Here is a 60948-nt window from a genome sequence, read left to right as displayed (position 1 = left end):
CATTCATTTATAGTCACATGCCTAGAACTAAATTGCTAAATACAGATTCAAGGGGGAAAATAAGAAAATTCAAATAAAGTAAGAAACAGTGCATTTTTACACATTTTACTAGTAATTTTTGGTGCAATATACATAAGGATGTTAAATAAAAGATAAAATATACATGACATAGAATGCAAATTTACATATATTCATACCCTATATAAAACATACATCATTTATTACATAATAAAGTCTTACAAAAACAATAACAGGAATAGTAAAACAATTATTCAGGAAATTTATACATGCTTTGCTTATCTTCTAGTAAAACTGTGCAACCATCCAACTATTGTCCTTGTCGCCAGCTTGGGACAGCCCTGTAAAAATAAAGAGGGGTAAACATTCTGGGATGAATTACATTAAAACATACAAATAGCTTTTGTTTCCTTACCTGTGCGGAATATGCAGAAGTGGCCCGGAACCTTCTGGTCCAATCTCTTTTGTTCGTTCTTCCCAAACTTTTGTAGGCTTCAACAGCCTACGTGGGTCTCGAGGAACATTCATTCCAACCTGTTGACAGTGAAAACTTAAAAAATCATCCTAAAAGGCAACTGCAAACAGTTATTATGTAGAAGCCAAAATGCAAGCCCTCCGTTGATGTTGTTTTGCCTTGGACTCACTTTGTGATTAAAACAAATATTCAATGTGAGTTCTAACAAAAATGGAACTGGAGAAGAATCAGCATTTTCAAGGGGGAACTCCTAAGGTTTTCAGTTAAAAATAAAAAATTCTAAGGGAAGAATCCTCCCTGAGTCAGATCAGGGACATCAAGGTAGGCAAAACCTTAAAGGTCTCCACTCTCTACAGCAGATCAGACCACCAATGCCTCCTGATTATACTACCAAAAATGTCCCATTCATTCCTTTTTCAGCAATGCAAACTACAGGTATGAAGGGTTTAATACGGTTTAGGATCATTGCTGGAAGAGGTGTGTCAAGGTCCCCAATACCTCGTCCTAATCCAAGTTCAGCTCTCAGCTGCTGCAATTTGCATGTGGTGGTAGTATGGATGGGAAATTGCGAATGGAGTCAATGGGAGCAGGGAATGGGTGGTGTGTGAAATGGGGTGTTAGTGTGAACAAATGGATTATGATGAGCTGCATGACAAATTCACCTATTACCTTCTCTCTCAACTTTTCTCTCAATCTTCTTTCTTTTTCTATTTTTTCGTCTTCCTTTGCCTGTTTTTCTTGAATCTTAAACACAACTTTAGATAAATCCTAAATAAAATACAGCGAAAGAATAAAATACAGTGGGGGAAAAAATCTCTTTAGAATTAATAGTACTAATTTTCAAGCAAAACAAAGGCATCTTCTTATGCAACAGTGTTTAAATAAGCAAGATCAACCAACTCTTTTTGAGAGTAACGTTCAGTGAAAGTTAGTACACAAAGTTAAGCTTACAAATAATCAGGGTGGGAGTTCACCCGCCCCCCATCCTTCATACCCTTGCCTGAGCACTTTTGCACTATTTATTCCCCAGAGGACACAGGGAGGGAGTTATTTTCATTTATACAAACTTCCCTCCCCAAGTCCTAGAAGATCATGAATGTCAAGCTGCCATTAAGCACTGTGCTTCCTCCACAACCTCAATGGGTCACTGTTCCCTTCCAGGCTTAACTCTACACGCTGGTGCACATCTTTTGGGATCTGCATGGTTGTATCTGCTCAATCAATTTCTCTTTATTCCTCTGCCTACATTATGATATCTACTCTAGAGACTCTTTTCCAGACGTCACAGGCTTTGCAAGTAAGGCAGGCAGAGACAGGGGATCCTTTTTGGGGGTGGAATCTGAGCTGCAGAATATTTTCCCCACAGGAAGTCTTGCCTGGCACCCGCTTTGTCCTCATTTTAGCACTAGTCAAACAAGCTTTTATTTTTCCACTCTTTTAAACATCCCCAACTTTTAGAGGTTTTAGTTATTTTATGCAGTGACCTTTATCTTAAAATATTTGGGTTTTTGTAATGTTTATTTACTTAAAACTATTTCTATTCCCTCTTCAACCAACAAGGTTCCCAGGGCGGCTTACATTAATTAGATCAGTAAGAACAAGAACATACTATTAAGAGAGTAAAACATGCTATTAGAAGAGGTGGCTGTTATGAACCATTTTTTCCTCCCCTGCTGCAGGGCAGTTGGTTCTTGTGCAAAGTGCACCACCTACTTTACAACTCTGTACCTACTGACGTCAGGCAGGCATCTTCACTGACTCTTTTTAAGGTAAAGGTAAAGGTACCCCTGCCCGTTCGGGCCAGTCTTGCCAGACTCTAGGGTTGTGCGCTCATCTCACTTTATAGGCCGGGAGCCAGCGCTGTCCGCAGACACTTCCGGGTCACATGGCCAGCGTGACAAGCTGCATCTGGCGAGCCAGCGCAGCACACGGAACGCCGTTTACCTTCCCACTGGTAAGCAGTCCCTATTTATCTACTTGCACCTGGAGGTGCTTTCGAACTGCTAGGTTGGCAGGCGTTGGGACCGAACGACGGGAGCGCACCCCGCCGCGGGGATTCGAACCGCCGACCATGCGATCGGCAAGTCCTAGGCGCTGAGGTTTTACCCACAGCGCCACCCGCGTCCCTCTTTTTTAGCAGCCGCTAAAACATTTTTGTTTCAGTGAGCCTATCCAGACATGCAGAAGAAGTTACATGTGTTTTATTTCTTTTAGGTACTGTTGATTTTAACAATCTTTTAAGTATTTTAAACAACTGTTTTTAATGATAATTTTATTTATTTTATACTTCTGTAAACCACTTAAAGGCTTACTTACAAGCAAATGGTGTGTAAACTTTCTGACACCAACCAACCAACCAACCAACCAACCAACCAGCAGTCTCTTTGAGGAGTGAAGGGGCAAGACTCAGCCAGTGAAACTACAGCAGGAGTAGGATACACATTTGCCTTGCCTGAATCCAATTCTTGTCTACCCTGAGAAAAATACTCACTTTTCTTTTACTGTTTTGTAACTTCCCAATAAGTGTCAATTCTCTGAAGGGTGGCGAATACATTTCAGAGATAAAATACAGAAATATTCTCTTTCTCCAACGCACATCAAGGGGAGAGGGAACTATCAGCCAGCACTATCAGCCAGATGGGCGGGGTATAAATAATATCTATCTATCTATCTATCTATCTATCTATCTATCTATCTATCTCTCCCTCTATCTATCTATCTATCTATCTATCTATTTCTTCTTCTTCTTCTTATTCTTCTTCTTCTTCTACTACTACTACTACCTCTTTAACAGAGAAAGTAGGGATAACAAACTGGCCACAGCATACTTGCATTTCTTTCTCTCCATTTCCCACTCCTGCAGAGAGAGAGGGCCAATTGGGGCACATATTTCCAATGCAAAGCTTTGGAATTGTCTCACCCATTGCTTTTCTCTCTGCCCACTTGAAGAATGCTGCCCGGGGAGGAGGAAGGAGCCCAGCATGCAGCCTTGAAGGTGGAGGGTGTATGCTTTGGAAACCACACACGTAGCTAGTCCTCCTCCCTTTTCCAGGAGGAGGAGACATGCAGCTCCAAGTATTGGTTCCAGCGTTATACAGCAATTGAATGCTCACAAGTTTGTCTCAATTCTTATTCACCCTGGGCAAAGAGATCAACCTGTAATAGTAAGCAATGGGACTTGTTGCTGCACCACAGACAGCACCAATTAAAGGCAGGTGTAAAGATCAACATGTATTGCTAAGAAACTTGTCGTGCATTTCAATACCATGTATTTTGGTATCTTTGTTCTGTTCTGCTACACAAGGAGGAATGTGAAGTAAATATGCAGGAGATCAATACTCACTCGCTCTTGGAACTTAAGAATTTCTTCTGCAGCAATTCTTCTCTTCTCTTCCCTTTCAGCTTCCTCTCTCTTTTTCTTCTCAAATCTCAAAAGCTCTTCCTCCTCCTTTTTCTGCCTACTATAGTCTTCCAACAGCAACTTTATATGACATTGCCGCTGCCGTTCCTTCTGCTTTTTCTTCTCCTTCTGTTCCTCTGCTTGTAGCTGAGCAGCCTGTTTCGTGGAATATTCTATTGCTTTTTGCATTTTCCACAATTCAAGTTCTTTCAGTCGTTTTTTCCTTTCCTCGTCAACTTTTTGCTTCTGGGCGGCTGCATGCTGTAGCATAGCTGTAGTGAGCCCTTCCTCTGGCTGCTGCTGCTTCTTCTGGGCTAAGATTATCTCTCTCTCTTGTAGCTTTTTTCTCTTCCATTCTTGAATGGACTAGAACAGACCAATTGAAGCAGATTATATTGTCACATTAGTTCCAGCTTTCTGAGGGCTATCAAAAATGAACAATATATTTCAAAGTCCTTACTATTAGAAACTCATGTCAACTAGGAACTTGGCTATTTTTCATGTAGAGTGAAAAAGTAGGTGTGATTTCTTAACCAAATCTTGAGATTTTCCTCAACAAACCACTTAACAATGCTTTGAACCCTCCGCATCAAATGCCAATATAGGAAGCTTGCAACTTATGCGCATTTAACCTGTGCATATTCAGCTTTATGTTGCAAATATTTTTGAAATAAATTAAAGGTGTGAAAAGGAGGTGGGGTTCCAATAAAATGACTTCGGCAATCCCATCTGCCACTGAACTCAATGTGTTCTGACTATATGTAATTTTGGCTTTAGATGCAATCCCTGGAACATAACTCCTGAGTAAGTTGCGGGCTTACTGTAGTATTTACTTAACCAGTCTGTATAAAGCCTTGCCATAACCCACTTCTGTAACCCACTTGCCATAACCCACTGTAACCCACTTCACTGTTGTTGTCTTCTTGATTTAAACAGGGCTGCAATAATGTAGCTGGCATTGACTCATTCATGCCTTTGGCATTTAACTTAAGGCAAATTACAGGTTTTGCCCCAACTTCTTTAATGCCTAGTCCAGAGGTTTTCAACCTTTTTGAGTCCACAGCTCCCTTAACTGACTATATTATTTCTGCAGCGCAGCCCCCCATGTGGGGCTCAGGAGCCCTGTGATGTTACCCCTTGCCTGCAGAGCTGGCAGCCTCTCATCCTCCCTTGTGGAGGGCTCTCTCAGCCTCCTCTCCTCTCCCTTCTCCTTGTGAGTCCTCCGGGCAGTTGCAGCTGCCCCTCCTGCCCCAAAGAGAGGTGCCTCCTCACACTGCCCCACAAGGACCTGGGACTTGTCTGTCTGTCTATTCCCAACAGCAAGGGCTGACAGGCTGGCTGGCTGGGCTCCCTTACCTGCTTGCTTCCTTGCTTACTCCAAGGCCACCTCAGCTCCTGGCAACCAGCACCCCCTGGACAGCCCCAGAGGCACCATTTGCCTGCGGAGCACATTGTGGCCTTGGCTGCTGCAACAAACAGCTGTGCAAGCCTTTGGGAGGCAGAGACAGAGAGGGACAGAGGCCAGTGTTGCCTGTGGCACCCCTGATCATCATTCAAGGCACCCCTGGGTGCCATGGTACACTGGTTGAAAACCACTGGCCTAGTCATCGATTTTCCTGTGGAAATCTGGGCCAGGCAGGGACAATTTGCAGGGGAGAACTTTGGGTGGGAGGAGGCATTTAATCCTTTTAGTTGCCAGTTCTCAAATCAACATCACAATTCCACACACACACACACACACACACACACACACAAAACCCAACTATTTTCTTGGCAGCTATGGGGAAGCCCATATTGTGTGAAAAATAAGTTTCATCTACCTGCCTAAAGCTTCTCTATGGCAAACTACTCCCTTCTCATTCAAATCTGCAAAGAAGCAGCAACAGTTGGGCTTTAACACAAGGTTCAGGCAGAATGAGTAACTCCATACTGTGACGTTAACATATGAGAGTGCTGGAGGGGAAATAGTTAAATAGGTTGCATAGACAGGACCCAGGGGGGTGGAGTCAGTGGGTCAAGACCATAAAACTAGTTCTGGGAGGAGTTCTGGGGGGAGTTCATTGGGAGTTGTTGCTGGGCAGTTGGTTGGTTTTAGTGGGTTGGGAAAGGCAGTTGGAAAAGGCAGTTGGGAATAGAGAGACAGTTAGGGCAGTGGGTTCTTGAGTGTGGCGAGGTAAAAGAGATAGAGGAAAATAAGACTAAGAAAGTAAAGAGCAACAATGTTTGGAATGCTGTAAAAGTTTTGTTTGTGTCTGAAATAAAATACACTCTTCTTTATTAATTGAAAAGCTGACTGAGACTGAAGTGATTTTACCAGGGAGGACCTGGTTGATGGCAGCGGATTAGTGGTGTACGGGTCAATAGTCTGTGAGACGACCGGGGGCTCCATACGAACGCCACACATACTTATTCCCAAGTTACCTGCTTAGACTTATTGCCTAAATTCCACTGCAATTTAAGAGATTTCAGATTATGTTTGCCAGCACAAAATTCCAGAAAGAAAAGGTATGTGCTAGTATGGCAAAAACTGCCACACCTGTACCCTAAGCTGTTCCCCACAAATTAAAAACTACAATGTACTGAAGCCTCTATGCAGTGAAAGTAATGTACAGAATGACCCTTACTTTGTAAACTGTTCAGGAAATGATCAGGATTACAATTTTGTTACCCAAAAACCTGGGCATGTAATCCTTGGACGAAAAAATATTTTTAGCAATCTTTAATTTTTTTAATTGACAGAGTAGCTGGGTTCTTTAAAAAAAATCTGTTTTTATAAATAATTAAGACTAGGGTCAGTGGCCACTAGGATGAAGTGGCACATCCCTGATCTGACTGGCTCAGACAGATGTTGGGGATATGTTAGTGGAGGGCAATAATAACTTTCATATTCCATTCAATTTCTAGAGAAGGGGCTGAGGACAAGGGGTGCTAAGGAGAGAACAGAAAAATAGAGTAGTGGTAGCTATGGAGTGGGCACCCACAACCAGAAGGTGGGGTAAGTCAAAAGAAGCTAGGAAGTGGCTTAGCGGTGGCCACAGTGACAGCAGCTATCTCAGCAGCCCCTACAATAGGCAAAAGAATAGGAAACAAAGAATGCTGCGGAAAAGGCAGCTCCTAGGATAACAGCAGAAACAGCAGCTGCAACCAGGGTGAGGTTCAATGGCTCCACAGGATACAGAAGGATATGGAGTCTCCTCACAGCAAACACTCCTATAAACTGAAGCCACAACTGTGTAAGGGAGCAGAGAACGTTTCCTATCTGTGGCAAAACATCTCAACAAGGAATAAACTCCAGGTCAATACCAATACAGCTGGTGATTAGAGAAACAACTAAGTGTGTGTCTAAGGCTGCAAAGTTATGCCCTCTGATAGTACAAAGCCGAGGCATTGAACAATAAAGTTTGCAAGGTGGGAGGAGTGACCCTGTACAAAACCCTATGAAGGACACGTTTTTCTCTCAAAGGCACAATACTGTTTTCTCCTGGATAAAATGACAGAATACTACCACCTACTGAATATTTAAAAAGTAGCATGTCAACCACAGAGCCTAGGACTTGCCGATCAGAAGTTTGCCGGTTCGAATCCCCGCAATGGGGTGAGCTCCCGTTGCTCGGTCCCTGCTCCTGCCAACCTAGCAGTTCGAAAGCACATTAAAGTGCAAGTAGATAAATAGGTACCGCTCCGGCGGGAAGGTAAACGGCGTTTCTGTGTGCTGCTCTGGTTCACCAGAAGCGGCTTAGTCACGCTGGCCACATGACCCGGAAGCTGTACGCCGGCTCCCTCGGCCAATAAAGCGAGATGAGCGCCGCAACCCCAGAGTCGGTCACGACTGGACCTAATGGTCAGAGGTCCCTTTACCTTTAGCATGTCCTGCTTACCAGCAAAGGAAAAGAAAGCCATAGCAGCAGAGCTAGGGATGAAGAAAAGAGGGTGAACTGTCCCATTGTTTTTGACACAAAGTTATTAAAATGGCAAATGCTAATTAGCAACATTATCTCACCTCCTTTTTTTGTGCTTCTAAAATCAGAAATTCTTGATACCATTTCTCATGCTGCAGAATATCCTCCCTTGTTCTGTCAGGAAGATGATCAAGGACTTCATCAACATACGATGGTTTTCCTTTATGTTTTGTCCACAATTTCAAAAATTCTTGGTGATCATATACATCCCAACCTCCTTGCTTGCCCCCTGTCTGTTGAAGGAATTTATCAAGCTCAACTACTCCAGGAGGCAGGTGATTTTGTCTCTTTTTATCCACTACAAGCATGCCTTGTTTAAGCGTATTTCCTGTTGCTGAAGTACCTAATGCCCAGAGCTCAATTTTTTTCTCCAATGCATTAATCTCATTAGTAGCTGTCTTCTCCTCTCTCAGAAGCTCCTCATATCTTAAATAAAAGCATAATTAACAAACCATTAACAATGAGCAAAATAACTATCCAACAATCCTAAAGACAGTAAGATCTGGATAACTATGTGACTAGTACCAACCATGCTTGCCTGGAAAAGTATGTTTGAAACTGAGTAGATTTGTAAAAGTAGTTTTGGAAGGCAAGCTGATCAAAGTCAAAAATGAGGATGCCTACATTATTGGATGTGTTCAACAACTGGAGCCTGACAGGGGCAGCAAAACGTTGGAATAGTAAGTTTTCAGACAGTATTTATGCCAAAAGGTCATATAAACACTCTCTTGTCTATGTAGATGTAGGGCGGCATGCATTCCTGAAAATTGGGAAATACTGTCATCCCTGACCACTGGTCCTGTTAGCTAGGGATGATGGGAATTGTAGTCCCAAACGTCTGGAGGGCTGGAGTTTGCCTATGCCTCTTCTTGAGTAAAGTTCTCATAATACTTCATCATTAGCCATGCTGGCTGAGGCTGATAAGAAATGTAGTCAAAAACATCTAAAGGGCACCAGGTTGGGAAAGGCTCTTCTAGTATAACAACTATCAGATTTAAAACCAGAGCATATGATGTACAAGATAAGAGGGCTTTCATGGTAGCTGTGCCCAGAATCTGGAACTCTCTCCAAAAGGACTTACACCATGCCCCTTTTTAAGTGGCTTGCTAAAACCATTTTAAAAAGGCTTAAATTGCTAAAACCTTCCTTTTAAGGACCGGATTTCAACCCATAAATGTTAAACTGAATAACTTTTAACTGCTAGAAACTTAGTAGTTACTTTTTATTCTCTGTTTTGCTTCTAGTGTTGTTATGTTGATTTAACTTTGCTATTAACCACCTTAGCTCTATCAAAAACAGTCAGGATATTAATGCTTTAAATAAAAATAAAATACTTTTGTCGCTGTTCTTCTTTAAAAGCATTTATTGACATTTCAGCGTCTTCCATCATTTCTCTGAGTCTCTCAACAACTACAAAATAGAGAGAAAGTTCTGTTTATATATTAAGATAGAGAGGTTTGCTCACACCAGATGCTTTAAAAATACTAACACATTGTAAAATAACCAAATTTAAAGAAAAGGGAAATGAGATAAAACCAGGACATTTCTGCTAATGCAAACATCATCTACAGTTCCAAATATCCTTCAACAGCCACCTAGTGAATTTATGTCAGGAATAGATCTATAATAATCCAGTTCTAGTAAGATGGGTGGGGTACAATATATTATTATTATTATTATTATTATTATTATTATTATTATTATTATCATTACCACACAAACAAGTGAGCTTGATCACATAACGAAATGACACTTCCACCTATCACAGCTAAAGCAGAATTAACATTCATTGAATAACAGCAGTTTGGCAGATCCCTGCTCTTATACGTTGCAGGCTAACACAGAAGAGACCTTCAGAATGATATAATGAAGGTTTCCTCAGAAATAAGTCTCACTGACTTCCGTTAGATTAAGTCTCTAGTATGTGAGCAGAGGGCTGCAGACTTTGTAAACTGGGCTGCAACTGTGTTCAGTTTAATCCAATATCAGCCAAGTGCACAATGAAAACCCTTTCAGAGCTAAAACACAGGGAAAGTGTCAATCTGCAACACAATTATAAGGATTATAGTAATATAAGGCAAATATAAGGCAAATTATAATGATTTTCTTTTTCCAAGCAAAAACATTAGTAGTAAGACTTACATTCTGGGGTTGGCTTCATATGTTTTAATTGTCGCTGGAGTCCTTTAACATTGTTATAAATTCTGCCCAGTTTTTGTTGGATATTAGTTTCTGTGAAAGTAAGCAAAAAAATAACCTTACACCTTCATTTTAAAACATCTCCAGTCCATTCTATGGAAATTCTACAGAAATCAGTATAATGTTTGCTGCCCCAATTCAACAATTCCTTAAGGGCGCAGGTATTCCAGTTCATGAATAAGAAGGACAAGCTGGCAGAAGTGCCCTTCCATTTAAGTGAAAATAGAAAACCCTTCATCCAGGAGCAATATGAGCACATCTGAAAGCTCAAGGAGATCTGGATAATGAACAGTGTATTTAGGATCTGGGTGTTAATGATAGTTTCATATAACCAAAATACACAGAGAATGGGACATCTTCTGCAGAATGTTGTTGTTATGTTATCCGTCATACAGGCTATCCTATGCGTATTTACTCAAATGTGCCTCCATGTTCAACAGGATTACTTTCAAGAAAGTATGCAGGCATCTGTTAGCATGCCTCTTTATACATACACTTATTAGTAAATTCTCAATTTGTAGCAACAACTTTTACACAACCAGAGTGTTAAATTATAAGTGAGATCCAACCTGCACCTCCTCTGCAAGTGTGTGAGCAGAAAGTATTTCTTCTAACTCACTGGAAGCTTAAGAACACAATCTGTGAGTGGAGCAACTGCTGATTCTAGTAAATCTCCCATGGCACCTAATAGGAAGTACGGTACTTCCAAAAATGATCTTAAGAAGGTGCTGCATTTGGGAATTTTGATGTTGTAACATGTGCACATACGTGTTTTTAAAGTGGGGGGGGGATATTTTATTCTTAAAGAAAAACTTGGGCAAAAATACTTTATACACACTGTGAAAATGCAAGTTTAAAAAATCATTTTCATTTTTGTTCATTGTAACTGACATTATCATTTAAATAAAATGAGCAGTTACAATACTACAGAGCCTTATTCGCACACGTGCTACCCTCTCCCAAGCTTCATCTTAAGGTTCCTACAAGATTCAAACTCGTGACTTTACCACCCAGCATTTTCCTCTCTCAGTTCATTGTTTTGCTTACCATTCTGGAGAACTTGAAGCTTGCACACTATTTTGTGAGACTTTAGCCTAATAAAGGTATTGCCCTAATATAGATTTTAGGAATGGGCCAACACAGCTACCTTTACCTTTTGTGGTGTTTGTGGGACATAAAATGTAGCAGGAAATGCTTTTTTTAATCAAACTGGTAAATGAATACACACACACACACACATACATATATATATAACAATATTTTACTTTCTGCTTTCCGGTTCTTAGTCAGTTGATGTTCCAGTTCTTCCAATATGTTATATTCCCTCCTGAAGTCACTCTTCTTGTTGAAGAGAAGCATATTTTTATCCCTTTCAATGCTCAGAAGTCTAGGGACAAAGTTTGGTTTAAAATGCATATTTGACAAATAACAGAATATACATTGGTACCAATTAAATCAAAAATAAAACGTTTTGACCAGTTAGGTCTCCATGCAATACAAAAAAATACACTACTCGTATTTTTCAGTTAAAATGCATTCACCCAAGCAAAGCAAATACAATAAATAATTTTAATTAGTCTATAGTTTGAGCCTGTAAATTATTCTAGTAATAAGTAAAAAATGAATCAAGAAATAGTCTTAAACCACATCACTTTCAGAAAAATATAAAATTACAATTTCCATAAAAACACACCTCATTTAAGGGCAAACTAGGCATGACCAAGAGATCTGCATTGTATACACATATCCTGCCACTTTTTCCTGATTAAAATGCCACTCAAGCCAAATGCCCTGCTGCGTAAAACATGTAAGTACCACAAAGGCAATACTCTCCAATGTAGTCCTCATATGTCTTTAGGAATGCTAATTAATAATAAATTGGATTTTGATCAAAGCCTTACTACAAATCAAATTTCATAATGGTTATCTTAGGGACAAGTCTATTGTAATATAAAATTCAACAGTCACATAATAAAGGAGAAATTTTGCTCCTTTTAAACTAATCATACTGAGTGGAAATGTTATGATTTAATAACTTTTTCTTATTTGATTGGGCTTTGCTAATAGCTACAATCCTATGCACATTTACTAGTGTGTTATACAGTAGGGCTTATTTCTGGGTAAACATGCTTAGGATTGGGCTGCACATGTTTGTAATATATGAACTCTATGGGTGGGGTCATCAAAATGATCCAAAAGTCTCCTTTTTAAAGCTGAACAAAGATTATACTTCCTTTAAAGATTATTATAACCATCTATTATAACCAAGAATATTGAACTATATGAGTTCCAAGTCACTATCCTGTTATAATTTCTGACAAAAATAACTGTTTCTTTGTAATTTTAAACTATGTTTCCTACAACAATAGAAGATATACACTTACTCTTTATTTAGTTTGTCCCCTTCTCTTAGAAATTCAGCTTTCTTAGGCTGATCAGCTTTCATCTTGCAGTTCTGAAATTTTGTTGAAAAGCAAATGAATTACTGAAAGAACCGTGATTTTACCCAAAACATGAGGAGGAGGAGAATAAGAGGAGTTTGGATTTGATATCCCGCTTTATCACTACCCGAAGGAGTCTCAAAGCGGCTAACATTCTCCTTTCCCTTCCTCCCCCACAACAAACACTCTGTGAGGTGAGTGAGGCTGAGAGACTTCAGAGAAGTGTGACTAGCACAAGGTCCCCCAGCAGCTGCATGTGGAGCAGGGAATCGAACCCGGTTCATCAGATTATGAGACTACTGCTCTTAACCACTACAGAAAAACTGTGGGGGTTTTTTTAATTATTATTTAAAGGGTACTTAAAAAATAAAAGATGAATGCCTGATTGAGTCATCTTTCACCTGAATCTTAAGGTACAGGTAAAGGGACCCCTGACCATTAGGTCCAGTCATGGCCGACTCTGGGTTTGCGGAGCTCATCTCACTTTATTGGCCAAGGGAGTCAGCGTACAGCTTCCGGGTCACGTGGCCAGCATGACTAAGCCACTTCTGGCGAACCAGAGCAGCGCACGGAAACGCCGTTTAACTTCCCACCAGAGCGGTACCTATTTATCTACTTGCACTTTGACGTGCTTTCGAACTGCTAGGTTGGCAGGAGCAGGAACCGAGCAACGGGAGCTCACCCCATCACGGGGATTCAAACCGCCGACCTTCTGATTGGCAAGCCCTAGGCTCAGTGGTTTAACCCACAGCGCCAAGGGTGCGTAAAAAATAAAAGATGAATGCTTGATTCAGTCATTTTTCACCTGAATCTTAGTCAGTTGAATTAAACCACTACAGTGGTACCTCAGGTTAAGTACTTAATTCGTTCTGGAGGTCCGTACTTAAGCTGAAACTGTTCTTAACCTAGGACACCACTTTAGCTAATGGGGCCTCCCACTGCCGCCACAAGATTTCTGTTCTCATCCTGAAGCAAAGTTCTTAACCTGAAGCACTATTTCTGCGTTAGCCGAGTCTGTAACCTGAAGCGTATGTAACCCGAGGTACCGCATCGGAATTTCCCCAGCGGACTCCTTAAAGATGAACCTACGCTCAGCCAAAAGCCTTATCGAGCAAAGATTAGCAGACATTGAAAATCAACACAACCTCTCCAGGGGTGGGGGTGTCTGCTCCCCCAGGTATCACGGAATAACCCCACCACTTGGCCTTCCATCATACATGTCATCTCTTTCATCTGTACCACACCGACTTGCATTTATTCGTGCAAGGTTCAATGTTTTTCCATCGAACCTGCTGAGCCACAGATTTTCCAAGGGTTTGGTGTCTCCGCTATGCGAGTGTGACGGGAAAACAGTTGAATCTCTTCCACATATAATGTTCAACTGTCCCTTACATAGCATAGCCAGGACTAAATTCCTGGGTCCTGCTTTACTGCGCTTGGTTGGCAGGCCTGTTGAGTCACATGCCGCACTGCTTTTGCAGGATACAGATCCTTCTGTAACTCTGCAGGTGGCGAGATTCCTGAATGCGGTTATCTCACACACAAAAACCACCAAACAACAACAACAACAACAAAAACTAATCGGACAGTTATGATGAGAGTGCACGACGGATCTCGTCTCCAGTTCTCCTTTTTCTGTGAACCGTCCCTTGGATCTTTCCGGGCCCCAAGCTGTTATTTGTCACTGCTCAATGACCCACCCTTGCATCGTGGTGTTCCCCTCCTGTTGCTAGATGTATTGGTTTTTATGCTTCCGTGCTTTTATGTTTGTACATATTTTATGGGCTAATAGCCGTAAATAAATTTTGAATTTGAATTTGAATTTGAATTTGAACCCGAGGTACCACTTTAATGGCAAATCAAATAAAGGAATTTAAATGTCACATTAAAACATTCTAACGCAATATCTCATTGCAATACAGTGGTACCTCGGGTTACATACGCTTCAGGTTACATACTCTGCTAACCCAGAAATAGTACCTCAGGTTAAGAACTTTGCTTCAGGATGAGAACAGAAATTGCGCAGCGGCGGCGGAGCGGCAGCAGGAGGCCCCATTAGCTAAAGTGATGCTTCATCTTAAAAACAGTTTCAGGTTAAGTACGGACCTCCGGAACGAATTAAGTACTTAGCCTGAGGTACCACTGTATATATCTCCAAGATCCCTACAGAGCAAGATTCATTCCTTTACTGTGGCATTTGGGGCAAACTCAGAGCACACCAGAACTTTCACGCACAGAATAGTTCCTGCGAACAAGGCCCATAAGCTGGGCGGTTGCGGATCCGCCGCCTTCCCAGGGTCCCGATCCCCGCTGCGCCATGGCGGAGCCGGTCCTGACGGTACCGGATCCCTGTATTTGCGGGAAGAATAGACGCGTTAATGGAGGCTCTGACGGCATAGGGAGCAAGGGTGGTAGTTTTCAGACACGTGTATGAAACCAGCGAAGTCCCGTGTAACCCTCGGTCTCTGCCTTTCCTCCCGCGGCCACAAGCAGGACCTCACTCAGAAGCCCACAGAGACGAAGCTCGATACAGTTGGAGGGTGATGGGGAGTATTTACCTGGTTGCTCCTGGTTACCGTCGCTAGCGCTGCCGTTGCTAGGGCGGCCATTGTTACCAGCCCTCAAACAGCGTGGGGCTGCATTGGCGACGTATCGCCGTTGCCTATGGACGACGTGAGGCCCGTGACTCGACGACGTCACAATGGGGCGGGGCTAAGCAGCGCTCTTCCCGCCTAGAAGAAGCTCGAGCGCCAGTTTTGCCTTCAGTGGCAGTTTCCTTTCGTTGCTGCCGCCGTGGTTGCCTCCGCATAGGAATCGATGGAGAAAACCCCGCATTTCATTTATTCCCTTCTTACGTTTCTGTCCCGCCCTCAAAGAAGCCCAAGGCGGCAAACAGCCAAACAAAGCAGTTAAAAAAGCATATTTAACAACACTAGGGACATCTAAAAACAAATTTGAAAAACAGGAACATGCTCTCATGGGTGGCAATTTCAAGGTTGCCAGGATTTTGACACATCTGTATCGGACAACAGCGTTTCATGGCACTGTGAGGGCCACAGCAGCGCCCAGTACAAAATCAAAATCGCACAGCTGAAAGGGTCATCTATCCCAAAGCAGACTTTAGAATACACATATTTAGGATTGCACTTATTATTTGGCAATTCTAGACACAGGTCCAAGCGGTTTCCCCCTTGCTCCGCACCTAACCTGCCCCCTTCACACTAAAGAGCGGTTTTTTTGGGGGGGGACAGTGGGAAAAAGAGAAAGTGTGGGTTAGCCCTTTGCAGAATATGCACTGAGCATTCATGTGGTAAAGACATCCCTCCCACCCCCAACACCCAGCATACCATGCAACTTTTTCAGGCCCAATACTGGCATGCGCTCCCTGGTGAGTCGCATGACCCGCACCTCACTCTCGCTCCAAATAAAGCACTTTTTGGGGGGCGAGAGTGCAGCACCCAAAATGACCACCACAATCTCACACAGGGGAAAAACTGGGTGTCCTGTTTTTTTCTGGGGCACCTGGCAGGTATGCCCTGGCGTGAACACAAACAGAAATGAATCTGGCACTAATGAAGCCACGATGATGCGAAGAGCTGGGAGGAAATCACTGTGGAATCCACGGATTAAAAACTTCACTGATCTCTAAGCTGGTACTATAATGTGAACATTCCCTTAGAAGAATAGTCATAACTGCAGACATTACCCCTAAAGGAGTGGATGTGACACATACTTCTTCTGGCTACTCAGTACTTTTTCAAAGCTGCGTCCCTTGACCTGGAAATTCTGCTGCTAAAATTTAGACTGGCTGTCATTGCTTGGCAGCATTAATTTTTCCTTCCCCCTTTGCTGCGTTTCTATGTTTGTCTTGAGACAGCAGGTGGTTGCAGATGAATCTACGGTATAGAATTGGGTATTCTGCATCAAGCTTCTTAAATCTTTTCCAAGAACCATGAACCATAACAGAAATAATTTACAGTCTAACTCTGTAAACAGATAGATCGGTGACTGAACCTGCACCTCTCAATTACCTTCACTTTTAAATGTCAAAAGACTTTTATTTATTTTATAAAATTTATACACCACTTGATTGTAAAAAAAAAGTACCTCAAAGCGGTTTACAAAAAGATAAATCAATAATACTGAGAAAAATTCACAGCTCTACTTTAAAACCTTAAAATTTACCTCTGCTTTCTAAGCATCCAGCTTGTCTAAACAATAATGTTTTTAGTAGACACCAAAAAGATTACAGTGAAGGCGTCTGTGCAACTTTTTCTGAATGCTGTATGGAAAAGCACATGAATCTGACCTTGGAGAGTTTATAAGTAAACTCTGTCTGCAGTAAGGGAAGCGGAAATTTTGGAACTCACAAGGGTATATTTAAATGTCTCACAGCCTATGTTTCCTTATTTACTTTGTTGCATATTATGTAATTTTGAATCTCTGCTTCTGTTCTCTCACCTTCTCTCACCAAAGAGTACTTGCCCCCACCCCAAACCTGGATCTTGGCATCTAGGGAATTCACCTTTATACCAATATTTTTCCCCTACCACCAACACTTTCTGCATTCACTTGTTCAGGAGTTATTTCATGTTCACATTTAATCAGCTACAATGATTCAAAGAGAAGAGAGTGAGAAGAGGAAGAAAACAAACTTTTACTTCCTCCCTCATAGGACTCTACCAATTACGGTACTTTTCCATGGTCTGTCAGCCTTTTCGCAAATACAGCTCCATGGACCCCTTTCATACAGTACATTAACTAATGCTGGGCTTGCTAGTTATGTTTTGGCTGCAAAATCATCCACACTAACATGGGCCTGAAACACAAACAAGCTCCAGATTCTCTGCACTTCTTTGTATTACTGGAATCTGTGGCTGATACTCAACTATTTGAAAAGGAAAGTGAATGGAAATGTCTTTGCACATCTGCTGGCTACATCTTGGTCACACAATGTTGTCAGAAGGTCAATGGAATGACTAGCCCAATGTACTTTTGTTTATGAAAAAGAACAGCCTGTAATTAACGTGTTGTGTTTCACCTAATTTGCTGTACTGAGTCCCCAGCATCATTAATATGAAGGTGCACAGGGCACAGAGGCCAGAGAACAGTGATAAAAAAGGAGGAGAAGGGGACAAATCTTCCTGCTGTGTTTTCTTCATATACATGGATTAAAATCAAACTAGAAAAGCATCATCAACCAAACTTTCTGCAGCAGATATCAAAGAGAGACACTACATGATGAAAATCACTTTACAGACTGGTGTTTTTTCCAGCTGCAGGACACAAAAAATATTCATAGGTGCAAAACAAAATGGTCTATTCTGATGACATTTTATTGTCTAATAAAGTGTTTTCAGAGCGCCTTCCTGCTGTATTTTTCCTTTTTTGTTTGTGTGGCTGCAATTATGCTGGATTCTTTTGTGTTGATGAGTTTTTTAAAATGTATTTTACTTTGAATAGGGATTAGCAAGTAGTGGGAAGAATTCTAAAGCCTGAAAATAGTCATCAAAGCACATTAAAGAGAATTGTTCTTATTGATTACTTCATGGAGTAGGTTGAAAATATCTCTTTGTTCTTCCACTGCAGGGTTGTTTAATTCTTTGTCTCAAGTTGCAATGCTGTAATGCCAGGGGAACATGTTGTGCCCTCTGATGCAGATTTTGCTTTGCTTTTTTATTGAGTCATCACCAACCATTCTGTTCTCAGGTTACTGTTGTTGCAGGGATTTGCAAACTTTTTCATAATCTCACCATGTTAAAAAGGAAATAAATCTCCAATTGTACCAAAAACAATTACATGAAAGCAAAACATACACAATTACTAAGGTTTACAGTGAAATCTATACAGTACATGTCTACTCAAAAGTAAAATTCGGTGAGTTCAATGGGACTTACTCACAGGTAAATGTGTACAGGATGGCAGCTGAAGTTGCCTAGGTGACTAGACAAAATCCTTTTATGGACATCTTATGAGGACACTTATAAACCACTTTATAGTAGTATTGGTCAGATAAGGATGTAGGTGCAAATTGTCACATTGGTGATAATTTTAAGTGATGCTTCAAACAATTATCTTGCCAGTTATGCTTCTTTCCTCCTCCCCAACATCCTTTACTTTCTTTTCTGCTTTTGTTCACCCCTTCATTAAATACTCATGGGCAAATTTAGCCATCAGACAAATTATCATTTTGTACATGCAAGTTGCAGGGGAACCAACTGCTCCCCCTTCTCAAGGAAGGGACCTTAAGGGTCATCTAGTCCAACCCCCTGCAATGTAGGAATTTAAGCTAATACATCCATGACAGATGGCCACCCAACCTCTGCTTAAAAACATAAGGAAGGAGAGCCCACCACCTTCCGAGGGGGTCCATTCCATGGTCAAACAGCTCTATCCATCTGAAAGTTCTTCCTGATGTTTAGTCAGAATCTTCTTTCTTATAACTTGTAGTCATTGGTTCAGGTCCTCCCCTCCAGAGCAGGAGAAAACAAGCTTGCTCCATCTTCCATGTGACAGCCCTTTAGATATCTGAAGATGGTTATCCTACCTCCTCTCAGTCTCCTCTTTTCCTGGCTAAACATACCCAACTCCCTCAACTGTTCCTCATAAGGCTTGGTTTCCAGACCCTTGATCATCTTGGCTGCCCTTCTCTGCACATTTTCCAGCTTGTCTATTATCCTTAAATTGTGGTGCCCAGAATTGGACACAATACCCCGGGTATGGTCTGACCAAGGAGGAATAGAGCAGAACTATTACTTTCTTTGACCAGGACACTAAACTTAATGTCCTATCTGAGCAAAGCATCACATTTCCTTACATACTGAATAATTTGCTCTGGGTGCAGGGTTTTGTGAGCCTATAAATTCAGTGCATACGACATCCATAAGCCACATAGGTACAATGATGCTTTCTGCCAGTCCAAATCAGTCATCAGAAGGGAGAGGATGGACTGTGAACACAGAGTCAATCTCTTTCTAGATAGATATACTTTCTCCATGAGTGACAATAGTATGCATGGAAGATGGCAGAAAGATGTCTGGATTCAATCCCATGTAGATAACTTAACGACACATTTATCAGCCTAAACTAACCAGAAAGTCATTAGCAGAACTGTGATGGAGGCTTTCAGTGGAAAGATATTTCCTTACCAGGATAGTCATTTAAACAGATGTGCATGAAAGAGCTTTCTTAGTTACACAGTGGGCCTTACAAGATGTGCAATTAATTATATCTATTCATTCACCGGCAAATGTCTTTAACAGAAACATAGTTGATTCTATCTTACCATCTTGAGTCTAATACAATTTTATTCCTTCAACCCTTTGATTCCTCTATCGATATTCCTTTCAGGCACCTAAACAGATTACCCTCTAGATATTGTGTATGATGTCCAAGGAAAATAAAGGAGGACATCTATGTTTACAAATACACATACGATTACGATTACGATATCTTTATTGTCGTTGTCCCTTGCAGAACAATGAAATTGAAAAACTACATAAAACTACATAAAAACTACATAAAACTACCACAAAACTGCATAAAACTACATAAAAACTACATAAAACTACTACAAAATTACATAAAACATTCAAAAACCCCTAAAAACCCCATTTTAAAATACACTATACTACAGAGACCCCTTATGCTGCGTTTAGAACCAGAATTGCATTAGCGTAGAAACTGTTTCTCAGGCGGGGTGACACATGGGGTGTATTATTACATTTCTTTAACACTCCTTTTTAAATTGGTGGCTTTTAGCTCTCTCCCTCTTTTATCTAATCTGTGTCTAACTCCTTGGAACAGAATCATCTGGAAAATATTTTTATTTTATTCTTTAAAACCCTCTTTGAAAGTAGTTGTTTTGCGTAACAGTTTTTTATTACACTTTTTACAATGGGAATGCATCTAGCTTAGCCTCCTTCAACCTGGTGCCTTCCTCTTGTTTTGGACTGCAATTCCCATCAACCCTGATCAGATTGCCCAGTGGCTAGGGTTTATGGGAATTGTAGTTCATAAGAGCTGTAGGGCAATAGTCAGGGATGACTGATCCAAATGCTCAATTTGCCATTTAGTCCTAGCACTCTTTCAAAAGGATGCAATCTGACTTTTAGAAGACATCTGAAAGCAGCCCTGTTTAGGGAAGCTTTTAATATTTGATGAACTATTGTATTTTAATATTTTGCTGGAAGCCGCCCAGAGTGGCTGGGGAAACCCATCCAGATGATCGGGGTATAAATAATAATAATAATATATTATTATTATTATTATTATTATTATTATTATTATTATTATTCCACTTGAAGCTCATAGCCTGTGCCTATGATTTATTAATCTGACCTGTTCCCACATCCGATCCAACTCATATGATAATTGCTGCAGTGATTTGCCAGTGCAGGGTGAACTTACTAGAATCTGGAGTGGAATGGAAGTCAAAGCATCCAGCGGAACTTTCCCCAACATGGGAGCTTGCTCTTTTGGAGGAATATGGGAAGCTAGGCTCTGTATACACTATAACTTTAAAGCACGTTGAGATCACATTATTCCCCTCAAAGGATTCTGGGCACTGGAGTTCATTAAGGGCTGCTAGGAATTCTAATTCTCTGAGGGATGAACTACAGTTCCCAGAATTCTTTGAGGGAAAGAATGTGCCTCGAAAGTGCCTTAAAGGTATAGTGTGTACACAACCTTACAACTGAATCACACAGTTGATCCACTTAGTTCTGTGTTTTCCACACTGGCTGGAAGTGGCTCTCCAGGGTTTCAGACAGCCATCATCCCCACTCCCACCTGGAGATGTTATGTATTACTGGCTTATGTATTACTTCTCGCTTTCCCAGCAATTTAATTTTTTATTTTAAAAAAATAAATTTAAAAAACAAGAACAAGAAAGGGAAATGTGTCTTTGCTTCAAAAACTATGCTACCTACAGTTCAAATGCTTGCTTCTACCAAGCTCAACTACAGTGTCAGGGAACAGCCATCAGAGCCAGAGGAGGAGGGAGGGCTCCAGAGGGATGCTGGAGAGCGTCCCAGGAGGGAGAGAGGCAGCCCATCTGCGGGGGAAGGAAATCAGCGTAGCACCAGTGGAGAAGGGGGGCAGGTGGGGGAATCGGTGAGGAGGCTCCATGACTCCTCGCCGGAGACCAGCGGGGAGAGCACGGGTCCTCCACTGCCCACACCCTCCCTGCACAGAAGACTTCCACGCAGGGAGAGTAGGCGGAGACTTGGCGTCAAAGAACTTCTTTGCTGGAAGAAGTTCAAGAAATGCCCACTGACGGATTCTGCCAGCGATTGAGACAGCCACGGATGGGGGGCTGTCCGGACAGAAAGGGTTCACCCAGGCGACTCAGCCAGGTGTGGCTACGATGAAGGCAGCGGGGCGAGAACCACCAAGTGCATCTCTGTGGAAAGGATGAAATGCTTTTTGTTCTGTGATTGTTTTGAACCTCTGAGGATTTCTCATCTTATTTTTGCACAGCATCAAATATCTCGGCAAAGAAAAACATTTCTTTACTCTGGTGGCAAAAGGAAGTGTGCCTTTTCAAAGATTCACAACAGCAGCACTAACAGCCCCTGTTTCTCTTGCATCTACACAATTTCCAGTGTCTTTTGAAAGGAGCTGTAATAAATTTAACTGTAAGCAGCTCTGAGCTTTTAAAACTGATAAAGAAAGAAAGAAAGAAAGAAAGAAAGAAAGAAAGAAAGAAAGAAAAGAGGAAGGGAAGAAGGAAGGAAGATGGAGGTGACTGGTTTCCTGCATAGCTTTTCAGAAAGAAAAAAAGACATTCAGTCAGGAAAATAATTCTACTTACAAAAGAAAGGGGGCAGGCTAAGGTTGTCTTCAGCATCAAAAATAGCCTTGCCACAAACAGTTCCAGCTATCTTTGAAAGGTGATTCTTCGCGTTGTCCTGATGGCACCAAATGTCTAAATTCCAACAAAACATTACCCAAAAAACACAAACCTATGTGTAGCAATACTTTCCCAACTAGCTAGCTAACTAACTAACTATATTTATAATACTGAATTAGAGGGACTGTCTGGTCCAATCTCCTTCTCAGTGCAGGGAACCCAAAGCTAGAGCATCCTTTAGAGCAGTGTTTCCCAAACTTGGGTCTTCAGCTGTTTGTGTTTTTTTTTGTACTACAACTCCCATCATCCCTAACTACCAGGACCAGTGGTCAGGGATGATGGGAGTTGTAGTCCAAAAACAGTTGGAGACCCAGGTTTGGGAAACACTGGTTTAGAGCATGGATATCCAAACTCTAGCAATGGCAAGAACCAACTTCCTTGGGTTCCATTGCCAGACTGTTCTTACTGTGTAGAAGTTTCTCCTTCTGTTTGACCAAATTCTACCTTTGGTTTTTTTTTAACCTGAATAGACCGATTTCTTATAAGCACATTAGGCTGCAGTTATTTACCTGGGAGTAAGCCTCATACGTAGTAGGACTTACTTATGAGTGCTGCATGAGACTGGGCTGTGTGATCAGTGGAGAGGATAGTGAAGGAAATGAGGCAGGGACAGGTAATGCAGGGACAGGGAGGTTTATTCACTGTCAAACCATGAAGAAGAAGAAGAAGAAGAAGAAGAAGAAGAAGAAGAAGAAGAAGAAGAAGAAGAGAGGAAGAGGAAGAGGAAGAAGAAGAAAAGAGGAAGAGGAAGAAGAATAATTTATTCCCCACCTTTTCCCTGACAGGACCCAAAGCAGCTTACAGATAAAAACACGAATCACTAAAAACATAGAAAAAATAATAATTAAAAACAATTAAACATAAATAGAATTAAAACTATGTCCATATAAAAAAATATGTTTTAAACATACAAATAGTTACAAGAACAACAGCATTGGACCAGCCCTTTCATGAAAAGCAGCTGATTCCGAAAAGCCTGTTGGAACAAAAAAGGACAATAAGCGGGGAGCCAGTCTAACAACTTCATGGAGGTGGTTCCAGAGTCTGGGGACCACCATTCCAGTATGTTTCTAAGCACATTTCAAAGTGTTGGTGCTGACCTTCAAAGCCCTAAACAGCCTCGGCCCAGTATACCTGAAGGAGCGTCTCTACCCCCATCGTTCAGCCCGGACACTGAGGTCCAGCTCCAAGGACCTTCTGGTGGTTCCCTCACTGTGAGAAGTGAGGTTACAGGGAACCAGGCAGAGGGCCTTCTTGGTAGTGGCACCCACCCTGTGGAATGCCCTCCCTTCAGATGTCAAGGAAATAAACAACTATCTGTCTTTTAGAAGAAATCTGAAGGCAGCCCTGTTTAGGGAAGTTTTTAATGTTTCATGTTTTATTGTGTTTTTATTGTGTTATTGTGTTGGGAGCCGCCCAGAGTGTCTGGGGAAACCCAGCCAGATGGGCAGGGTATAAATAATAAATTTATTATTGTTATTATTATTATTATTATTATTATTATTATTATTATTATTAAGAGCATCACGTTGGGATCACATTTAAGTCTAGTTATAAAGCTTTATGGCTATGCATCAAGGTATGCAAATGTGGATCTGCCCTTCCCCACATGGGATATAACGCTTGATGGGACATAACGACAAGCATAACTTGTGAACAGTGATGAACTGCTGTGGGAAAATATTCTGAAGTGATAATTAAAGCACCCAAAAATGCACTCTTGTTTGGGCCTTGAACTTCAGAAGGTTCAGCACCAGGAATTGTGTACTACAAAACATTGCTGTTGTTAATCAAACTCGGAAGTGTTTCCTTGATCTACCCAACCATCTTCTGTTACATAGTGAGAAAATACAAATTTGAATCATAGCCAATGAATACAGAACCCCATTTCTCATCTCAAATGCCAGTGTTCCCAAATGTTCTCATTCATTCATTCAAAGTTCAAATGTTCTGAAACCAGATTATCCTCTGAATTTGGACTGTTGTATCAAAAAGAAAAAGAAGGCAAGTTTCTCCAAAGCGATACTGAACTGAAACCTGACAGAATTGGAGATTAAATTTACCAAACGTATGAAACATTGCAAATTATTGCTACATTGATTTTATTGTCGACAAATATAACATGATGTGAGGTGTTATCGTGGGGAAACTGTGTGCCTGTTGAATTAATTAGACAGTGCACAGAAGTAGAATTTAAAGAGTCAGGAGAGCATTTCTCATTTCTTTTCAATTGCTCACACTACAATGGAAAAAGAATAATTGCTCAGACCAAAACAATAAGAATTGCTGATGCACAGGAGAGAGGCATGATGAACACCATCCCCTCCATCTCCCTCTTAAGTCCTGCATTCACCCAGCACATAATTCCACTGAATTCAACATGGCTTACTTCTGAATGAAAACACATAGGATTGACTGTAAATAGTAAAACACTCCCCCCCCCCACAAGTCTAAATGACATTATTTTTTCAGAAGCTGACAATGGCTCTCTCCAAGGTCTCAAGCAGAAAGGCATTTTTTGTTTCATCTGGTATGCGATCTTCGTAACCAGAGATGGCAGGGACAGAACAATGACTGTACAAATTGACAGAATTTGCAAATATGACAGCCAAAATAAGGAATCAAGATTAAAAAAAGACAAAGTGTGAATGGGACAGTTTTGGGGAATTTTTTTTTTTAATGATACTAAAAATCAATTTACAAGTAGAGGTACAGTGGTACCTCGGGTTAAGTACTTAATTCGTTCCGGAGGTCCGTTCTTAACCTAAAACTGTTCTTAACCTGAAGCACCACTTTAGCTAATGGGGCCTCCCGCTGCTGCCACGCTGCCGGAGCACGATTTCTGTTCTCATCCTGAAGCAATGTTCTTAACCTGAAGCACTATTTCTGGGTTAGCGGAGTCTGTAACCTGAAGCGTATGTAACCTGAAGTGTATGTAACCCAAGGTACCACTGTATTCCTATGAACAACAGTTAAATACAATGAAGGATTAGAAGAGGAAAAGTAAAGTGGACTAATAAACTGATAAGCAGCAATGTTAGGTTCATCAATAATGCCATGGAAGGTCAGGTTGGGAAGTCTGCACAAAAATTATGTATGATGGTAAAGTATGATGTGTACAAAGAAAAATGGAAACTGCATAAACAATTAAAAAATAATAATAATCTGGCACCTTCATGCAAACCATGTTCTCTACCACTACGTTATTACAATCTGAATACCATAACTCGCCGCCTATCCATTCTCTTCAGCCCCAATCTGTTCTCTTCAATCTTATGGACCAATCCATAACTGAGCTGTGTGGGAGAACACAGAAGAAAATAAAAAGTATTACAACGTGTGAACATCCTTCTGTTCAAAACATCAGTTTCCTGATTTCCGCTAGTGAATCTTCACTACAGGAAGCCAGCATTTGTTTATTACTGCAACCCTGGTACAAAAGGGAGAGGTCGCTCAATATTTTTAGAGCAGCACTTATTGATTACACTCATGAAAAAATATAGCTGAAGGTGCATTTTGCCATATTACATATCATTCCAGTGCTTGCTAAAACTGGATAAAACTGAGAGCTGAGGCATATACTGTTGTGTGTTTCTGTAACTGAAGCTATTAGGGTTGGTTGCACTAAAGCAAAAAAATATCAATAGACTGCCAGTGTGTTTTCGTGGGAACTAATTGTTAGATTACTTCCCTTAAGTGTTCTTAATGGCTACAAAATACCCCCCTCCCTACTAACAAAGGAAGCTGCAATCTAGGTGTCTGTGTGTGGAGACAGATGGCAGTTTCAGGCCCACAGACCGCAATTTCAGAGTGACCCAGAGATCTGAGTGTGAGCTGTTAAGCTATCGGCTATCTCCCTGGAGATCTAATGTGAGAGCAGTAGACTTTGGCTATCCCTTGATGTGTTTAAGCTGTGCCTCCACCTATGTTCAACTTCATATTTGCAAATAAACACAATAAATCTCCAGAGATCTCCTTGCAAAGGAAACCAAACAATGGTAAGTGTTGCAGTTTTGGAGCTTTTCACTGTTAGGAGAAGTCGGGTGAGCGTAAGAAAATAATTACCCTTCAAGGTCTAGGCAGGTCAATGGTTCTTTAAAAAAATAAAATTAATTCCCCGATCCCCCACTCACAAATTTTTGCTGTAGATTGATTTTTTCTAAGTCACAAATGGCAAAAAGTTTTAGTTCAGGATACAAATTAATATTGCCGTTTTCTCTCAATGGCAAAGTACACATTGCGATCCTTTTTGCAAGTGAGTGAATCATGGAATCGGAGCTCACAGTATATTAGGATTAGTCACACAAGACCACTTTCAGAACATACTTCACTGCAAAATGACAGACAAAATCACAGATGAGGTGTTAGAGAGGCTATTGGGAAAACAGTTGAGTGACCTAGCCAACCCCCTAACCCTATTCCTGGGGTCTCTTTCTGGTAGATTAACGGAAGCCAGAGGTAGTAGGAAAGACATTACCAGAAAAATTAGCTTTGAAACCAAGAATAAATGGTTTCACAAGGCACCACTTGGATAGTCCTCTGTGCTGTTAGAGAAGCCAGATCAAAAAGAGCAACAGCTGCTGGTTCAATTACTTTTGGCCACATCTGACATTTATTGACTTTCAGCCAAGACTAGGCCACTGAGGAACATAACTTATATTGTTCTATTCAGGAAATGTTACAGGTAAATGAAAAGTGGCAGACTGGCTTTTATTTTGAGAGTCTCAGAGCCTTCTGTACAATTATTAATGGGCTCAGGCTTACCGCTTCAAACTATTAAGGAGAGCCAAAGGAAAGGACAATTGCAGGGTGCATTCATTCTGCAGCTTTCTCTGCGACATCGGGAGTGAAGGTGTGTGTCCTTTTTTCCTATAGCAAAAATAAAACATTGACCTGAAAATCAATATGGCCCAATCAGAGAGGTAAGGAAACTCTGATTGCAGAAATTCAGAGTTGAGCTTGCAGGGAAGGTGGGATGTGTGAGGAAATACTAATCTCCACAGTTGACATGACAGAGCTTTATAAAGCGGTCCTTGACTAAATGGCAGAGGGATACTTCATATGTCATAGCAGGAACAACTAATGCGGACCCCCAACTTCCATCAGTCCCAAACAAGCATGGGCAATGGTCAGGGATTATGGGAATTGTAGTCCAACAACACCTGGAAGGCATTGCATTGGGTACCACTGTGTTAGAGATGATGGGTAATATTCAACTAAGTCATACTCAGAGTTAGGCCCATTAAAATACATTGACTTAAGTTAGTCATGACCTACTTGAGTCCATTAATTTCAATGGGTTGTATCCAGCTAAGTTCCACTGAGTAAACCCATTGATATTAGTTGCCCTATGTTGTTGTTGTTGTTTAGTTGTTTAGTCGTGTCCGACTCTTCGTGACCCCATGGACCAGAGCATGCCAGGCACTCCTATCTTCCACTGCCTCCCGCAGTTTGGTCAAACTCATGCTGGTAGCTTCGAGAACACTGTCCAACCATCTCGTCCTCTGTCGTCCCCTTCTCCTTCTGCCCTCCATCTTTCCCAACACCAGGGTATTTTCCAGGGAGTCTTCTCTTCTCATGAGGTGGTCAAAGTATTGGAGCCTCAGCTTCAAGATCTGTCCTTCCAGTGAACACTCAGGGCTGCTTTCCTTAAGTATGGATAGGTTTGATCTTCTTGCAGTCCATGGGACTCTCAAGAGTCTCCTCCAGCACCATAATTCAAAAGCATAAATTCTTCGGCGATCAACCTTCTTTATGGTCCAGCTCTCACTTCCATACATCACTACTGGGAAAACCATAGCTTTAACTATACGGACCTTTGTTGGCAAGGTGATGTCTCTGCATGGGCATTTATTTCAAAGAGTCTACTGTAAATATGATGAGCATTGGATACAACCCAACTGGTCTGCTCTGAGTAGGACTCTTGTCAGTTAGTTAAAGGTAAAGATAAAGGTACCCCTGCCCGTATGGGCCAGTCTTGACAGACTCTAGGGTTGTGCGCTCATCTCACTTAAGAGGCCGGGAACCAGCGCTGTCCGCAGACACTTCCGGGTCACGTGGCCAGCATGACAAGCTGCATCTGGCAAGCCAGCGCAGTACACGGAATGCCGTTTACCTTCCTGCTAGTAAGCGGTCCCTATTTATCTACTTGCACCCGGGGGTGCTTTCGAACTGCTAGGTTGGCAGGCGCTGGGACCGAGCGATGGGAGCGCACCCCACCGCGGGGATTCGAACCGCCGACCTTTCGATCGGCAAGTCCTGGGCGCTGAGGCTTTTACCCACAGCGCCACCCGCGTCCCGTGTCAGTTAGTTACCACCTTACAAATGCATATGTCTATGTGACAGACACCATCATGCTTCATGTGCTATGGAGCAGAGCTGGTAAAAGGCTCCACACAGGTGAACAATGAGTAGATAGAGGGAATGCTCAAGGTGTGTACAACTGGGAAGGTTCAAAAAGCTGGGCAGGGTGTGTGTGAATTAATACCATGGACAGGGAATGCAGAGATGCTGTTTACAATTACAAGTTAAAAAATAAAACATGAAGAAAATATCCAGCAGGCTCCCAGACATTTCACACGGGGAGAGTTCAGGCCAGCATAAGCAAACAAAAGGTTATATTCCCCACTAAACATAGATGGATCAGCCTATTTCTGTCCCATTACATTTTTGCACGTACTCAATCACAGGTCCATTCTACCCCATTTTTAACATTTTTAAAAAAGCATGAAAAGTTAGCATTTAAATTGTGCACATTTTTAATGCATTTGACACATTAAAAATACATTTTTGCAGTTATTTTTTTCCTGTGGGGGATGCAGGGGTATGCATACCTCTAAACATTTTGTGAATCTAAGTTTGGCCTCATTGAGGGGCAGTATTTAAAAATGAGTAGGAAAATGAGAGTACCCCTAAACATTTTTTTTTTAGAAAAAAAGCACTGCATTTTTGTACTTTCCAATGCATTTCCCACCCACAAAACTAAAACAAAAAAACCATGCAGCTTTCCGATAAATGTGCGTTTTTGTACACATTTTTCAAACTGAAACTGCACCACAAAATTCCAGGAAGTGCGCACTCCAGTAACTGTGTTCTGATCTACATATAGGTCTAGCCCTGGCAAATTAAGCTGCTTCACTTAAAACATGTGTGGACTGAACAAATTTCTCTACCCCTCACCCTCTTTCTTAAAAACCATTTCTGCTAAGAAGAGGCCTAATTGGTTTTACACTATACTGCAGAAGATACATTGCTTCTGTGTGCAAACTAGCTGACTCATTCCATTCATCAGACGAGCCCTCTCATACGTGCAGTAGACAGGGACTGAAATCAATACCCCTAACTTAACTTAGCCATAGTGCTGAGTGGGCCCAAGTCATTAATAGCACGCGAGGGAGAAAACAGCCTTTCTGTAGCATACATCCAGTCAGTCATCTTTGCAGCCTTTCCTCTTTCCTTAGGACAATGCAAAGACTGACTAACATATGAGCCTGAATAAAAATCTGAAGAGATTTAAAAATACTTCAACACTGCCTGGAGGTTGAACAAGCAGCCCAAAGCTATCCTTGCTCCAAGGAAGCCTGTTCACTCTATAGCTATGATTGCCTGTGCATAGTACTTCAGAACTGCACACATTAGTGATGGAATTATGTGGGGAATTTCCCTAACTGCGAACCACTGATCTAATCCAACCCTCTGCAATGCAGCTGTCCCATACGGGAATCATACCTGCAACCTTGGTGTTATTAGCACCATGTTCTAACCAACTGAGCTATCCTTCTACATACTAATTTTTATTAAGTGTGTGATGTTATGAGCTCAAATAGGTCACTAGCCAGGAACGTCATATTATAAGCACATACCTTTTTCAGAATGCCATTTGTGTTGCCAACTACCAGCAAATGAAAGCCTGTCAATACAAGGGAAAGGAAGAATATTTTTCCTCAGATTTATCACTGCTCTCTCATATCATTGATTGTAGGCATTGGGGTGGGGTTGGGTTGTGCAGGAAGAGGCATGGGCCAATGGTTGCTCCAGAAATCTCAAAACATCCAGTTGGAGTTCAATTTACAACATGATCTGTGCAGGATTTTACACCAGTACTGTCTATGCATGTCGATCCATCCTTTAGGTTTCCTATACAGCCAAATCATGTCCCAACCAATCACATATTTTGCAGGAGTACTCATCCAACAGTTCCAATCCACAAATAATACCATTAGATGGGTACTCAAAGGGTGCAATCTACTACTGCTTCATTCTGCTTAAACTTTTGTGAACCTACAGTGTCTTTCTGCCTGAATAACTTTGGAGTGCTCCCTGCCATCCTTCTGGAGAATTTTCCTGGAATCCAGGCAGAACTTGTGACAAAGCTGAGTTGGGTCTCAGCAAGCTAGTTAGGAAAGCGGGAAACAATGATTGCCAAGGAAAAACACAGAACATGAACAGTAATGGTGGAGCCTGATCTTAAAAAAATGTGGCTCTAAAAACTTCCAGCTAAGTTATGTGGAAATTATCAATTCTTCACAGAGAACATGATCCTCTTGTCTGAAGGTTTAGTAATAAAATTTTCTTCAATAAAGTGTGGGTATTTAAAATGCCTTCATATGTTCCGGAGAAGAGGGAAGATGTTATAGCACATTTAATTAGCCTTGCCCGGCAGTAAAATAAGTATGCCTAGGATTATGCAAAGTTATTAATATGTGAAATATAGAAACTAATTATGATGCTATCTTTTGGTGCCAGAATTCCATCAAGCATTAATTTCTATTTAAGCCCCTGTTTCCTATGGTAATCTTCCCCAGTTATATAAAACAGTAATAGATGCACAAAGTCTAGAGCACACAATTTAAAGTAAAACCAGCAATTTAGGAAGAAAGTATAATTTGGGGCATAAATGCAAATGCCATGGAAGACAAGAGGTGAATAGGACAGTACAGTAGCGTAACATCGGTGTGGGGGCGGGCACAGGGGTTATCAACACCTGGTCCTCAATACAGCTGCATGCTTCTGTTGCTGGGCTGCATTGAAAAACATCCCACAAATGGGGAGCCACAACGAAAAAAGGCCTGCTCTCCTTTTGCCACCCTCTGAACCTCTTATGGGGGAGGCACACGAAGATGGGCCTCAGGTGATAATTGCAGGGTCTGGGTCAGTTCATATACAGTGGTACCTCGAGTTACATACTCTTCAGGTTACATACGCTTCAGGTTACAGACTCTGCTAACCCAGAAATAGTGCTTCAGTTTAAGAACTTTGCTTCAGGATGAGAACAGAAATCGTGCTCTGGCAGCACGGTGGCAGCAGGAGGCCCCATTAGCTAAAGTGGTGCTTCAGGTTAAGAACAGTTTCAGGTTAAGTACGGACCTCTGGAATGAATTAAGTACTTAACCAGAGGTACCACTGTATAGAGAAAAGTGGTCCTTGAGAAATCACAGTTCTGCACTGTTTAAGGCTTTATAAGTCAAAACCAGCAGGTTGAAATGAGCCCAGAAAATAATTAGTAGCCAATGCAGGCAGGCCAGGATCTATGTAATCTGCTCCAATCGTCTTGCCCTGGTGACAGAGCTGTAGCTAGGTGATCTTGCGCCCCTGGCAGAACCATCCAGATTGCACCCCCTAGTCAGGGAAAATTACCTCTTCTTTCCGCCTCTCCTCCAAAACCCCCCCATTCAATTCACCCTCTATTTAAAATCTTTTCGAAACCAGAGGCCTTCCTTCTGGGTATTGTCGGCCAGAAGGTGTTAAAGAAGGATCGAACATTTTTTATGTATGCAACAACGGCAGCAAGGATTCTTATTGCAAAAAACTGGAAAACTCAAGATCTACCCACACTGGAAGAGTGGCAGATGCAGCTGATGGACTATATGCAACTGGCCGAGATGACCAGCAGAATCCGTGATCTGGGAGAAGAGAAGATGGAGGAAGACTGGGAGAAATTTAAGATGTATCTACAAAAACATTGTAATTTGGTTGAATGTTAAGAAGGATGCTAGATTATAAAAAACTGGCCACCACTAAACTAGATTTAAATTTGACGATAAGTGAGACTAAAGAAAATATAAAAAATTTTTGGAAGAAGTGCTAGATTATATTTGAATGAGTGGACATGAGATTGTAAACAAGTTGATAATTTGTTTGGAAAAAATTTTTAACGATGTAAATGGGAGCGGGAGACGTGAGGGAGTCCAAAGAAGTGATGAAATTGTTGTAAAAGAAGTAAGATTGTTTATTATGTGTGCATTTATATTTAAAAACCTTAATAAATATTTATAAAAAAAAAATTTAAAATCTTTTCTTATGAGGCAATAATCAATATTTTTATTTATAGACATATTTATGGACATATTTTTAGCTGATTTTGTGCCAGCCCTTGCCTGCACCCCTGGCAGGGGCCCACCTCACCATCCTCTAGCCACGGCCCTGCCTGGCGAGCAACCTGGCCACGAAATTCTGCACCAGCTGAAGTTTCCAAAACATCTTTAGAGGCAGCCCTATGTATACTGCATTGCAGTAAGCTAACCTAGAGGTTACCAGAGTATACCTGTCCAGATAGGGTGGAAGGCACTTTGAGCCACTGATGCTACCTGAGACTCAAGTGACAGCGAATGATTCAAAAGTATCCCCAAGCTACATACCTGCTCCTTCAGAGGGAGTGTAACCCCATCAAGAATAGGCAGCTTCCCATCCACTGGGTCTAGGGAACTGCCCACGAATAGAGTCTTAGTCTTATTTGGATTGAGCTTCAGTTTCTTGGCTCTCATCCAGTCCATTAGGCAAGAAAGAGTCCAGCACATCCTCTGCCACACTTGCAGATGTAAGGAAGTAGAGCTGTGTGTTATCAACATATTGCCGACAGTGTACTCCAAAATTCTGGATAACCCCACTCAGCGGTTTTACATACATACAGATATAGTTACAGTGGTAGCTCGGTTCTTGAATGTAATCCGTTCCAGAAGACCATTCAAGTTCTGAACCGTTCAAAAACTGAAAACTCAATCCTCAATATGGAAGCTGTGTGGCATGTTTGACTTCTGAGGCATGTACAAAAACAGAAGCATTTACTTCTGGGTTTACGGCGTTCGAAAACCAAAATGTTCATCAATGGAGATGTTCGAAAACCGAGGTACCACTGTACTGTATATATAAAATGTTGTACGCAATTTTTCTAATATAAACATTTTCTGCAAGACCCTTTCCCAATATAATGCATTTCTGTTTGTTATTTTCAATAAGATATGCCTCTTCGTGCATATATTTTCCCCAATATATGCATTTTAGTAGTATTTTTAAACAGAGAACTGCCAATCAAATCCCGCCCCCCAATCCCTATCCACAGCCAGAACTTTGCTAATGACTCCAATAAGCTGGACTTGTGCAGCCCAGGAAGAGTTCAACTACTCATCCAGCGCTGAAAGAGTATATTAATAGCTAGTGCTAGCGTAAGAAATTGTGCAGCGAGCAACTCATATATAAGACGTAGATCAGTTGACCTTTGGAGCCATCTGCACGGAAGAGTGAGAAGGCATCGAGCGAGGATGAACTCCAGCTGTCACTGGTGTTATCATGACTGTTCCCTCTTGTTAATGTAGCTTTTGGCCAGGCGTAGCTAGTAATGTAATCTCTTGTTATATTAAAGACTCGTTCTGTTCCTTTCTTTCTGGGGAGTTAGTGAGAGGTGTTCCAAAGCAACAACTAGCAAATGAAACCTTTCCTTACATGTATAAAAAGGTTTCATGTTGCTGATTTTTCTAAATGGTATTTTACAGTCTCCTGGGGAGTAACATGGCAGGTAGACAAGAGCCACATCCAGCAAAGTCAGAGCAGATCCACTGAAACCATAGAAAAACAGAATTACAGATTTCAAAAGTCCCAAAGTGCAATGCAGTCACTTTCGTTTGTCGCATCTAACCTGCAGGTATTGGGCGTTATACAAATTTGATAAATAATAATAATAATAATCTATTGATTGCAACCCATGTTGTTTGGAACCTGTTTAACTTTCCTCTCTTTACCCAGATTTCCCCCCTTTTAAGATACAGATGGACCTGACATCCTTCCCTGCACAATATAATTGATATATTATTTTAAATGGGGTTTTCTTGTTATGTGCTGGGAGCCTGAGATGGTGGTGGAAGGGGGTTTCTAAATACTCTAAATAAAATAAGTATGTTCCAGCTCAGGTGAACCCACCAATATTTTCCTTTGGTACAAGTGCTGTTGACATCAGCACGGCTCATGTGTGCCAATCAGTTCTTAGGGTCCTCCGCCTAAAGATTGGTTGTGCATCCACAAACCTCAGCATTATCCCAAGTCTGCTGAATCTCTTGTGTGTATGGAGTAGTTCTGGCTACCTAAACATGAGCATGGGAAGCCTTGATTTGGTATCAGAAGGAATGGCCATGATTATTACTCTTGCCAAAGGTAACGTACTGTACTGTAGTTCTAGCTTCACTGGAGAGAAACTTAGGCAGTGTTCAAAAGAACCATTGTTCTAGGCACATTTTGTGAAGGGAATTATATTAGCATGAGCAGTTTCTGAGCTCTGGTGACACTGTACTGAGTCTTCTGTCAACTTACATCAAAGCCATGTATGCACAAGAAGACCAAGGTGCATTCTACCTCCTCTTCTGTGTGACCCAATTTAACGTGTATATTTTCTGCTTTCATCTTTGTGTGTACAGCCCCTTGGACAACTGGAAAGGAAAATATCAACCTGCAGGCTGAAAATATAAATATTGTTTAGATGCACCAGAATATTTGAAGACATGAGTTCTGGACAGGTCAATCCTATTGTCTTACTTCTACTACCTCAGCAAGGCTAATGATGGCAAAAACTTTGTCCAGATCCTAGCAGCAGCAGCAGCAGCAGCAGCAAAAAGCCCAGTAATTGTAGTGAGAAAAAACAAACCAACCAGCAACTTTAATGAACAATACTCGCCACTCCCATGGAAACTCTAGGAACTCCACCCACCAATCACAATGTTGCTCACTGTCAGTGCCCTCTATTACCCATGAAAAGGTGACACCAATCAACACACAGGGTTGCTATGGTGCCTTCATGGAATCCATCCCGCCCTTTTGTTTACCTCAGTACATTAAATAGGAGGTTCCTGTCTCCTAATTGTTAGACTTAGGCTACGTAGGCCTGCAGTTTCATGGTCAATTTAACCTGAGTCTGGGGACTCTGCACCTACTGCAGTGGTACCTTGGTTTATGAACTTAATCTGTTCCGGAAGTCTGTTCTTAAACCAAAGAAAAGCCGCCAACATTCTCCACCTCCTTCTCTGACAAATCTACTTGATGGCTGGATATATAGATGCACTAAACTGGTCATCATGTGGACAACCCCCAAGTTACATGTTCATAAATCATAAAGCTACAGTTAGTAGTCTGCAGTCATGGACATCATGCTATGCTAGGCTTGCCCACACCATTGCTCATGCAACTGTTGGAACATTTTACACATCACAGTAGCTCCTTTGCTTTTGATGATACCACTTTGTCTAAGCGTTTCCTTCCGATATTTCATTGAGAAAGCTTTTTTCCATAGTTGTACTGGGCAGCCAACTGAGAGATCGCAGCACGTTAGCAGGGCTGATGATCTTCCCTTTTCCCCCTTCTTCTTTAAGAAACAGGATCTATTACATAGTGAGAAAAGGACAAGATCATCAAGAAGTAGCAACGTCTGTTTTAAAGAGACTGAAATGCTTGGAAGAAAACAGGCTCTTGTTTATACAGCTGTGGGTTTCTGCAAACCTGCAGCATGATAAAAGTGCCACATAAATATAACTTACTGAGAAGTACTTGGGGCTGTTTTGTCCCATAGCAACTGATGCTCTATAAATAGGAAAATGGTTTCCAGGAGCCAAGGCTCTCATTAAGCTGTAATTGTTTGATCCTTTTTCTGGTAGTAGCCTACTGAGTTGTCACAACTGTGTATCAAAAGTGACTCAAGGTAGGTAGGGCTCACACCCAACAAAAGCTTTAAAAGAGAGACAGAGAAGAATAAACCTCTTTGAGACTTCTTCAGGAGAATGGAGAAGAGAACAGCATGTATCCCCAATGGCCCCTATTCAGCAGGGAGAGGCTGTTTTTGGACACAAATTTCCAGTAAATCAACACAGTTCTGGTTGTTTTTCAATGGGTGATAAGTGCCTGTTTTTCTTTTTTTGTGTGTTTTGTTGTCTGGCATTTTGAAAATTCTTTGATCAAGAAATATTGTTTTAAAATGTCCTTATTTCTGCTTCTTGGAGCAACCCTTCTGGAAATCTTGTTAATGTGAGCAGCTAGAATTGGCATCAGGGTTCAGCTTTCTCCCCAGGGTCTCTCTAGAACCTTAATCTGCGTTTGACAATCTGTGTGTGCACATCTTGTCTCTAGCTAAGGCATGACACCACGCACAGTTTGTCCTCTCACATGCTCTCCAGGCTAATTGTGAATATCAAGGAGACAGCTAGTAGGAGACACATGCTTTTCGTTGCATATGTTTAATCAAACTTGGGAAGAACTACCTACTTGGGTTTTAGAACAGAGTAGAACAAATGGATGGAAAATACATGACTTCACATTACAGCAGAGTACAGCTTTCAGGAATGTGCCATTATGAAGAAATACTGTAATTCCTCATACAAGTACAGGGTCATTAGAATGAATTTATTTATTTCATAAAATTTACATACCACTTGACTGCATACAAACAAACCCTCAAATGTGGGATAGTACACAAGCCTGTTCTATTCCATTCACACTTGGCTCAAATGCTTAAATTATGCTTGGTTTCTCTTTCTTTCCTTATTTCCTTGGGTGTCAACACTTATTTATTTAACAAACTGCACATCCTTCTTGATTGTAATAAAAGCTTTAAGTGGTTTACAAAATATAAACTAAAACATTAAATCACCCCCCCAAATAAAACAGTTAAAAACGGGTATTTAAAAATATTCAACAGATTATTCAAATCAACTAAAAAGAAATAATGCACATGTAACTTCTACATGCCTGGATAGGCTGACCTAAACAAAAATGTTTTTAGCAGGTTCCAAAAAAAGTACTGTGAAGTCGTCTGCCTGCGTTCCAAAGTATACGTCATGCCACACTAAAAGATCCATTTCTTTAAAAAAAAAAAAAAAATTATTGGATTTTCACATTTTATAACAACACACACACACACAACACACATATGAATGCTTTCATATCCTTGCTTTCATAACCCTCTTTCTCTGACTTCCCCCCACCCCACCCCATACATTCCAATTTCCATATTAAATTCAGCAAGTTCTTGTTTCCTTCCCCAATCCTGTTCTTATTATGTTTAAATTTGATTCTTTTTGTTAGGCCCAATTCAATAATCCTTTGCTTATATACATTAGATCCTTATTCTAAGATCAAACAAAATTCTTATACCAAAAATTTCCCCTTTTTTGTATTAAAATATGAATCAACATTATAAAAACCCAAAAATCATAAAGTTTTAAATTCTACTTTTCCCCTTCCCTCCCTGCCCCAGGTATCTGTCCCTTCCCAAATAGCTGTCCTCTTCTAAGATCCCTAGCCCGGATTTCTCACATCGGAGGCCTTTAAATCTATTTCAGTCTCTCCCTGCCTGTTCTGTTGGTAATCCATTTTGTTGGTCTTCAAGTCTCGGGGGGTCTCTTCATCCTTTCTCAGGTCAGTCCTAGTTAAAAAGACTTGCTGCCAAGGTTCTGCCAAAGGTCCCCAAAGCCCCAAGTCATCAAATCCAGAAAAGAGGAGGAAGCCCCAGTTATATTTCTTTATTTTTTTAACTTCCCATATTCCATTGTGTCCAGCGGCTTCCTCCCTTGCTTTTCTCCCTCCATGACTTGTAATCCAAAGAGCTTCTCTGTTCCTTGGCTGCAAGGAGTCCTGTAAGAAATTTAATATCTGTACTTTCTCCCCTTCGACCTGTTTTTCCTCCAACTCCAAAGATGTCTTTTCTGGTTCAGCTGCAGAATCTTTCAGAGTCAATTCCTTCATTCCATCAGCAGGGTTACTTGTCTTAGAAATCAAGGTCATCAACTGTTTGTCCATAATCATAGCTTGCTCTTGTAAAGTTCCCACGAGAAAGAAGGCTCTTTCTATTTCTGCTAGTAGTTTTCCTTCTGCATCCATTGTAATGTCTCCAGTCCCCTCTAGAGGGATTGCCATTGTTAAAGTTCTATACCAACAGTCTTTTTGCCTTGTTGTTTACTTTGTTTCCAACCACTTCTAGTTGAATATAACACTTTTTAAATCCAAGAGATATAAAGTAATACAGTTCTCTTAATCCTGCCGTTTGACAGCTCAATTGACAGCTGTCAAAACCCTGTTCTTTCGCGCTAAGTTGATACAGGGTGCTCCCGGGTTCGGGGGGGGGGGGGGTACACAAAAGTTTTCTAAAACTCTCCTCTTTCCTCCAGCACAGCTTAGAAAAAAAAAACAGCAACTTGTTCACGTAAATTGATGGAATCTCTGTCAGTCTCCAAAAGACACGAGATTATTTCTCTCTGATCTTAGGCTTTCGCTCCTTGCTTTAGATTGTCTATATGAAGGGGGGGGTGCGGACTTCCCTTTAGCACATCCCCCCCGATCGCCAGATTAAGGATAAAATTTCTTTTAAAGTCCGAATTTCCTTTACTCACGGGGTGTTTACTTTCGGTCCAAATGTCGGGAAGAAAGTTGACGCTCTCCGGCAATGGCTTGCGGCTTCACTCCACTGAGGTAGCGGTCTACTCTCAGCACCACGCCACTCCTCGTACCTTCTCCGCAGCCTTTAAAAAGGCTCTTTGACTGTCGAGGAGGGCGCTTAAGGTGCCCACCGAGTCACCAAGTCCACAGGTATCCGCACCTGTGGTTTCTGAGGGTCCCCGCGTCGCCGGCGCGGCAAGACCCGTCCTCAGCGGAGCCGGTTCCCTCCGGAGCTCGGAGGGAATCCGCCATTAATCCGATCGCGTCAACCCGGAAGTCTAAAAAGTTCCAAAAAAAGTACTGTGAAGTCGTCTGCCTGCGTTCCAAAGTATACGTCATGCCACACTAAAAGATCCATTTCTTAGTGCCAGCTCCGCAGATTGAAGCAGTTGGTGGGCATACATGCGGTGAGGTGAGCCCTCAAGCAAAGTGGTTCCAAACTGTAGCTAACATGATGCCCTCAACTCTCATTGACCCCAGCCAGGTAAAGGACCCCAGGACGGTTAAGTCTAGTCAAAGGTGACAATGGGGTTGCAGCGCTCATCTCGCTTTCAGGCCGAGGGAGCCGGCGTTTGTCCACAGACAGCTTTCCGGGTCATGTGGCCAGCATGACTAAACCACTTCTGGCACAACAGAACACTGGGACAGAAACCAGAGTGCATGGAAACACCATTTACCTTCCCGCTAGAGTGGTACCTATTTATCTACTTGCACTGGCGTGCTTTTGAACTGCTAGGTTGGCAGGAGCTGGGACCGAGCAACGGGAGCTCACCCCGTTGCAGGGATTTGAACCGCCAACCTTCTGATTGGCAAGCCCAAGAGGCTCAGTGGTTTAGACCACAGCACCACCCACATCCCTGAAAATAAACCCTGGCAGTGGTACATATATAGGCCACACATATAGATATTTACATTAGCTTACAGTATGGCAGGGGTGAGGAAGGAAGGAGTTCATATCATTGAAAGATTGTCTGTTTCTGTCCACAATCTATGCACACAACAACCCTGTGAGGTAGGTTAGGCTGAGAGACGGATGAAAGTAGAAAGAATCCCCAACCTTTTCCTTTCTGGTCTGAGACCACCTTTAAACCCCTCTTTGTGAGAGGCACTAAACCAGTCCCACCCTGCCATTGACCTTTTTTCCTGAGGCTTCAGGGCTTCAGGTATGAAAATCCCTGCCTTGGAACAACAAAGATTCAAACTTTGGTATCTGGGAAGTATGTGTGTGTGTGTCCCTTTCTTGTTTAATAGGCTATGCTGTTATTCCATTTGATGAATCATCACATATCCCATCTGCAGCATGCACTGAAAAACAGAACAAAATAGTGCCTCAAATAATTAAGCACTCTATCAAAAACTTATAATCAATCCAGCATGAGCTGATGAATCAAGGCGAAATCCAAAATACGTCTTCCAAATTGATAGTTTGGTCTGCTTTACTGAAGTTACCCTTTTAAAAGAAGGCAGTGTATTTTGTGATTCATATCCATACCCACTGTCACAATTGCATGCTAATTCTATTTTAACGCCCACAGATACAAGGGGTTTGCTTTCTACCTTTTTATTGCCTGCTTGATTTTTCATCTTGCTGAGGTTCAGGAAGGTCCCAGAACTTTTTTTTTTTTTTAAATTCAAAGCAGCTGTAACAGAAATTGCCTCCTTAAAACGCTTTCCATACTGAGTCATGATTATCCTCTATTTTATTCACATATATTTAATTTCACCTTCTCTGCTTTATTAAGCTAGTCAGAGCTGGGGACTAAAAAGCAAAGCACTAGGGAGGCAACTAAAGATATGAACCCATTATTCTTTGTGCACATTCATTTATTTATTTAATCCATAACTTCAACCCAGAGGTTCTCAGGGCAGAATCAAAAGAAAATCTTAGGGCATTTTTTCAGAACAACAATGTGGCTCCTTCTCTTCCCATTCATAGGACAGTTCTAGCCAATATGGGTAGCATTACACTTGTACTGGAAAAAATGTGTTTGTGACAACCAAGAGGCAGGTACAAAGGACACCCATATCCTGGACCTACAGCCAGAAGAGTACCCAGATTCTGAGCCTTCACCTTTAAAAAAAATCAAGTCTCCAGCTATCCTAAAAAGAAAGTTATGAAGCAGAATGTACAGGCAACCTTCGAAGCAAATTCTGAGAGATGAGCCAGTTTGGCTACTTCCACCTCTCAGTGTATCTTAGACAACGAGCGAATTCAGAACTGTGATTGATGGCTGAATGCCAGGCAACAGGGATCTTGGGGTGTGAGGAGGTCCCCTTCTCTGCAATGCACTTTCCCTGCTTCTGCTTTGCTTTCTGGTCCTTGGAAACTCCATCGTTTGCCCTTTTCCCCCTAGCAACCAGGATGCATCTTTCCCATGGTGAGTTCACTTCTGTCTAGGCTCTTATTGTTGCCATCTCTACATTGCACTAGTACTGCTGCTATCTGGAAGCGCTCTTGACCTGAACTAAAACTTCCCAACGTCCCTCAGCCCCCATCCTTAGGACCAAGGGTGGATATGGACACATGCAAAGCACAATAAAACTGATGCAATAAATGGTCCTCTGAATATTAAATTCCATGTGTAAAATTAAAACGTTCATGTCACCTTAACCTTGGCTTCCAAAACTCATACTCCATGTTGGGAAGGTAATGGGGTAACACTTAGAACTAACAGTTCCATATATCTTCTTGTCAAATAAGGATGTAACAGTGAAGAGGAGATTCTGGTTAGAAACGAATGGAAGTTTTCTGCTCATTTCTAGCTCTCAGCTGCTGTACAGAATAACACGGCTAAGGGTTAAATAGGTAAAGGTAAAGGGACCCCTGACCATTAGGTGCAGTCGTGGCCAACTCTGGGATTGTGGCGCTCATCTCACTTTATTGGCCGAGGGAGCCGGCGTACAGCTTCTGGGTCATGTGGCCAGCATGACTAAGCCGCTTCTGGCAAACCAGAGCAGCGCACGGAAACACTGTTTACCTTTCAGCCGGAGCGGTACCTATTTATCTACTTGCACTTTGACGTGCTTTCAAACTGCTAGGTTGGCAGGAGCAGGGACCGAGCAACAGGAGCTCACCCCGTCGCGGGGATTCGAACCGCCGACCTTCTGATTGGCAAGTCCTAGACTCTGTGGTTTAACCCTCAGCGCCAATTGGCTGTTCCAGCAGCAGAATAATGATTCAATAAGATTTGGGTTGATGGGAAACAGGCTGTACAGCCAAGCCCCAACTCTACAGAAATACTGTATTCTTTATAGACAAGTATACTACATATTTTACAGCAGGGGTTTCCCCAGACGTTGTGGGACTTTCCTCCTGCAGACTGTTGGTCTGGATGGCTGAGGCTGATGGGAGCTGGAGTACAAAACAGCTTAGCTACCCCTGCTTTACAGGTTGAAAAACTCTTATGCAGACACCCGTTATTACGATTGAAACGCATAACTATACCCCACACACTCCCTCTAACGCTGAATACATGCCATGCAATATTCTCATTGATTCATCCCCAAAGGGGAAATGCTTCAGGGTAAGCCAAGTCTAGCATTCCAAACATGCAATTCTCCCCAATTTTCTAGTTAGAAGATTTGTTGTTCGTGCAAAGTCTAGTTTTAAAAAAGAAAAAGAAAAAGCATATCAAACCAGCCTGTTTCTGTCAGAGTCGTGACTGAGTGGGAATGCTTTCAGCTCTTTTCCTTTCATATGGTTTTTTGTTTTTAACCTTAGAAGACAATTTAGCAATTTTCCCAGAGTAGGACTGAATCATACATCAAGTAAAGGTGGCAGGAAACCAAAAGGTCAGACTTTTAAGTCCATCAGCTTTGCAAGCTATTGAGAGAGCATCTCTCAAACCTGCCTGGGTGTCAGAAGCCAAGGGGGGGGGGTGAAAGGGAGCAGAGCAAATGAGGGAAAAGGCCTGCTATTTGTACATATTTCAGAAATAATAACTGGTGCTGGAACAAAGCACAGAGGCACAACAGCTTAAGGGGAAAGTGTTTCCCCCATCACCCTTCAATTTCAGCATAGGAACATCTCATGCGTCACTAGGAGCAGCAAACCAGTAGGAGGGGGGGGGGGAAACTGCAGGGGTGGACATAAATGAGTCAGGCCAGGGTGGATTTCTACATAATGTTTTTCAGCTCAAAGCTCCTGTTCTAACATTGCCTGGATGGGAACTGTTATGTACTGAAGTTCTCACCCTGGGCCAGCAGGGGGATACTGTATATAGTTCAGGTCCACATATGCAAATAAGGGATCGAAAGTGACGTTCTGTGATTGGATAGGTACAGAAAGTTGTTACAGTTACGTTGTACTGGAGCTCTATATAAGCAGGCTGGCTGAACCCTTCAGTTCAGTTCAGTTCTGTTCTGACCTGTGAATAAACAAGAGCTGTTTGGAGAATCACTGTGGCGTCTGATATGTTCACCCACAACTTAACAGGAACCACATGCACCACCAGGAGTTCCATGTAACAAGGGTGACATATGAGTGGGACAAATGGGTAGCATGCAACTAGGTTTTACTCAGACCCAATAGCATTTAAGGGGTCTACGTTGTCATCCTTCAACATTGTTATTTGCATTCATTTCTCATATTGAAGTTATGATGGTAGCAGCTTGGATGAAGACACCTGAGATGGAGGAAGTGTGGGAGACACACCTTCTCCCCCAAAGTCCTTCATCAAGACACTTCCAGTGTAGCAAATACCCCCACTGCTGCACCCGATTTTCTATCCATTTTGGCTGGTTCCAGCGACATTGGAGCAGGCCCTGCTGCTGATTTTCTTCACCCCAGTGCAACACAGTTAAACATATTAAAATGGGAATAAAAGGTATCCTCCTATTTTTGTGACGGCCTTCAGAGCCAGGAGGGCAGACTCGCATACGATTGTTGAACCCCAATCCCTATCTTGAAGCCAATGCTCTTTTGTCTCCTGTTATAAAAAGAAAACCTTTTAATTGGCCTGACTTAATTAATTCAACTCTACAGACTAGTTAAACAAGTTGTGCTCATGGAGAATGCTATTTTTAATATTGGCACTTTTAGTATGCTCAGATATGAAACAGACACATTCTCATATAATTTAGGTTTCGATAATATGTCTGTGGAACTTCTATCCAGATATGATTTATAAAAACAGGAATTATTTGTATTCAATGCAGTTTTATTAGATGTTGATAAAATTATTTTGCTTTGATGACAGTAGACTATGTTTAATCAAAATTATTGTAGAAGCGGCAGTGTGTGTATATTTTTCCATATAGTTTATCAAATCACTTCATGCAACTGGAAATTTTATGGAATGTGGCCTTGTTTTGTTTGATAATCGAGACAGTTTAGGAAATACTATCTCCTTCAAAAGAAAAATTGGGTGAAAATATTCCTTCATTTGAGCATCCTTCGAGCATCTTTCACTCTTCCTTTTGGGAGGTACATACAATCATTTGCTTGCATCCTGGCCCTGTGGATTCAGGTAATTAGGATTTAATAAGGGTTTCTCAACTCTGCGTCAATAATCAATGCTTTGAATTTGTAATGTTAGCTTGTATTCTACAATGTTTTTATAATGCTTTAATGCTATGATTAACTTTATTTATTTATTTGCTCAGCTTGTGTGCCTAAAGACTCATCCTTGAATCCTATTTTTGCTAGTTGCTGATATGAAAGGGAACTAATGCTCTCACTCAGTATGGCAGTAGTTACAGAGAGAACTGAGGTGAAAAACTTAACTGTCAGACTCAATGTTTGCTACATAGAGATCGGCTTAGCTTTCTCCTCTGAATAAAGCAAAATTGTCACATCACTGCAAAAGAAGCAGAAAGTAGATTTGGGGCCTTATACTCCATGGAGTTAAACCACAGAGCCGAGGGCTTGCTGATCAGAAGGTCAGCAGTTCGAATCCCCGCGACAGAGTGAGCTCCCGTTGTTCAATCTCTGCTTCTGCCAACCTAGCAGTTCGAAAGCACCTCAAAGTGCAAGTAGATAAATAGGTACCGCTCTGGTGGGAAGGTAAACAGCGTTTCCGTGCACTGCTCTGGTTCGCCAGAAGTGGCTTAGTCATGCTGGCCACATCACCCGGAAGCTGTATGCCAGCTCCGTCGGCCGGTAAAGCAAGATGAGCGCCGCAACCCTAGAGTCATCCATGACTAGACCTAATAGTGGGGGTCTCTTTACCTTTACTCTATGGAGTAAGGGCAAGATCTACTCAGACCACAGTCACACATGCCTGGACTTGTATCCAAGCATCCTAAGATGCTCTGCAAGGAATCCCTGGACAAATCTCTCAAACTGCATCTGTTTCATTGATGCCCATATAAACGTTGTCATCCTAATATTTTGCTTGTACATTTGGGGCTGGGCCTGAATATTTGCACACTAACCGTATGATTCATAACCTGGTAATTGCCAGTGCCTCCTTTTTCTTTTGCTGTGAGAGGAAATGTCTATAAACATTTGGAGGACTACAACTATTGACTGCTGACTGTAACAGCAACTAACACATAGGTTTCCAACCACACAAGGAATATTCTCTTATTCATAGAATTAAACAAAGAAGCTCCTGTGTGCATGGAGCGCCGTGCGCTTATTGGAGCCATAAGATATTGATTTAAAAGGGCTAAGAAATTTGTTAGTTGTGGCTGTTACAGTCAATGCGTAAGCTTAAGAAATCCTCAGGAGTTGCTGAGCTTCCAGAAGTTGTAGTTTTCCTGAAAATGTAATTCAGACGTTAATAGAGGGGGTAAGGTAAAAGGTAAAGGGACCCCTGACCATTAGGTCCAGTCGTGACCGACTCTGGGGCTGCGGCGCTCATCTCACTTTATTGGCCGAGGGAGCCGGCATACAGCTTCCAGGTCATGTGGCCAGCATGACTAAGCCTCTTCTGGTGAACCAGAGCAGCGCACGGAAACACTGTTTACCTTCCCACCAGAGCGGTACCTATTTATCTACTTGCACTTTGACATGCTTTCGAACTGCTAGGTTGGTAGGAGCAGGGACCGAGCAACGGGAGCTCACCCTGTTGTGGGGATTCGAACCACCGACCTTCTGATCGGCAAGTCCTAGGATCTGTGGTTTAACCCACAGCGCCACCCGTGTCCCTTATAGAGGGGGGTAGGGACCTTCATAGACAATGCAAGATGATCTGTAAACATCTCGATATATTTGAATATGTTCCTTGCTTTGCCAGAGTCTAAGAGCTATGCAAGGCAAGCAGATTTCTCAGCTGTATTCTGAGGGCTTCCACAGAGCAGTCCTAATGTGCATATACGGATCATGTTGCTATACATATACCATTAAACAAAATAACTACCTCAGCCTCTCTAACACTGTCAGAGAATGAATTCATGTGACCACATTTTCTTTAGAGTCAAGCACACAGAGAAAGATGGAAAGTGATATCAATTCTCTCTACAATAGTTAAAAGCTATTTTAACTTAACAGCGCAGCTCTGAATGGGGTGATCATACACTGAGTGCACTTCCACGCTTTTAACACTCATTCTTTCTGTAGATTATCATGTATGATAGAACACATTTTACTGCATGTGCATGCACCAGGAAGACATGAGTTCCTGGGGCTTCCAGTACCATCAGTGAGTTGCATGCAGTTACTTAGGGTTGCCATATTTCAAGAGGTAAAAATCTGGACACAAAAAGATATTCAGCTTTTTTAGGGCAATCGCTCTGGCCACCCGTGCCAGAGCCAGAACCTGAACAAGAGCAGCCCATGCACAAAAATAAAACTCCAAATCCAGGATATTTGCTTTAAAATATAAAATCCCCCCCCCCCGGATGGGCATGTAGGGCCACCAAAAGAGGACACGTCTGGGAATTCCCAGACATATGGCAACCCTAAATTACTACAAGACAATACAGTGGTACCTTGGTTTAAGAACAGCTTAGTTTATGAACAACTTGGTTTAAGAATGCTGCAAACCCAGAAGTAGGTGTTTTCATTTGTGAACTTTGCCTTGGAAGCAGAACATGTTCCGCTTCCTGTTGTGTGTGTTCCATTTGCAAATTGAGTCCCCCGCTGCTATGGGAAAGCACGCCTTGGTTTAAGAACGCTTTGGTTTAAGAACGGACTTCTGGAACGGGTTAAGTTCGTAAACAAAGGTACTACTATATTGTCTAGTACTGGTGAGTAAAACAGCTCATGGATTGTTCTAGCAGAACACTGCTAGTTCTAATATAACACCGCAACAGCTAAAGGCATCCGATTCACCAGTCCTCAGATTTTATAATCACAGAAAACAAGCCTTACTAAAAGTAGATGCTTCCCACAAATGGACAAGGAGCTTGCTTACTGGATGAAAGTCCAGCAGCTGACACATCACCCTGCCCAAATTGAGCTACTAGCAGCTGTGTTCACCACAGTGAGATGCCATCAGTAAATACATCTGGAATGCCAGTGAAGATGGACCCTGGTCATAAATCTTTAGTCAGTGGGGGAAAACTGTGGGGGAAAGCACCATTAGGACACCAGTGTGTTATGCTTTGCCTAAAGAAATATGACACACATACTCCTGACAAAGGAATATTTTCCTGAAGAAATAATTATGCAGTTGAAGCCACACCCAAAGTTACAGGTATAGAGTTACAGGTATGGAATATTCTACTGCAAAATTGCTGGTGAGTAGAATGCCAAGAACAGTCTACCTTCTTCACAGATTGCACCTATCATATCATATCATAAAGGAGCCCGGGAGACTCAGGTAGCTGGAAGGGACCAGGTTCAATGCATTACTGAGATTGTACAACTATGCCACTGTCTCTGTTAACCCTCTTGAGATGCTGTTCATGTGCAGACAGAGATAATGGTTGAGAACCTGCAAAGCAGCAATAACACTTCCAGGTGTCTGCTCATACCAGGAGAGAGAAGGGCAAGCTGCAGATACAGCAATGTCCTCTAAGGACAGAACAGGCAGGGTCCAAGGCTGATGTGCAGCAGAACCATGCACAGCAGACAGACTGAGAGAACCAGGAATGCTGGGAGCAGGAAGAACCAGAGGACAAAGTACCATTTGTGGCAGTGAACCAGCCACAAAAGCCCACTCACACCACCCACTTCAGGAAAACCAAACATCAACAAAACCTTCTGAGCCCCCAAACACCAGAGGGATAGACATAACTTGTGTGTTGTAGACACCTGCATGACGTTTTTATGCAGGAGGTACATGGAACAGAAGACAGAGCCTATGCTCCGCTGGGTGGAAGGCCAGCAACTGTTGAACATGTGGCATTCATTGTGAATTTTGGATTTGCTATTTATTGATGATGTGAGTTTCTCTTTGCATTTACCAACGCACAAAAATGTCATTTAAAGTATATAACTGAAGGAAATAAATTGGGTGTGAACCTAACCATAGCGCCAACTAGCTGCAGTGATGGCAGGTACCACGCATTTGGGAAGAGGGGGAGGAAGGAGGGGAGGGCAAGGGAGGGGGAGGTCAGCCAGAAAAGGCTGTCCAGTTAATGTACTACAGACAATTGCCACTGAGCTCAATCATAGTTTTACTGCCATCAGCTTCGTTGTCTAACATGGCTGGCCTTATTGACCCATTACTTCGGGCTTGCATTGGCCACAACCGTATTTGATCTTGAGCTTAAGAAATTTCCTGCAGTTCTTCAAGCCTAGACAGCCGAAGAAACTTTACTATCAGCAGCTTAAAATGAAAATCACAGACTTTGAAAACAGGAGAAGTTTTAAGTGCATATGGTTGAACAGCCAGTTTAGAGAAGAGGAAATAACACTATATCCAGACAAGCATGGGTGTGTACGGGACATTTTGGATTGTAACCTTGTTTGTTTAAAATGTGTATGTTTTTATGTTTGAACCAAAAGGCCTGAAGGAGGCATTGTAGCATATTGTGTAACACTGTTTATTTAAGAGCACTAGGACCAGCAGAGGGAATGCATCCTTAGAACGAGGAAGAAATGTGTGAGTTTAGAGAACAAACTCAATCCTAGAAGGAGCCATTTTGTATTAATTCTTGAAGAATGAAAGCTTAAAAGAGGTCCAGGGAGCCCAAGACCAGGGTATTCTGCACCAGGCCCCAATGTGTTGCCCATCCCCCTCTTTTAACTTGGCTTAGAAAGTAGCTACGAAACCTAAGAATGTACAAATTGCCTTGCCAGATGAGACCAAGCATCTACCCAGTCTAGTAGTCTGTCTCCATTAGTGGTCAGTCTAATAAAATAATAATAATAATAATAATAATAATTTATTTCTACCCTGCCCATCTGGCTGGGTTTCCCAAGACACTCCGGGTGGCTTTCAACAGAACATTAAAAACAGAATAAAACTTCAAACATTACAAAATTCTCTAACCATGGCTGCCTTCAGATATCTTCTAAAAGTCAGATAGTTGTTTATTTCCTTGACATCTGATGGGAGGGTGTTCCACAGGGCAGGCGCCACAACCAAGAAGGCCCTCAGCCTGGTTCCCTGTAACCTCACTTCTCACAGTGAGGGAACTGCCAGAAGGCCCTCGGAGCTAGACCTCAGTGTCCGGGCTGAACAATGGGGGTGGAGATGCTCCTTCAGGTATACTGGGCCGAGGCTGCTTAGGGCTTTAAAGGTCAGCACCAATACTTTGAATTGTGCTCGGAAACATTTGCTATGGGAAGCTTATGGGTTAGGCATCACAGTCAGAGTTATCACATGATCTAGCATTAAATCAAACAATAATTGTCAGTGGAGACATTTCACACATTTTGCTAAACAGATGTGCTCTCTGCGTGTGTGAATCAACCCAGAGATACACCTCTGGCAGCAAAATCTTGGCCACCTTAATTTAATGTCCTTAAATATGATTTCTGCTTTCTGTAAAACAGTGTGTTAGAACTTGAAGGGATTTTCCTGTCATTTTGAATAAACCACCAACCCTCAGTACTTTATTGCTCCAACGACCAGCTGTGGAAAACAAGACAGAGAGCACACATTAAATATGTTCACAAATTAAATATGCTTTCCCCCCTCTAATAAATCTAAGCCTTCCTCGAAATCTGTTACAGAGTACAATTTGTTCAAATTAAATCCATAATCATTCCACACAGAATCCTCTCTGTAGAAGGAGCTGAAAATTAGAAGTCATTCAATGATTCATGACAGAGGGAAAGGAAGCCAAAAATACAAACTCTAAAGCAGAGAATATTATCTCCTTTCCTCCCAAACATTCTGTCGTCGTAATTTCAGTGCCAACAATTCTTGGTATAGTTTAAAGTGTGTTGTATTTGCTATGGGGATGAAGACACTGTTAAAGATTTATAGGTGCTAGAATTTAAGTAAGGTTTGGGGGAGTCAAAGCTATTTTCCTTGGTGGTGATAGTCAGCCCCAAGTGTATGTAAAATAGATCTGAGTGTGCATTTAAGCTGTGTGATGGTCCCTGTTACGCCTTTAATGTGAAATCAACATGGATGCCACCCCAGTGCGAGATAACAGGCGTTGAAGGCGCTTTACCCAGGTTCTGTGTTTCCTTTTGGACCAAGAGGCACGGTGAAGCCTGTTGTGCCTTTATGATATATGGTTTATTTATACATTTATACAACGTATAAATAAAATCATTGTTGTTGCTGATAATGTATCGAAGAATGCCGTATGGTTCATTGTAAGTCTGGCCGAAATGCAGTGCAAGTACAATTATATTTGCAAGCTGCTTAGAGGATGCTTCAATCATTTTTTAGCTATATAGTTCTTCGTAAGCCTTGTCTACTGAGACAACTTCTCAGTAGTGGTGCCCGCCTTTTGGAACGCCCTCCCATCAGATGTCAAGCAAATAAACAACTACAGTGGTACCTCAGGATGCGAACAGGATCCGTTCCAGAGCCCCATTCACATCCTGAAGCGAACGCAACCCGCGACTGCACGTCTGCGCGTGTGCAGGTCACGATTCGCTGCTTCTGTGCATGCACATGACGTCATTTTGACCGTCTGCACATGCGCGAGTGGCAAAACCCAGAAGTAACACATTCCGTTACTTCCAGGTCGTCGCGGAGCGCAACCTGAAAGCGCTCTACCTGAAGCAACTTCAACCCGAGGTATGACTGTATCTGACTTTTAGAAGACACCTGAAGGCAGCCCTGTTTAGGGAAGTTTTTAATGTTTCATGTTTTATCGTGCTTTTAATATTCTGTTGGGAGCCGCCCAGAGTGGCTGGGGAAACCCAGCCAGATGGGCAGGGTATAAATAATAAATTATTATTACCATCATCATCATCATCATCATCATCATCAGAATGTATGGATATTTTGTCTACTTTATTGCAAACTTTTCATTTATCAGCATGTTGTTGTTCGCAGCCATTTGCCCTCCAGCGTTTTTTGTGGAACAGTGCCCTTGCATGTGACTTGGTAACGAAACCTTTAGTGTCATCAGCCCAGTCCTGTGGAATGCTTTTTCAACAGTGATTCAGCAGGCGTCGTCTAATTTAAGCTTCAAACGTCTGCTAGATATTTTTTTTTCTATGCCACCAAGCTTATGAAGGCAATTAAGAGAACATCGCTTGCAATAGTATTTTTTAAATTTTATAGAGTGCGTGTGTGTAAAATAGTTGTAAATTACTTTGATATTTTTAATGAGATTGCAGTATAGAAGCATTTTTTGTAAAGAAAATAAATAAGAACATAGGAAGCAAAATGAGCTCTTATCTATTATGCAACTGCAAAAGGTATTCTGATAGTGCGTCAGAGCTGACTGTAGACTGTAGGTTCATTGCCCCACAATTTGCTCCACAGTCTATCCTCCGTATAAGAGTCAGACAAAGTAACCTCTTCCCCTGTAAGATCTTGTCTCTCTGACATGATAGCAACAAAGTTCCATCCCTTGACAGAGACAAGAAGAACTAGAATCTGTGGTTCTAGATTCAGGTAGGTAGCTGTGTTGGTCTGACGCAGTCAAAATAAAAATAAAAATTAAAAAAAAATTGTCCAGTAGTACTTTATAGACCAACTAAGTTTGTTCTGGTATAAGCTTGCGTGTGCATGCACACTGTTGTGACGTGGGGTTTGTGATTTCAGCTCTCTTGACATAATATGCTGGAGACAGTTCTCTAGTAACACTTCTTTATTAAAAGCAACAAGACTAAAAACCTGAGGAGGGGAGAGCTACATTTATAGGGACAGGGAACAAGCTAGAAAGGATACATTTTGGAGGGAACAATATCAGGCAATCACAGTCCTGCCTTTTGGAGGCAACCAATAAGACAGAGGATCCAAATACAGCAGCTTAAATGAACCAATAGTAGCTGTACCCTCTGGAACCAAAAGGCAGTTACTTTACCCTAATTCAATTACAGACAATAATAAAACAGATATAAAATCCTTTGACTCAATACACAACACCCCTCCCCCCCTAGTGAGCACAGCAGACGTAATCTCTCAGGTACTGTGGGGTCCTACAACTTCTACTTGATCTCCTGACAACAGGTGTTGCCGGTTCTGGATTGGGTGTCACCAGTGGTAGGGGGCTGCTATAGGGGTTTCGTCAGGAACAGATGGAGTCCCAGACATCTCAGGGTCCCCTACCTGTACCTCGTCATCCTGAGGACTAGCAGACCCTGGTTCATTTGCTGAAACCCCTGGTGATTGCACCTCTGGGCCATTTTCACTCTGGTCTTGCAGCTCTGCGTCGTTAGCCAGGGATGAATTATCAGGCTCCTCCCTGCTGAGCGCCCGGCGCCTCAGCTGATCTATATGTCTCTTCCAAACTTGCCCATTTTCCAAGGTCACATAATAGGACACAGGTCCACTAGCCCGGGTGACCACACCACCCACCCACCGCGAACCTCGTGAATAGTTCCTCACCCAGACCAGATCTTCAGGGGCGAAATACCTTGTTGTGTCAGTCTCAGCCTGGGGGTTTGCTCTTGAATTACGGTTTGGCATTTTATCCGGGTGGGACATAATCCAACACCGTTACCAATCTTCTACCCAAGAGCAGCTCAGCTGGCGACTTGCCCGTCGCAGTACACGGCGTCGCATGCTGCAAAAATAACATTCGCGCGATGCGAGCTGACCAGTTACCCTCCATTAAGCACGCAATGGATTCTTTGGCTGTTCTTACCATGCGCTCCACCTGCCCATTGGAGGATGGGTGAAAGGGCGCGGATGTGACCCCCCTTATGAAGTTATCAGCCAAGAATGCCCTGAATTCCTGGGATACAAAAGCTGCCCCATTATCTGATACAATGGTCTCAGGTAACCCATGGGTTGCAAACAGCTGCCTCAACACCTTGATTACGGCAGTTGATGCCATGCTAGGGACCATCGCCACTTCTAACCATTTGGAATATGCATCGACGATAACCAAAAAGACCTTCCCCTGGAATGGCCCAGCAAAATCTAAGTGCAGCCGGCTCCAGGGAGATCTGGACTGCTCCCACCAGTGAACTGGTGCTCTGGCCACTTCTGGCCGCACCTCTTGGCATGCCTTGCATGTTCGTACCCATTGTTCTATGTTCTGGTCCATTCCAGGCCACCACACATAACATCGGGCTAGCGACTTCATCCTGACCATTCCCGGGTGTCCCATGTGAAGCGTCTCAAGAACCCTGTTTCTCAGTGGTGCTGGGATGATCACCCTATCTCCCCACAGGAGACAACCCTTATGCATGGATAACTCGTGCTGCCTTGTCGCATAAGGCCTGAATTTGTCTTCATGCGGACCACCTGGCCACCCCCTCCCCACCCAAGTGAGCACACGGGAGAGAACAGCATCTTTCTTCGTTTTCTCAGCAATATCAGTAGCCGTTACAGGAGCCCCCGGAAGTGTTTCCAGCATCATTATGTGCTCCGCTGGAGCAGGATCCTCATTGCTCCCGCCAGGAAGGGGCAATCGACTCAGCGCATCAGCGTGGCACAACCGTTTCCCCGGCACATGGGTCAAGGTGTACTGGAACCCGTTCAGGAATATAGACCAATGCAACATTCTGGGGGAGAGAATTTGTGGCGTTTGTTTGTTCGGGTTGAACAACCCCAACAGTGGTTTGTGGTCCGTTTCAATGGAGAAATGGCGACCGTACACATAATCATGGAACTTTTTGATTCCTGCCACAATTGCAAGCGCCTCTTTGTCAATTTGAGCATAGTTGCGCTCCGTGGGCGACAACGTACAGGAATAGAAAGAGATGGGCTTTTCCGACCCATCTGGTTCCCTATGACTCAGCACCGCCCCCAGGCCGTATTGAGAGGCATCACATGCCAGGACCAGCGGCTTCGATTCATCATAATGAGCAAGGACACTCTTGCTACTCAGCATTCCTTGCAAGGAGTCAAAAGCCTTCTGCTGCTCCTGCCCCCATCGCCACACATTCTTTTTCTGCAACAGTCTATGTAATGGTTCAGCTACCGAAGCTTTCTGGGGTAAGAACGAATGATAAAAGTTAATAAGTCCCAGGAATGACTGCAACTCCGTCTTGTTCTGTGGTCGTGGTGCCTCGATGATGGCCTTAACCTTAGCATCTGTGGGGTGGATGCCTGATGCATCAATTTTAAACCCCAAGAATTCCACAGTTGGCACCCCAAAACTGCATTTTTCCTTTTTTAGTTGCAACCCCACCTCCTTGAACTTGAGCAACACTGCACGGACACGCGCAACCAGTTCCTGTGGGTCTTTTCCAGCAATCAAAACATCATCAAAAAATGGCAAGACCCCCGGCAGACCTCTTAACAGGCGTTCCATGAGCCCTTGAAAAATCCCTGGGGCCACACAAACTCCAAATTGTAATCTGTTAACTCTGAACGCCCCTTTATGTGTGACAATAGTCTGTGCTTCCGCTGATTGTGGGGTTACTGGCAGCTGTTGGTAAGCTTGTGCCAGGTCAATTTTGGCGAACACCTTGCCCCCAGCCAGTTTAGCCAACAGATGTGATACGACTGGAATGGGGTATGAGTTTCCCCTGAGTGCCTTATTGATAGTACATTTGTAATCAGCACAGATCCTGACTTCCCCATTTGCTTTAAGGGGCGTGACGATTGGAGTCTCCCACTTAGCGGAGTCCACGGGTGAGAGAACTCCCTGCTTGACCAATTTATCCAGCTCTGCTTCAATCTTGGGTTGCAGTGCAAATGGCACTCGCCTTGGTTTGAGTCGGACTGGGGCCACCCCACGGTCCAATTCGAAGTCAACTGGGGGCCCTTTATAACAACCCAGTTTTCCATTAGAGACCAGCAAATTCTTTGTATAATGCCTCGCTCATCTCGGGGCAGGTTTGGATTGAATTAAGCCCTGATATACTCAGTCCCAGGGCGGGGAACCAGTCAGTGCCCAGGAGACTGGGGCGACTGCCCTTCGCAATCACCAGTTTCAGTACCGCCTGTTTGTCCCGGAACTGTACTCTCACGGCACACATTCCCATGACATGGATGCGGCCCGCTGAGTATGACTGCAAAGTTGCCGGGAAGGGCTCCAGAGGGGGCAACTTACCCCTGGGGAAGAATGTCCTCGCGGTCTGGTCCGACACGATAGTGAATCCAGATCCGGAGTCCACCTCCATGTCGCACAGCTGACCCTCAATCTTCACCTTGACGTGTGCCTTGCCTTGCGCTGGAAACTGCACGACCCTCCCGTTGATCTCCGTTACGTAGTGGCAGTCCTTTAGAACATGGTTTGCTGTGGGCGATCTGCGATGCTCCAGTCTAGGTGCTCCTGTCGCTCCCAACGCCGCCGATCTACAGACCCTGGCGATGTGACCTGTCTTTCTGCACGTCCGGCACATAGCGTCCCGGAAAGGACAACTCTTCCGCTCATGGTTTCCGCCACAACCAGGGCACCTGCCTCGGTGATCTTTGTGCACTGTGCAGGCCTGACGCACTGACTCAACCCCACAGACTGGGCTCTGGCTCGGAGTAGCCTCTAGCTCGTCCATGGCATGCGCAACTTCTATCTGTGGCTTAGGGGCCCTGCGACTGGCATCAAGCTCCTCTCTTTCATAATTCTCCGTGGCAGTGGCCTCCTTCAAGGCTGAAGCAAGGGTAACCTCTTCTTTAGCCACGATGCGTCTTCTGGCTTTCTTGCTGCTCAGACCACCGACAAACCGATCCAGGAGAGTCTCTTCCAGATCTTGGAAGTCGCAGTGCTGAGCGAGCTTCCGCAGTTCAGCAAGAAATGCAGATACAGACTCCCCAGCACGCTGCTGCCTCTTATGAAACTCCATCCGCCGGGCCATCTTGGTCTCAGTAGGCGCTAAATGGCTTGTTAGGCAGGCAAGAATATCTTTGAGAGATGTCTCACTTAGCTTCGCTGGGGCAAGCAATGCCTTGGCCAGCTTGAAGGTCTCAGGCCCACAGTAGCTCAGGAATGTGGCCCTTCTTTTGCTGGCATCGGTGATCCCTTGAGCCACTGCGAAGAACTCGAAGCGTTCGACGTAGTCTTCCCACGTGTGGGGCTCTGATGGCTGGAAGGGCTCCAATACCCTTGGACTCTCCATTGTCCTGTGGGCAGGGTCGTCTTCTCAGCCGGCCAGTGAGTCTTGTTCTTAGCTACAATCCGGACTCTGAGGCAGGGCTGCGTTTAACCACTCCTCAGCATTCCGGATCCCACCTTCGTCGCCAGTTGTTGTGACGTGGGGTTTGTGATTTCAGCTTTCTTGACATAATATGCTGGAGACAGTTCTCTAGTAACACTTCTTTATTAAAAGCAACAAGACTGAAAACCTGAGGAGGGGAGAGCTACATTTATAGGGACAGGGAACAAGCTAGAAGGGATACATTTTGGAGGGAACAATATCAGGCAATCACAGTCCTGCCTTTTGGAGGCAACCAATAAGACAGAGGATCCAAATACAGCAGCTTAAATGAACCAATAGTAGCTGTACCCTCTGGAACCAAAAGGCAGTTACTTTACCCTAATTCAATTACAGACAATAATAATACAGATATAAAATCCTTTGACTCAATACACAACACACACTTCTTCAGATAACTGGACTTCCATTTCATGTGGCTCAGTGTGGTGCCTTCCATGATTCTAGATTCAGGTAGGTAGCCGTGTTGGTCTGACGCAGTCGAAATAATAAAAATAATAATAATAAATTGTCCAGTAGCACTTTATAGACCAACTAAGTTTGTTCTGGTACAGTCATACCTCGCGTTGAAGTAGCTTCGGGTTGAGTATTTTCGGGTTGTGCTCCGTGGCGACCTGGAAGTAACAGAGTGCGTTACTTCCGGATTTTGCTGCTCGCGCATGTGCCGATGCTCAAAATGACGTTACACGCGTGTGCGGATGAGGCAAATCGTGACATGCGCAGACGCGGGTTGTGTTTGCTTCAGGATATGAACGGGGCTCCGGAACAGATCCCATTCGCATCCAGAGGTACCACTGTATAAGCTTCCATGTGCATGCACACTTCTTCACACGAAAGCTTATACCAGAACAAACTTAGTTGGTCTATAAGGTGCTACTGGACAATTTTTATATTTTTTATTTTATTAGGATCTGTGGCTTTTCCCATTCCAAACATTCTAGACTTCCAATGTGTTCCAAAATCGACACAATGGATGCATATGCAGACAAAACATTAAAAATGCAATGGTATAATGTACACGCAGGACATGGGGATGGTCCCAAATTATAAACTAGACTGCAGAAAAACTGATTAAATAGGACACCGACACCCAGTGCTTCTTTTGTGACTGTCCTCACTGGTACTGAGTACTGGGACCACTTTCTCTTTTTGCTGCCCATGGCAGACATTTTGTGTTGGTACACACAGTACTTTATAGCCATGTGAATACTGGCATCACTTTTTACACACACACACACACGAATATAAAGGAAAACATGAAAAGGATGCCAGCCTAGAATTTGCAGCCCTTCAAACTGAACCTGCTGCCATTTTCAATTTACGCCCACTACGAAGAACCTTCTGTGTAAGGATAATTATCTTTGCCCATTTCACCCAACGACTGCACCCTCTCTATTGTTGGTGGCATCCTGTCACCTCACAGGAAACAACTCCAGACTATCAATTGCTCCACGACATGTCCTGGTCAATAGTGTCTCCCTCAGTATTAGCCAGCCAGGGCGCTTCTCAAACCTTAAAATATTGATTAGGCTCACCTTAAGAGGGTGCCAAGATAAATGGTTATGCCTTCAAGCCAAAGAGGGGAAGATAAGACCTATCAGATGTGAGAGGAGGTGAACCTCTTCTCTTGTTGATGCTGTTGCTCACGCTGTTGTACCAGATCGCTGTCTACCTGTTCAGGGTTTCTTGCTGCTGCTCCCAAGAGATTCTCCAGATCTTGGACCAAGGAAAGAGTTAATTCCTGAGGATGCATCCAACTTGGATAGCCCCAGAAGCCTATGCAACTGGATATTGACAACTGGTTTGGGAATTGGCCCACAGAGAACATTATGGGACTATCACTCCCAAAACCAACTATTTATTTTGTCTGGGACACCAGTATATGTTCACCTGCCCCACAGGTCTGTGGTTGTTTGACATATCAGACAGTTCACCAGCACAACTCTCCCTCCTGCCCTGCCTCTGATTACATCCATTTAACTTAGGAGGAACAGGGAAGTGCCAAATGGCCCCAAGGGCCATAGTGCCTCATATCCCTTCCCCATCTTTGGTGCTGGAATGAACATAGCTTTTCTTTTTTTAAAAAATCCAATTAGTGAAGGAGATTTACCTCTGAGATGCAGTTATGTCATCCAACAGGTTTGTTAGACAAAGCACACCGCATTAAAACAGATCCCTTGAGCTTGTAGCTAAGCTGTTTTGCACACTAAATTAGTCACCTCATTTTGAAATAATGAATTCCTGCCCTCTCATCTCTGACAAATTGTATCCAATTGTCAGGTGAGCTAAAAAGCCCAGCTCGTCTGCAATGAAATCATTTTCTCTCCTCTGGTATTTTCACTCCTCGCCTCTGTTGGTGGAGTAAACAATATGTGGCGTTGGAGCTGAACAGCACAAAAGGAGCACAACAAAAGCCAATGGGGGTGGCCAACTAATCAACAACAACAAACTCCAATCAGAAGGATCTACATCACCACAAGTCATTCTGAAAAGATGAGGTCTGGACCAGTTTTCTGAAGATTAGGTTAATCAGGACAGAGTATGCAAGGAGTTCCAAAACTGCAGGCCAGCTCTCCTGTTCTCTGTTGGCTGGCTGGGCAGGGTTTTATCTGATCTTGATTGCTAGAGAGAAACACACATTTCATATAACTAGGCTTCAAGTCAAGTAGGGTACATGCCTTTACATACATGCTTTTATGTAGACTTACAACTGCTTCTTCCCAAATAATCCCATTCATACATCTTGAATTAAAAATGGAATGGTTTGCACCAAATATAGTAGAGGGTTTGATGAGTGAAATATCTGTTTATTTCACTCTCCTGCTCTCCTCTTCCCATCACAAGTCTGTTTTTCAGTTTATTCCACCCACTCTTGCTCCCTGGGTGAACATTAAAATAATTTTTCTTTCTGCCTACCTGATTTTCTAATATGCAAAATACATCAACATTCTAAATTTGGTTTTTGGTATCCATACATTCCGCAGGGCTTCTAAAAGATTCTTGTTTTAAGGTTTAGAGTAAGATTCTCTCAGAAGGCCTGTGCAATTCTAAGTTGTCCTAGAATAGCTGCACTGAAGCCGATGAATTTAGCACAGTGTTCACTATGACCACAATACGCACACATGTAGACATCTCAGTAATGCCACAGTTTATGCTGCTTAATTAATACTTGAAATGCCTCATCATAGCATATGGCAACCAGCACGCACATTCTTCAGCTACTACATTCTTCAGTGACTAACCAGATGATGAGAAGACTGGAGGTAGATTAGAACTCAAGTAAACAGTGTGGTGAACTCTCATATGATGACAAATGCAGAGTTAGTCCAGAGCATATTTGAGCAATTAATGAAGCCATGATGGTGGATAATTAAACACCAGAGGATGTCACATGTTAGAATGCATGGGTTTCCTCTCCCATAGGATGCTAATTATGTGGTGTGTTCATAATTAGAACCTGATGTATGCATACAGATGAGTAAATGTTAGCACGATCAAAAACCCCAGAGAAAACACAAGGTCTTATATTAGACATTCCAAACAGGAGATGGAACTCTTGTGAATGCAAAGCATAGCCAAAGAAAGTGTCTCACGTAAAGACACTTCATTTAAGGAAGGAATTCATAACCACAAGATGTGATGGCCATCAACTTAGATGGCTTTAAAAGGGATTGGACAAATTAACGGAGGATAAATCTATCCATGCCTACTAGTCATCATGACGGCTACATATTACCTCAGAATGCCTCGGAACACCAGTTTCAGGGGAACAACACAAGATATAGGGTTATCTATATTCTGCTTGTTGTCTTGCATGAAATATATGGTTGGAAAGAAGGATACTGGAGTACAGGGATGGATTAAGCATTAAGCAAAATAAGCACATGCTTAGGGCATCAAGGGAAGGGGGACGCTAGATAAATTTTCCATTGCTGGATTTACCATGGACCATATGGTGCAGCTGAACCAGGTTCCACAAAAAAAGGCTCCCACAATGAAGGTAAAAGACCCCTGGACAGTTAAGTCCACTCAAAGGCAACTATGGGGTTGTGGTGCTCATCTCGCTTTCAGGCCACAATATGGAAGTTCAGTGCAACAAAAAATGTAGAAACAAGATTCAGTCATGCTGAACTTTATAAAATAATTGTAGAAGACAATATTTTATGGTTTATGGTTTTTTTTATATTTTGAATTAGATATCTATGGGGGCACCAAAAGCTTTTAAGTGCAGAGGGCCTCTAAAGGTCTTAATCCAGCCCTGCAGCCCAGCACAAATCTTCTCATGTTCTCTTTGTGATCTGTACATGCAACAGAAAACCTTAACTGACAGCCAATCCTG

The 60948-nt window shown here is 42.6% G+C and overlaps 1 protein-coding gene and 1 long non-coding RNA gene across 4 annotated transcripts; both read right to left on the bottom strand.

Annotated features, from left to right (window-relative positions):
* Window positions 1-203: 203 nt before the first annotated feature.
* CCDC112 (coiled-coil domain containing 112) lies at window positions 204-16520 on the bottom strand. 3 transcript variants are annotated; one of them, XM_081880500.1, is made up of 11 exons: window positions 15051-16520; window positions 14728-14841; window positions 12436-12506; window positions 11317-11438; window positions 9995-10084; window positions 9187-9262; window positions 7894-8278; window positions 3837-4259; window positions 1163-1261; window positions 434-552; window positions 204-359 (listed from the first exon to the last, which is right to left on the bottom strand). In XM_081880500.1, the coding sequence occupies exons 1-11, from the start codon at window positions 15099-15101 to the stop codon at window positions 329-331; spliced, it is 1581 nt and encodes a 526-aa protein (XP_081736626.1). In that variant the 5' UTR covers window positions 15102-16520; the 3' UTR covers window positions 204-328. The 3 variants fall into 3 exon arrangements, with proteins under 3 accessions (XP_081736626.1, XP_081736627.1, XP_081736628.1); XM_081880501.1 differs by lacking the exon at window positions 14728-14841 and having other exon boundaries at window positions 15051-16518; XM_081880502.1 differs by lacking the exon at window positions 15051-16520 and having other exon boundaries at window positions 14712-15036.
* Window positions 16521-24992: 8472 nt separating this feature from the next.
* LOC309352264 lies at window positions 24993-30317 on the bottom strand. Its single transcript, XR_014161210.1, has 3 exons — window positions 30268-30317; window positions 27170-27274; window positions 24993-25701 (listed from the first exon to the last, which is right to left on the bottom strand). It is a non-coding gene; the product is annotated as an uncharacterized lncRNA (long non-coding RNA).
* Between the last annotated feature and the right edge of the window lie 30631 nt (window positions 30318-60948).

The sequence above is a fragment of the Podarcis erhardii genome (genome assembly GCF_964252035.2).
Source record: "Podarcis erhardii genome assembly, chromosome: 11".
Classification (NCBI taxonomy): Eukaryota; Metazoa; Chordata; class Lepidosauria; order Squamata; family Lacertidae; genus Podarcis; species Podarcis erhardii.
Note: the sequence above shows the minus strand (reverse complement) of the source record. Positions and strands in the feature narration are given on the sequence as shown.

Excerpts from the sequence above, each read along its gene's own strand:
- CCDC112 (XM_081880500.1), bottom strand. The coding sequence starts at position 15,101 with ATGGCCGCCCTAGCAACGGCAGCGCTAGCGACGGTAACCAGGAGCAAC. Across the intron at positions 1,262-3,836 it reads TTCTTAAGTTCCAAGAGCGA|GATTTATCTAAAGTTGTGTT; the intron begins GTGAGTATTGAT and ends TATTTTATTTAG. Across the intron at positions 360-433 it reads CTTCTGCATATTCCGCACAG|GGCTGTCCCAAGCTGGCGAC; the intron begins GTAAGGAAACAA and ends TTATTTTTACAG.